This window comes from Oncorhynchus clarkii, unplaced genomic scaffold (genome assembly GCF_045791955.1).
Source record: "Oncorhynchus clarkii lewisi isolate Uvic-CL-2024 unplaced genomic scaffold, UVic_Ocla_1.0 unplaced_contig_1138_pilon_pilon, whole genome shotgun sequence".
NCBI lineage: Eukaryota > Metazoa > Chordata > Actinopteri > Salmoniformes > Salmonidae > Oncorhynchus > Oncorhynchus clarkii.
This window is the reverse complement of record NW_027258643.1, coordinates 1-62,017: the sequence shown is the minus strand read 5'-3', so window position 1 is coordinate 62,017 and position 62,017 is coordinate 1. Positions and strand designations below refer to the sequence as shown.

The window sequence follows — 62,017 nt, the reverse complement described above, 5'->3', positions numbered from 1 at the left end:
CAGTGAAATGCTTACAAGCCCTTAACTAACAATGCAGTTGTAAGAAAAATGTGTGTTAAGGAAAGAAATTAGTAAGTAAAAAATAAGAAATAAAGTTACAAATAAGGAATGAGCAGCAGTAAAATAACAGTAGTGAGGCTATATACAGGGTACAGAGTCAATCAATGTGCTGGGGCGAGGTAATTGAGGTAATATAGATAATAAACAGAGAGGAGCAGCATCATAAAAGGGGGGGGGGGCAATGCAAATAGTCCGGGTAGCCATTTGATTAGCTGTTCAGGAGTCTTATGGCCTGGGGGTAGAAGTTTTTAAGAAGCCTTTTGAACCTAGACTTGGTGCTCTGGTAGTACTAGCTGTGCAGTAGCAGAGAGCGCAGTCTATGACTAGGATGGCTGGAGTCTTTGACAATTTTTATGGCCTTCCTTTGACACCGCCTGGTATAGAGGTCCTGGATGGCAGGAATCTTGGCCCTAGTGATGTACTGGGCCTTACGCACTAACCTCTGTAGTGCATTGCGGTCGAGGAATGAGCAGTTGCCATACCAGGTAGTGATGCAACCAGTCAGGATGCTCTCGATGGTGCAGCTGTACAACCTTTTGAGGATTTGAGGACCCATGCCGAATCTTTTCAGTCTCCTGAGGGGGAATAGGCTTTGTCGTGCCCTCTTCACGACTGTCTTTGTGTGTTTGGACCATGATAGTTTGTTGGTGATGTGAAATGAGGGCGTGCTCGGACCTCCTTTTCCTGTAGTCCACAATCATCTCCTTTGTCTTGATCACATTGAGGGAGTTGTTAACCTGGCACCACATGTCTAGGTCTCTGACCTCCTCCCTATAGGCTGTCTCGTCGTTGTCGGTGTTCAAGCCTACCACTGTTGTGTCATCGGCAAACTTAATGATGGTGTTGAAGTCGTGCCTGGTCATGCAATCATGAGTGATCAGGGAGTACAGGAGGGGGCTGAGCACGCACCCCTGAGGGGCCTCCGTGTTGAGGATCAGCAGGGCGGATGTGTTGTTACCTACTCCTACCACCTGGGGGTGGTCCGTCAGGAAGTCCAGTATCCAGTTGCAGAGGGAGGTGTCCTTTGCTTAATGATGAGCTTTGAGGGGACTGTGGTGTTGAACGCTAGGCTGTAGTCAATGAATAGCATTCTAACATAGAACATGTCCCTTTTGTCCAGGTGGGAAAGGGCACTGTGGAGTGCAATAGAGATTGCATAATCTGTGGATCTGTTGGGGTGGTATGCAGATTGGAGTGGGTCTAGGGTTTCTGGGATAATGGTGTTGATGTGAGCCATGGCCAGCCTTTCAAACCACTTCATGGCTAAAGACGTGAGTGCTACGGGTCGGTAGTCATTTAGGCAGGTTACCTTAGTGTTATTGGACACAGGGACTATGGTGGTCTGCTTGAAACATGTTGGTATTACAGACTCAGACAGGGACAGGTTGAAAATGTCAGTGAAGAAACTTTCCAGTTGGAGAAGGGTTTGGCCTGCTGGGATGTCCTTGTCCCATCTTGTGACGGCCAGGCGCATGCTCAGAGTACACGTCCTGGTAATCCGTCTGGCCCGTCTGCCCTGCAGCCTTATGTTGACCTGTTTGTTGACCTGTTTAAAAGTCTTACTCACATCTACAGTGCCTAGCTCCACTCCCATTCTCCAGGCGCTATCATTTGTTGACCTCTGTAACCGTAAAAGCCTTGGTTTCATGCATGTTAACATTAGAAGCCTCCTCCCTACGTTTGTTATATTCACTGCCCTAGCACACTCTGCCAATGTCCTAGCCGTGTCTGAATCCTGGCTCAGGAAGACTACCAAAAACCCTGAAATTTCCATCCCTAACTATAACATTTTCCAACAAGATAGAACTGACAAAGGGGGCGGAGTTGCAATCTACTGCAGAGATAGCCTGCAGAGTTCTGTCTTACTGTCCAGGCCTGTACCCAATTCGAGCTTCTACTTTTAAAAATCCACCTTTCCAAAAACAAGTCTCTCACCGTTGCCGCTTGCTATAGGCCACCCTCTGCCCGCAGCTGTGCCCTGGACACCATGTGAACTGATTGCCCCCCATCTATCTTCAGAGCTCGTGCTGCTAGGTGACCTAAACTGGGACATGCTTAACACCCCGGCCATCCTACAATCTAAGCTTGATGCCCTCAATCTCACACAAATGATCAATGAACCTACCAGGTATAACCCCAAATCTATAAATACGGGCACCCTCATAGATATCATCCTAACCAACTTGCCCTCCAAATATACCTCTGCTGTTTTCAACCAAGATCTCAACGATCACTGCCTCATTGCCTGCATCCGTAATGGGTCTGCGGTCAAACGGCCACCCCTCATGACTGTCAAACGCTCCCTGAAACACTTCTGCGAGCAGGCCTTTCTAATCGACCTGGTATCCTGGGGGGATGTTATATTTAAAGATTAAAATAGGGGATTTTGTTAATTGCATGTCTACCTTGTTGCCTGTTGCTGTGTGTGCGCGCCACTGTTGAAATACCTGAGTTAGATGATCTGGTGAAACTATATTTTAGAATTGGCTTCAGTAACAAGGAAATCCTTGCTCTTTTAGCACATAATAACCATCATATTATAAGTATTAGGACCAGGAAGAGGTTGTACCACCGATTATTTTCAGAAGGAGAACCCATGGTTACATACAGTATTAGGTAGAGACGGACAGGCTGTGTGTGTATGCAGGTGTGTGTGGGTGGTGAAAAGTAGGGGAAAAACAAAACAAATGGCCATAAATCTAACAATCTAACACACTTGTTTGAACAGGCGTCACTGCACACTCACGTTTATCAATCAACTGATCTAAAAACTCACACACGCACCCACACACACACATCCCAAGTTTCCCCCTGGCAATTTCATACTATCATACACTCTTCTAACGGCCATAGTGCGGTATGAGCACAAACAAAAAACATTCTCATCTCTGAATGTGAAGAGAACTGGGGTTGAGTCCCTGTCAGTCTGCTGTCCCAATTTCGCTACAACGTTCTGCTGCGTAGTTTAGGACAAACCTTTGAAAAAATCTGTGCATAATAGCAACTATTAATGACCTTATCCATGGTGCTTTACTAAGAGTAGTATTTATTTCCCCCATATGGAAACTATCCTTCTAACGACTATAGGCTAGTAGGCTACGTGAGCACAGCTATTACAACACATGATCTTAGGATCCTGGAGAGCGGAGGCTGTGTGTGTGTGAATGTGTCCCATGTCAAGCTGCTCTCCAAATTCGCTACAACACCACACTGCTATTCTACAGCCCATTATAAACCTATAGTGGCCACTGGCGTAATGCAGTTTCGAGATCGGTGTGAAAAAACTTGACTGGCCTGCACAGAGCTCTGACCTGAACCCCATCGAACACCTTTGAGATGAATTGGAACACCGACTGTGAGCCAGGCCTAATCGCCCAACATCAGTGCCCGACCTCACTAATGCTCTTGTGGCTGAATGGAAGCAAGTCCCTGCAGCAATGTTCCACCATCTAGTGAAAGCCTTCCCAGAAGAGTGGAGGCTGTTATACCAGCAAAGGGGGGACCAACTCCATATTAATGCCCATGACTTTTGAATGAGACGTTTGACGAGCAGGTGTCCACATACTTTTGGTCAGGTAGAGTATATAACTTTCTCACACATTATTCAAGATTCATTCAGGATTATCCATAATAATGGATCATAATAATGCATCCACATTAATGTAGAAGGGTTTAGAAACATATTACTTCAGCCAACCAGTTTTCAGAGCATTTCATATTATTCTGTATGTAAACACGATACAGACTAGAGGTCGACCGATTAATCGGAATGGCCGATTTCAAGTTTTCATAACAATCAGAAATCGGTATTTTTGGGTACCGATTTTGCCGATCAAAAAAACAACAATTATACCTTTATTTAACGAGGCAAGTCAGTTAAGAACACATTCTTATTTTCAATGACGGCCTAGGAACGGTGGGTTAACTGCCTTGTTCAGGGGCAGAACGACAGATTTTCACCTTGTCAGCTCGTGGATTCAATCTTGCAACCTTACAGTTAACTAGTCCAACTCTCTAACCACCTGATTACATTGCACTCCACGAGGAGCCTGCCTGTTAAGCGAATGCAGTAGAAGCCAAGGTAAGTTGCTAGCTAGCATTAAACTTATCTTATAAAAAACTATCAATCAATCATAATCACTAGTTATAACTACACATGGTTGATTATATTACTAGTTTATCTAGCATGTCCTGCGTTGTATATAATCGATGCAACGCTGGGGGATGATTTAACAAAAGCAAATTTGCGAAAAAAGCACAATCGTTGCACGACTGTACCTAACCATAAACACCAATGCCTTTCTTAAAATCAATACACAGAAGTATATATTTTTAAACCTGCATATTTAGCTAAAAGAAATCCAGGTTAGCAGGCAATATTAACCAGGTGAAATTGTGTCATATCTCTTGCGTTCATTGCACGTAGAGTCAGGGTATATGCAACAGTTTGGGCAGCCCGGCTCATTGCGAACTAATTTGCCAGAATTTTACGTAATTATGACATAACATTGAAGGTTGTTCAATGTAACAAGGATATTTAGACTTAGGGATGTCACCCTTTAGATAAAATACCAAACGGTTCCGTATTTCACTGAAATAATAAACATTTTGTTTTTGAAATTATAGTTTCCAGATTCGACCATATTAATGACCAAAGGCTCATATTTCTGTGTGTTATTATGTTATAATTAAGTCTGACTTGATAGAGCAGTCTGACTGAGCGATGGTAGGCAGCAACAGGCTCGTAAGCATTCATTCAAACAGCACCTTTGTGCGTTTTGCCAGCAGCACTTCGCAAGCACAGCGCTGTTTATGACTTCAAGCCTATCAGCCTAATGGCTGGTGTAACCGATGTGAAATGGCAAGCTAGTTAGCTGGGTGTGTGGTAGTAACGTTTCAAACGTCACTCACTCTGAGACTTGGAGTAGTTATTCCCCTTGCGCTGCAAGGGCCAGGGCTTTTGTGGAGCGATGGGTAACGCTGCTTCGAGTGTGGTCATTGTCGATGTGTTCCTGGTTCGAGCCCAGGTAGGGGCGAGGAGAGGGACGGAAGCTATACTGTTACACTGGCAATACTATATATATATAGTGCCTATAAGAACATCCAATAGTCAAAGATATATGAAATACAAATGGTATAGAGAGAAATAGTCCTATAATTCCTATAATAACTACAATCTAAAACTTCTTACCTGGGAATATTGAAGACTCATGTTAAAAGGAACCACCAACTTTCATATGTTCTCATATTCTGAGCAAGGAACTCAAACGTTAGCTTTTTTACATGGCACATATTGCACTTTTACTTTTCCAACACTTTGTTTTTGCATTATTTAAACCAAATTGAACATGTTTCATTATTTATTTGAGGCTAAATTGATTTTATTGATGTATTATATTAAGTTCAAATAAGTGTTAATTCAGTATTGTTGTAATTGTCATTATTACAAATATATATATTTTTTAAATCGGCTGATTAATTGGCATCAGCTTTTTTTGGTCCTCCAATAATCGGTATCGGCGTTGAAAAATCATAATCGGTCGACCTCTAATACAGACCATTTAGTGTGATATGTTATGTTGCGTACGATATTATTTTAAGAATGTCCATCATTTTGTATAATATGTTACGAATCTGGAAAATGTACAATATGTTACCAATTTGCAAAATGTATGATATGTTACGAATTCTAGCCAAGTGGCTACCATTAACTAACTGGCAAATATTAGCTAGGCTAGGGGTTAGGGTTAAGGTTAAGTTTTGGAGTTAGGTTAAAGGGTTCAGGTTAGGGGAAGGGTTAGCTAACATGTTATACTGAACAGAATTTTTAATGCAACAATTTCAAAGGTTTTGCTGAGCCAATTGAAATAAATTCATTAGGCCCTAATCTATGGATTTCACATGGGCAGGAGCGCAGGCATGGGTGGGCACAGGCCCAGTCAATCACAATGAGTTTTTCCCAACAAAAAGGCTTTATTACAGACAAAAATATTTACCAATTAGCTAAAGTTGTCCGTGATGAGATTTGAACTCGCATCCTTTGTGTTGCTAGACATTCGCATTATACACCCAACCAACTCGCATCCGTTGGGCTGCTAGACCTTCGCGTTATACACCAAACCATCCACCCTACTTCTGTTTTTGCCTTAAGTTATCATGTGTCTTATGTAACCATACCAAATGTAACACATACTAATTTCAGTGTCCCAGATTTACATGTATTATGTTACGTCTATTCTATGAGACCAGGCTGCTGCAGCTGGCACCACATTTGTTTTCTGTGGTTTATGTTCCATCCCTGCAGTGTCATCACAGCCCTAGCAGTCAGCTGTACTTTATAGCTTTTTAACTACACATATATCTGTAAACACATGGATTAACAGTAGGGTAGTTTATTTTCCTAGAGGTGCATGTTCTTTTACGTCATTCAGAACAGTTGCCTACCTGTCTTTTGTCTCCTGCAAATCATTTTCCAGACAACTAGCCCGCATACTGTACAAGGCAGTGGAGTTTCTTTGTTGTGGCACATCCACCTGGTCTCCCCATTTGACCCCCTACTCATTTTTTCCCTTCGTTTTCTCGTGTACTTTTCCGAAAAAAAAACCTGCGTTCAGGTTCAACGAGAGTCTTTCAGTTGTTTTTCAACCGTTCAAGACGGGTCCAACTGCTATCAGACAACACCCATAACGTATTTATTCCAAACATCTGCCAGCACAAAGACTCAATTCACTGCCAGCCATCAGGATTACAACTGCTTTCAGAGGACATACCTGCCGCGCAAACTTGCTTTCACAATACACATTCTACATATCAGTACTTGTCTTTCTTTGTTTAAGTTCCTGCATAGCCAAAGATCGAGTCCCTGGCTGGGATGTGTTCAGTATAGGCACACTAAAACAAAACATTTTGCAACGTAAAAGTAACATCTGTTCATGAGGTAGGCATATCTAGGCTACTTCTGCATTTCACATTACTAAACATTTTCCAGCAACTGAACTGCGTTTTTGAAATGCACACAGCTGTACACACACACAATGTTCAAATTATTTTATAAGTGTCATCATCCATTCTCCCTTAATTTAAGTAACCTAGTGCCGAGTAGCTCAGTTGGCCAGTTAGTAGAGAGTATGGTGCTTGCAACGCCAGGGTTGTGGGTTCCATTCCCATAGAGGACCAGTACTAAGAACATGTAAACACTCACTACTGTACGTCACTCTGGATAAGAGCGTCTGCTAAATGACAAAAATGAAGGTTAATTTTGTAAATGCCGAATCGCTATGGCAAGACACATCATTCACCCAAGTTTCGTAAACAAATTGGGTCAGTGGTTATATCGTTTGTGATGAACACACGAACGGAGACAGATCCATAGTCCCCCCTCCTGATTTCATTTTGGGGGACAATAAGTCAATGTGCCACTAGAATAAATGGTATATACAGTATACCACATAGCAGTGGTAAGATACACCATGTGAGCATAAACAGCATATAACATAATCAGTTGACTTGGTGTACAGAGAGAACAGGAGAGGACCTAGTACAGAGCCCTGGGGGACAACAGTAGCATACAGTACAGTTGACCATAGATTAACACACAGGGTCACATAGAATGTAAGAAATGCTACTTGTTTTAAAACCCAAGGTGCTACAATAAAAACAAATCTAAGCAATTACATTTCTATAGCTCAATCTGAACCGCTTCAGTGATACAGATTGAATAGCGCCCCAAGTCATTCAATTAGTTATTTATGTGATAATGCCAGAGAAGCCGGTGTTTGGAGGATATATTGCTGGTATATACTTCAAACACCGGCTTCGAGGGCATTATCACTTTAATACAACGGATTACCAACATAATAACGATTGACATATTTTCTTTAAAAACGTTATTTTAAGGAATTTACTCATTCTATACATCCTTCCACAAGATATAATCCCGACTCAAATCTAGGGTTGCCAGCTGGTTGTTTCGATCTATTGGTTCGGTTACTAGAGACGCAATCCAGTCGTTCAGTCTTTTTGTTCTGTATATTTGGACATGACCCAGTCGTTTGTTCTAAATGTTCCATTGCCAGTTCGTATCACTTGCTTGCTAGGTAGCCAGCTACGGCTAACTCACAGTCACGTCAAGAAGTGCAGTCAGAATAACAGCAGAGTAGCCATAATTTGCATTTGTTTAAGCTGTTTCTTAGTGACATTAATTTGGATACATTCAAATGAGGCTCGATTTCGCCTGGCATAGAAAATGTGCTCACTCGTCAGGACACTGTTGTTCAGCAACACAATCACTTCAAACTGAAGCTGGAAAGACTGTAAACTAGCTGCACTTCATTTCGTTTGACCTTTTTTCTATTGACATTTCTTTGAATACAGTGCATTTGGAAAGTATTCAGACCCCTTCCCTTTTTCCACATTTTTACGTTACATCCTTATTCTAAAATTTATTAAATTAATAATAATCCTCATTAATCTACACACAATATTCCATAATGACAAAGTGAAAACAAGTTTCCATTGAACATCCTTGAGATATTTCTACAACTTGATTGGAGTCCACCTGTGGTAAAGTCAATTGATTTGAATTTTTTTTTGTAAATAAAAAAAAAAAAAACAGAAATACCTTATTTACATAAGTATTCAGACTCTTTGCTATGAGACTCGAAATTGAGCTCAGGTGAATCCTATTTCCATTGATCATCCTTGAGATGTTTCTACAACATTAGGTCCACCTGTGGTAAATTCAATTGATTGGACCTGATTTGGAAAGGAACACACCTGTCTATATAAGGTCTCACAGTTGACAGCGCATGTCAGAGCAAAAACCAAGCCATGCGGTCGAAAGAATTGTCCGTAAAGCTCCAAGACAGGATTGTGTCAAGGCACAAATCTGGGGAAGGGTACCAAAACATTTGAAACCACCAAGAATCTTCCTAGAGCTGGCCGCCCGGCCAAACTGAGAAATCGGGGGAAAAGGGCCTTGGTCAGGGAGGTGACCAAGAACCCAATGGAACCCGACGCTGACAGATCCGCAGAGTTCCTCTGTGGAGATGGGAGAACTTTCCAGAACAACAATCTCCGCAGCACTCCACCAATCAGGCCTTTATGGTAGAGTGGCCAGACGGAAGCCACTCCTCAGTAAAATACACATTACATCCCACTTGGAGTTTGCCAAAAGGCACCTAAAGGACTCTCAGACAATGAGAAACAAGATTCTCTGGTCGGATGAAACCAAGATTGAACTCTTTGGCCTGAATGACAAGCATTACATCTGGAGGAAACCTGGCACCATCACTACGGTGAAGTGCGGTGGTGGCAGCATCATGCTGTGGGGATGTTTTTCAGCAGCAGGGACTGGGAGACTAGTCAGGATCGAGAGAAAGATGAACAGAGCAAGGTACAGAGAGATCCTTGATGAAGTTTGTAGCATCATTCCCAAGAAGAATTGAAGCTGTAATCACTGCCAAAGGTGCTTCCACAAAGTACTGAGTAAAGGGTCTGAATACTTATGTAAATGTAATATTTCAGTTTTAATACATTTGCAAAAATGGCGCAGAACTGAAAAAGCGTGTGCGAGCAAGGAGGCCTACAAACCTGACTCAGTTACACCAGCTCTGTCAGGAGGAATGTGCCAAAATTCACCCAACTTATTGTGGGAAGCTTGTGGAAGGCTATCCGAAACATTCGACCCAAGTAAAACAAATTAAAGGTAACTTCTGACCCTCTGGGAATGTGATGAAATAAATAAATCATTCTCTCTATTATTCTGACATTTCACATTCTTAAAATAAAGTGGTGATCCTAACTGACCTAAGACAGGGATTTTTACTAGGATTAGATGTCAGGAATTGTGAAAAACTGAGTTTAAATGTATTTGGCTAAGGTGCATGTAAACATATGACTTCAACTGTAAGTAATCTACACAAATCTATAACTACATTTATAACATGAAGAATGTACATCTTTATATTTACAACATCCACTTTCCTTTGCAGTGGAGACAGTCACAAAGTCACTCAGTTCTACATTGTAGAATAATAGTGAAGACATCAACTATGAAATAACACATGTACAGTGCCTTGTACAGTGCCTTGCGAAAGTATTCGGCCCCCTTGAACTTTGCGACCTTTTGCCACATTTCAGGCTTCAAACATAAAGATATAAAACTGTTTTTTTTGTGAAGAATCAACAACAAGTGGGACACAATCATGAAGTGGAACGACATTTATTGGATATTTCAAACTTTTTTAACAAATCAAAAACTGAAAAATTGGGCGTGCAAAATTATTCAGCCCCCTTAAGTTAATACTTTGTAGCGCCACCTTTTGCTGCAATTACAGCTGTAAGTCGCTTGGGGTATGTCTCTATCAGTTTTGCACATCGAGAGACTGATTTTTTTTCCCATTCCTCCTTGCAAAACAGCTCGAGCTCAGTGAGGTTGGATGGAGAGCATTTGTGAACAGCAGTTTTCAGTTCTTTCCACAGATTCTCGATTGGATTCAGGTCTGGACTTTGACTTGGCCATTCTAACACCTGGATATGTTTATTTTTGAACCATTCCATTGTAGATTTTGCTTTATGTTTTGGATCATTGTCTTGTTGGAAGACAAATCTCCGTCCCAGTCTCAGGTCTTTTGCAGACTCCATCAGGTTTTCTTCCAGAATGGTCCTGTATTTGGCTCCATCCATCTTCCCATCAATTTTAACCATCTTCCCTGTCCCTGCTGAAGAAAAGCAGGCCCAAACCATGATGCTGCCACCACCATGTTTGACAGTGGGGATGGTGTGTTCAGGGTGATGAGCTGTGTTGCTTTTACACCAAACATAACGTTTTGCATTGTTGCCAAAATGTTCAATTTTGGTTTCATCTGACCAGAGCACCTTCTTCCACATGTTTGGTGTGTCTCCCAGGTGGCTTGTGGCAAACTTTAAATGACACTTTTTATGGATATCTTTAAGAAATGGCTTTCTTCTTGCCACTCTTCCATAAAGGCCAGATTTGTGCAATATACGACTGATTGTTGTCCTATGGACAGAGTCTCCCACCTCAGCTGTAGATCTCTGCAGTTCATCCAGAGTGATCATGGGCCTCTTGGCTGCATCTCTGATCAGTCTTCTCCTTGTATGAGCTGAAAGTTTAGAGGGACGGCCAGGTCTTGGTAGATTTGCAGTGGTCTGATACTCCTTCCATTTCAATATTATCGCTTGCACAGTGCTCCTTGGGATGTTTAAAGCTTGGGAAATATTTTTGTATCCAAATCCGGCTTTAAACTTCTCCACAACAGTATCTCGGACCTGCCTGGTGTGTTCCTTGTTCTTCATGATGCTCTCTGCGCTTTTAACGGACCTCTGAGACTATCACAGTGCAGGTGCATTTATACGGAGACTTGATTACACACAGGTGGATTGTATTTATCATCATTAGTCATTTAGGTCAACATTGGATCATTCAGAGATCCTCACTGAACTTCTGGAGAGAGTTTGCTGCACTGAAAGTAAAGGGGCTGAATAATTTTGCACGCCCAATTTTTCAGTTTTTGATTTGTTAAAAAAGTTTGAAATATCCAATAAATGTCGTTCCACTTCATGATTGTGTCCCACTTGTTGTTGATTCTTCACACAAATACAGTTTTATATCATTATGTTTGAAGCCTGAAATGTGGCAAAAGGTTGCAAAGTTCAAGGGGGCCGAATACTTTCGCAAGGCACTGTAGTAACCAAAACAAGTGTTAAACAAATCAAAATAGATTTTATATTTTAGATTCTTCAAAGTAGCCACCTTGATGACAGCTTTGCACACTCTTGGCATTCTCTCAGCTTCACCTGGAATGCTTTTCCAACAGTCTTGAAGGAGTTCCCACATATGCTGAGCACTTGTTGGCTGCTTTTCCTTCCCTCTGTCGCCCAACTCATCCCAAACCATCTCAATTGGGTTGAGGTCGGGTGATTGTGGAGGCCAGGTCATCTGATGCAGCACTCCATCACTCTCCTTATTAGTCAAATAGCCATTACACAGTCTGGTGTGTTGGGTCATTGTCCTGTTGAAAAACAAATGACAGTCCCACTAAGCGCAAACCAGATGGGGTGGCGTATCGCTGCAGAATGCTATGGTAGCCATGCTGGTTAGGTGTGCCTTTAATTCTAAATAAAATCACTGACAGTGTCACCAGCAAAGCACCCCAGACCATCACACCTCCTCCTCCATGCTTCACATTGGGAACTACACATGCAGAGATCACCCGTTCACCTACTCTGCGTCTCACAAAGGCATGGTGGTTGGAACCAAAAATCTCAAATTTGGACTCATCAGACCAAAGGACAGAGTTCCACCGGACTAATGTCCATTGCTCGTGTTTCTTGGCCCAAGCAAGTCTCTTCTTATTATTGGTATCCTTCTTATTATTGGTATCCTGTTACTTGAACTCTGTGAAGCATGTATTTGGGCAGCAATTTCTGAGGCTGGTAACTGTAATGAACTTATCCTCTGCAGCTCCCAAGTCTGGGTCTTCCTTTCCTGTGGCGATCCTCATGAGAGCCAGTTTCATCATAAGGCTTGATGGTTTTTGCGAATGCACTTGAAGAAACTTTCCAGATTGATTGACCTTCATGTTTTAAAGTAATGATGGACTGTCGTTTCTCTTTGCTTATTTGAGCTGTTCTTGGTATAATGTGGACTTGGCCTTTTACCAAATGGGGCCATCTTCTGTATACCACCCCTACCTTGTCACAACACAACTGATTGGCTCAAACACATTAAGAAGGAAAGAAATTCCACAAATTAACTTTTAACAAGGCACACCTACAGTGGGGCAAAAAAGTATTTAGTCAGCCACCAATTGTGCAAGTTCTCCCACTTAAAAGATGAGAGAGGCTTGTAATTTTCATCATAGGTACACTTCAACTATGACAGACAAAATGAGAAAAGAAATCCAGAAAATCACATTGTAGGATTTTTAATGAATTTATTTGCAAATTATGGTGGAAAATAAGTATTTGGTCAATAACAAAAGTTTATCTCAATACTTTGTTATATACCCTTTGTTGGCAATGACAGAGGTCAAACGTTTTCTGTAAGTCTTCACAAGGTTTTCACACACTGTTGCTGGTATTTTCCATGGTCTTCCGGGCCTTTTGGTGTACCTGAGCTCACCAGTGTGTTCTTTCTTTTTAAGAATGTACCAAATAGTTGATTTGTTCACACCTAATGGTTTTGCTATCTCGCTGATGGGTTTGTTCAGCCTAATGATGTCTTGCTTCACTGGCAGTGACAGCTCCTTGGACTTCATGTTGAGGGTTAACAACAACATATACCAAATGCAGATGCCACACTTCAAATCAACTCTTGACCTTTTATCTGCTTACTTGTAAATGAACTAATGAGGGAATAACACACACCTGGCCATGGAACAGCTGATCAGCCAATTGTCCAATTACTTTTGGTCCCTTAAAAAGGGTGGGACCACATATAAAAAGTGCTGTAATTCCTACACTGTTCACCTGATTTGGATGTAAATACCCTCAAATTAAAGCTGAAAGTCTGCAAGTTCAGCTCATATTCATTGTTTAATTTCAACGTCAATATGCTGTGGTAGACAGCTAAAAATGTTGTTGTCACTGAATGTGAAGAGAACTGGGGTTGAGTCCCTGTCAGTATGCTGTCCGAATTCACGACAGCATTCTGCTGTGTAGTAGCAACTATTAACAACCCCCATTAACAACCCCCAGCTACCCACATACACTATATATATGACCACCCCTTCAAATTAGAGTCAATGCATATGGAGGAAGTTTAGCATTACGGCGTGATTGAAATTTTAAAGGCAATGTTCCCTGCTTTAGTGGAGACTACATTCATGGTAAATGCTGAATAATTTGGCTCAATGGGAAATGACCTTTACATTTCTATAGCTCAATCTGAACCGCTTCAGTGATGCAGATTGAATAGCGCCCCAAGTCATTCAATGAGTTAATCACAGATGGCATTAGGAATAACAACTTTACTATGAGTTAATCACAGATGGCATTAGGAATAACAACTTTACTATGAGTTAATCACAGATGGCAATAACAACTTTACTATGAAAATGGAATACTACTTGAAATAGAACTTAAATGAATTTGAATATTATTCATTTTTATTATTAACTTGAAATATACAGTTTATCATAGATTTAACATACAATGTGAGTAATTGTACATTACTGTAATAAAAATACATTTGATTTGTAACATGCTTTTCAAAAACCCTTGGTGCTACAATAAAAATCCAAGCAATTAGTACAACACACAAGACAATCCAGACATCAAATACACTGAAATATTTGTTTATTTAACTAGGCAAGTCAATAAAGAACAAATGTATTTACAATGACGGCCTACCCCGGCCAAACCCATATGACACTGGGCCAATTGTGCGCCGCCCTATTGGACTCCCAATCACGGCCGTATGTAATACAGCCTGGATTCGAACCAGGGACATTAAGTAACCCCTCTTGCATTGAGATGCAGTACCTTAAACCGCTGCACTAGCAGTCTGGTAAAATGCACAGCAGAGTTACTAAGAAGACAATAAGTTTGTTGAGTTAAAGAAGCTTACCACTATAGTCAATATGTATAGACATGATGGATATAACACGATGTCATTATAACATGGCTTTTTACTGAGCTTTTACTGAGCTGAGCTTTTTACTGAGCTAACAGAACACACAGTCCACTGACACGCAACAGAAACAACCAATATCAAACCATATTTACATTACCTATAACGCCAACTTACTGACAGATTGACAAGTCATCATTCCAACCAGGAGTAACAGTCAGTCCATATACTACAGTGTAATGAGGTGAAGTAAAAGTAATAACAACCTGAATGACCCGTTTCTTTTGCCATTTTCTTGTTGGGGGGAGGGGGGTGTTACAGGTACAATTACCAAAAATATTGGTACAGGATTCAAACAAGAAAACTAAAAAGTGGACCTCAACCTCTCATCCCATTTATCCAACCACCCACCCCTCCCCCTAATTAACAGTCTGATGGCCTGGAGATAAAAGCTGTCCTGTCTCTCTGTCCCGGTTTTGATGCACCTGTACTGTCTCCGCCTTCTACATGGTAGCGAGGTGAACAGGTCGTGGCTCGGGTGGCTGAGATCCTTGATCATCTTCTTGGCCTTCCTGTGACACCGGGTGCTGTAGATGTCCTGGAGGGCAGGCAGTGTGCCCCCGGTGACGTGTTTGTTGAGGTTATTTTCCTGGCACCACTTTGCCAGGGTTCTCTGATTCAAGGAGCGATCATTGTCGATTTCGAAGCATTGAATATTTATATTGAAGCACTTTTAAATTTATTTTGTAACTGTCCCAGAAGCATTTAACTGCAGAGCACTCCCACAACCAAGGATTTTGAGTTGAGGCCATTCCTTCACTGAATCTGTGAGCTGTCAATCATTTAACCTGGGAAGGAAAGAAGGGAAGTGGATCTAAGTCCTTATACAGCAGCATAGACATATAGGGGTCGTATTCACTAGACATCAAAGAGAAGAACACGGAACAAAACGGGCAGGAACTACCTGAACTTATCCAATAAGAAACTAGCATGTGTTGCAAAATGTTTCGCTACAGTTTGCACAAATGAATATGATCCGGGTGTCTGGATGTCTACAATGGCTAATTGTTCACTATATTACTGTGTTCATAAAACTGTGATCTTAAAAAAACTCACCGCAGTGTCTCCAGTGTAGAGGGGATCCTCTTGTACAGAAGAGAGCAGCTTTACTCCAGAGACTCCTGGAGCATTTCCACTCAGGTCCAGCTCCTTCAGGTGGGAGGGGTTTGACCTCAGAGCTGAAGCCAGAGAAGCACAGCCTTCCTCTGTGATGCTGCAGCCTGACAGCCTGTGGAAAGTGAGGCAGAAAAGTTACACAGTATAAAATATTACAGAAAATGTCAGTTTAGCAATTAAAGATGAGACAATTAATGACAAATCGTCATTGATTATGACATCAGAGACCAAGTCCCAATTATGGCATCAGAGACCAAGTCCCAATTATGACTTTAGAGACCAAGGTTGGAATTGAATCCAAGTTTTGAGCAGAGACTGGACAGCCGACAATGCTGACAACATTATCCCAATGTTTGTGGAAATCGCATTAACTCTAAATGTAGCGCATGTTGATCGAACATAAATGAGCTTTGAAAGTCACACTGTCAGCTGTCCAGTGCACTGCCTTGGATTAAATCCAGGACCAAGTGAAATGTAAATTAAACTCCATAAGGGTTAGCCTTACCTCAGTGTCTCCAATTTACATTGTGGATTCTCAAGTCCAGCACAGACGAATCTCACTCCTGAATCCTGGAGTTCATTTCCTCCCAGGTCTAGCTCTCTCAAACTTGAGGTGTTTGAGCTGAGAGTTGAAGCCAGCACCTCACAGGATTTCTCAGTTAGGTTGCAATCATTCAACCTGGAGAGATGATGCAGCTAAGTAATCCACACAAATCTATAACTACATTTACAACATGAAGAATGTACATCTTCATATCTCCAACATCCACTTCACTTTGCAGTGGAGACAGTCACAAAGTCACTCACTTCAATGTCTCCAGTTTACAGTGTGGATCCTCCAGTCCAGCAGAGAGCAGCTTCACTCCTGAATCCTGGAGTTTATTGCCACTCATGTCCAGCACTCTCAGACAGCATGAGTTTGATTTGATAACAGAAGCCAGTGCCTCAAAGCTTTTCTTGGTGAGTTTACATTCGTTCAGCCTGTGGAAAACATAGCTGCATCTTAAGATACCCAGGTGCCCACAAATAAATGCCCCGTTTGGGACTGAATTATCAGCCTAACTAGTCATTAAAACTGATGTTCATTATTATGTTACATTAGCATGCTGTCTGGAAATCAATTTGACTAAGCACTTACAGGGCTGTTCTAGAGGATCTGACAACTGGGAGAAGTTTGAGAAGAGCCGCATCTGATCTGATGTATTTCTTCAGGTCAAACACATCCAGCTTCTCAGAGGTCAGCAACATGAAGACCAGAGCTGACCACTGTCCAGATGAGAGTTTAGATTTTGAGAGACTTCCTGATCTCAGGTAGCTTTGGATCTCCTCCACTAGAGAATGATCATTCAGTTCATTCAGACAGTGGAACAGATTGATACACCTCTCCAGGGGGAGGTTCTTCCTGATCTTCTCCTTGATGTACTTGACTGTTTCCTTGTTGCTCTGTGAGCTGCTTCCTGTTGGTGTCAGTAGGCCTTGTAGGAGATGCTGATTGGACTCATGTGAAAGGCCTAGAAGGAAGCGGAGGAAAAGGTCCAGATGGCCATTTTCAAACTGCAAGGCCTTGTCCACTGCATCTTCATATAGACTGTTTTTGTTGCGGAGGGATCTCTCTTTAGCCATCAGATTGTTGTTGTTGTTAGTGAACATGAGGAACACATATAGTGCAGCCAGAAACTCCTGGATACTCAGATGTACAAAGCAGTACACCTTCATCTGGTTAAGCCCAGACTCTTCTCTGAAGATCTGAGTGCACACTCCAGAGTACACAGACGCATCCTTGATGTCAATGCCACACTCTCTCAGGTCTTCCTCATAGAATATCAGATGGCCTTTTTCTAGCTGTTGAAAAGCCAGCTTTCCCAGTGCCTGAATCATCTCTTTATCCCAGTGAGAATCGTTGGCATGCTCTACAGGATATTTCTGACTCCTCAGCTTTGACTGGAAGATCATGAGGTGAGTGTACATTTGAGTCAGATTCTTGGGGATCTCTCGACTCTCTGCTTCAACCAATAGTCTCTCTAGGACACTGGCTGAAATCCAACAGAACACAGGAATGTGGCACATGATGTGGAGGCTCCTTGATGTCTTTATGTGTGAGATGATTCTGCTGGCCAGGTCCTCCTCACCGATTCTCTTCCTGAAGTACTCCTCCTTCTGTAGGTCATTGAACCCTCGTACCTCTGTCACCTGGTCAACACACTCAGGAGGGATCTGATTGGCTGCTGCAGGTCGGGATGTTATCCAAATGTGAGCAGAGGGAAGCAGATTCCCTTCGATGAGGTTTGTCAGCAGAACTTCCACTGAAGTTGACTCTGTGACATCACAGCAGATCTTATTATTCTGGAAGTCCAGAGGAAGGCGACATTCATCCAGACCATCAAAAACAAACACAATATTTTTATTTTCTGAGATTTCTGATTGTTTTGTTTCTATAAAGGAGTGATGAAGTAGTTCCATCAGACTTTGATTTTTATCTCTCATCAAGTTCAGATCCCGAAAAGGAAGTGGGAAGATGATCTGGATGTCTTGATTTGCTTTTCCTTCAGCCCAGTCCAACATGAACTTCAGCACAGACACTGTTTTTCCAATGCCAGCAACTCCCCTTGTCAGCACTGTTCTGATAGGCTTGTCTTGTCCAGGTAAGGGTTTGAAGATGTCATTGAGTTGGATTGATGTCTCTTGTTCTACTGGAAACCTGCATGCTGTCTCAATCTGTCTCACCTCATGTTCATAATTGACCTCTCCACTTCCACCTTGTGTGATGTAGAGCTCTGTGTAGATGTTGTTAAGAGGTGTTTTTTTGGCTTGATCCTCAATGCCTTCAAATAAAGAATCTGCCCTATTCTTCAAGTAGGATTTCATTTTCTCCTGGATTTCTGTCTTAGTGGAAACAGTGTTGTACCTATGTGTGGAAAAAAAGATGTTCATTGTTGAATTGAATTATATTTGTTTGGGTAAAAAAATATATAAAATATGAACTCTAACCTGAATGTGATTAATGATGAAACAGTACATGGTTTGACATCCTAGAGTTAGCTCGGCTAAGTGAAAATGAAGCCACAAAATATGGTGCAATTACTGAGAGACAATGCACTCAGCATCTCCTGATAGTTACACTTAACATTGGGTCCAGTCTCACTATTATAGTCATCATATTATTATTTTATCTACATTTCTAGTATAAAGTCAGACTGAATGATGTCCTGTAGACAATTCAAATCCTATAAGAAGCTAAATGAGGCGTCCTGAATGATGAACTGGATGCTATTATCTGGAAATTAACAGAGTAAAGGTACTAGATGTGATCAGACACATGTATGGTGAAATAAACTAGAAAACAGGTAGGATGCTGTGTAAACTGTTATAACTTACACTCTGTCATCAGTAGGGACTCTGGGTTGGTGATCCATTGACTGGTCATTCTCCTCAGAGATACTGTTTGTAAAAATGAGCACAGAGAGCAATAATATCAGTCTTCATCTATACAGAAGATGGTAAATAAAAGGAAGTGGCATCATCAAATACCATGTTATGTCTCAGTTCACCTTTTCCCAGCGGATAATTCTCCATCACTGAAGAGAATAGGAAGTCCCATCGACCGGTCACTCTTCATGGAGATACCACTAGGTGCAGGCGAGACTGGTCTGTCTGTCTTGATCCTGTTTAGAGCAGGATATTCATTCCCAACATGGAGTGCGTGCACTTATAAAAAATGTTTAACTGTTTTTTCTATGGTTACTTTATAATTGTCATCAGTCTTAATTCACATAACAGCTAGGAATAGATTCGTGATATAGTAAATGTATCCAACAAAATGTCTGATTCACTTGATCTATTGTATGAAATAAAGACAAATCACAACAATACTGGCTTGTTCGATAGTTGTTACAAACTCTCAACTCCTTCACAATTACCTATTTGATGATCTTACCTCTTATGTTCCCTGTCAGTGTCCTGTTCTGTAGGAAAACTCCTTTTAAGGGACATTTCTCCCTCACTCCCTGAGGGACTCATTCTAGAAGCAGTGGCTTCCTCTTCAGTCTCTTCACAGATACTAGAGGGACGGCCAGCCTCCTCATTCTCCCCAGAGAGACTCATTTTGACCCCTTGTACACTGGACTTTTAAAAAACAACACCCTTTACAACACTTGCAGCCTAATGGTAGATTACTTTTAAGCTAAACAGAAAACAACTGCTGAGACTGGTGTAACCCAGCTTGCATCCTTTCTCAAGTAAAACACAACTAAACTGAAAGCAGGAAATGGAGAAAAAAAGTCCCTATTTTAACATTGAGGTCATAGAGTTCTGAAACATTCAGATTATATACAGGGTAGATACCACTATCAATTAATAGAACAGAAACATGATGTGTTAGATGTGTGTGGTTGATTTGAGAGTTGTGAGCATTGAAAACCAGAGATACATAGCATGCATGTGGATAGTTGGGTAATTTCTTCCTCCCGAGCATGAAGTATATTCCAAGTTTAATAAAGCAATGTTAGGAGACAAACATAATCCACCAATCACAAGTGGGATTCTGATCTGCTCTGAAAATAGTCTTAACGTCTTAAGATCTGAAAAGGATACTGTGGCTAGCACTGCAGGAGTGGTAGCAGCCTAATGTAATCTCAATTAAGAATGTCATGTAATGTTTATTAACAATGTTGGTTGACGATGACAATAACACTGGTGAGTCAAATTATCCTTTCAAATGAACTGTGTACAAGGGGTCCTACAATGTGCCTCTCCTCGGGGGAATTCATGACAGACCTCTGATCAGGATGTGCTGATCTGTGAACACACAAAGCACTTTATTTGACACACAGCAGAGAAGTGGTTAAATTAACTGTCCAGTGAAAATCTCACTTTTAAAAGTTCATATTCTGCTAACTCATAACCAAATAATGTTGTTAACTCATACCCAAGTAATATTGTTAACTCATACCCAAGTAATGTTGTTAACTCATATCCAAGTAATGTTGTTAACTCATACCCAAGTAATGTTGTTAACTCATACCCAAGTAATGTTGTTAACTCATACCCAAGTAATGTTGTTAACTCATACCCAAGTAATATTGTTGACTCGTCCTATACTCGAAAAAACACTTATAACCCCCCACAACAAACCATCTCAAACATGCTTGCTATAAATGTCAATGATGTGAATATTTTTAATGAGGGTTTATGCTCACACCATTCTGTTGTTAGGGTACGCTCACACCATTCAAAAACAGAAAATGGAATGTTAAAATCCTCCAAGCACTTGGCAGTATGGTCTCCGGTGGCATTTGGGCATGGCATTCTGGAAAAAATGTACTGAATTTTTCAAGACGTATTTGAGCACATCTTCCCATTGTAAACCAACTAATATGGCTTTAAATGATATTGTACCACTATGATAACATTGTGCCACCAGTGGGAGTATAAAACCAATGATTGTAACACCCATAGAAATATAATTCATTATATTTACAGTGGGGCAAAAAAGTATTTAGTCAGCCACCAATTGTGCAAGTTCTCCTACTTAAAAAGATGAGAGAGGCCTGTAATTTTCATCATAGGTACACTTCAACCATGACAGACAAAATGAGAAAAAAAAAAAATAATCTAGAAAATCACATTGTAGGATTTTTAATGAATTTATTTGCAAATTATGGTGGAAAATAAGTATTTGGTCACCTACAAACAAGCAAGATTTCTGGCTCTCACAGACCTGTAACTTCTTATTTAAGAGGCTCCTCTGTCCTCCACTCGTTACCTGTATTAATGGCACCTGTTTGAACTTGTTATCAGTATAAAAGACACCTGTCCACAACCTCAAACAGTCACACTCCAAACTCCACTATGGCCAAGACCAAAGAGCTGTCTAAGGACACCAGAAACAAAATTGTAGACCTGCACCAGGCTGGGAAGACTGAATCTGCAATTGGTAAGCAGCTTGGTTTGAAGAAATCAACTGTGGGAGCAATTATTAGGAAATGGAAGACATACAAGACCACTGATAATCTCCCTCGATCTGGGGCTCCACGCAAGATCTCACCCCGTGGGGTCAAAATGATCACAAGAACGGTGAGCAAAAATCCCAGAACCACACGGGGGGACCTAGTGAATGACCTGCAGAGAGCTGGGACCAAAGTAACAAAGCCTACCATCAGTAACACACTACGCCGCCAGGGACTCAAATCCTGCAGTGCCAGACGTGTCCCCCTGCTTAAGCCAGTACATGTCCAGGCCCATCTGAAGTTTGCTAGAGAGCATTTGGATGATCCAGAAGAAGATTGGGAGAATGTCATATGGTCAGATGAAACCAAAATATAACTTTTTGGTAAAAACTCAACTCATCGTGTTTGGAGGACAAAGAATGCTGAGTTGCATCCAAAGAACACCATACCTACTGTTAAGCATGGGGGTGGAAACATCATGCTTTGGGGCTGTTTTTCTGCCAAGGGACCAGGACGACTGATCCGTGTAAAGGAAAGAATGAATGGGGCCATGTATTGTGAGATTTTGAGTGAAAACCTCCTTCCATCAGCAAGGGCATTGAAGATGAAACGTGGCTGGGTCTTTCAGCATGACAATGATCCCAAACACACCGCCCGGGCAACGAAGGAGTGGCTTCGTAAGAAGCATTTCAAGGTCCTGGAGTGGCCTAGCCAGTCTCCAGATCTCAACCCCATAGAAAATCTTTGGAGGGAGTTGAAAGTCCGTGTTGCCCAGCAACAGCCCCAAAACATCACTGCTCTAGAGCAGATCTGCATGGAGGAATGGGCCAAAATACCAGCAACAGTGTGTGAAAACCTTGTGAAGACTTACAGAAAACGTTTGACCTCTGTCATTGCCAAAGGGTATATAACAAAGTATTGAGGTAACCTTTTGTTATTGACCAAATACTTATTTTCCACCATAATTTGCAAATAAATTCATAAAAAATCCTAAAATGTGATTTTCTGGATTTTTTTCCTCATTTTGTCTGTCATAGTTGAAGTGTACCTATGATGAAAATTACAGGCCTCTCATCTTTTTAAGTGGGAGAACTTGCACAATTGGTGGCTGACTAAATACTTTTTTGCCCCACTGTATATGGTAACATCAATGAGGCATTTTTGGTAAATTAGGATTTTCTTTTTAAATCGAGGCCACAAATGCTCAAATCGTCAAATCTACGGTCATCTATCAAGTTAACTGATAAATAATTTTGCTCACAATGTTATTTCCCTTCATTTCAATTGACTAATAACAAGTGACACTTTGGATTTAGATAAACCAAATGTATGGATAATACAATGTGGGATTAGTAAATCATGTTCTTTAATATAGACCCATCCCCAGATAACAGTTTGCCAATACTCAAAGTCCTTGTAATCGCTGATTTTCAAGGCGTTACCCATATAAAAATATACTGTCATACTATGGTCTAAATACTGAGAGAGAGAGAGAGAGAGAGAGCGAGAGAGAGATTGCTGGTTTGAGGTCCAGGCATTTTATTGGCAGCGCCCTCCATTAAGGTGACTGACTGTCTTTAAGTGAAGTCATGTGTTTCTAAAATATATATGGTTTATGTAAATGCAGTGGTTAACTGTTCTTTCTATGGTTTATGTAAATGCAGTGGTTAACTGTTCTTTCTATGGTTTATGTAAGTGCAGTGGTTAACTGTTCTCTCTATGGTTTATGTAAATGCAGTGGTTAACTGTTCTTTCTATGGTTTATGTAAATGCAGTGGTTAACTGTTCTTTCTATGGTTTATGTGTTACGGTGCGTGAATGAGGACCCAAAAGCGAATTAACGTAAACAGAGCTTCTTTAATAACAAAACATACGTAGGCTCAGATGGACCGGCAGATTCCGACAGGACAGGACAAGGTTGCAGCAAACATGACGATAGTCTGGTTCAGGCATGAATAACACAAACAAGAATCCGACAAAGACAGAAACAAAAACAGAGAGAGATATAGAGGACTAATCAGAGGGAAAAAGGGAACAGGTGGGAAAAGGGGTGACGAGGTAGTTAGGAGGAGACAAGGAACAGCTGGGGGAAAGAGGGGGAGAAAAGGTAACCTAATAACGACCAGCAGAGGGAGACAGGGTGAAGGGAAAGGACAGAAACAAGACACAACATGACAATACATGACAGTACCCCCCCACTCACCGAGCGCCTCCTGGCGCACTCGAGGAGGAAACCTGGCGGCAACGGAGGAAATCATCGATCAGCGCACGGTCCAGCACGTCCCGAGAGGGAACCCAACTCCTCTCCTCAGGACCGTACCCCTCCCAATCTACTAGGTACTGATGACCACGGCCCCGAGGACGCATGTCCAAAATCCTACGGACCCTGTAGATGGGTGCGCCCTCGACAAGGATGGGGGGGGGGGGGGGGGGGGGAAGACGAGCGGGGGCGCGAAGAACGGGCTTGACACAGGAGACATGGAAGACCGGGTGGACGCGATGAAGATATCGCGGAAGAAGAAGTCGAACTGCGACAGGATTAATGATCTGGGAAATACGGAACGGACCAATGAACCGCGGGGTCAACTTGCGAGAAGCGGTCTTAAGGGGAAGGTTCTGAGTGGAGAGCCAAACTCTCTGACCGCGACAATATCTAGGACTCTTAGTTCTACGCTTATTAGCAGCCCTCACAGTCTGCGCCCTATAACGGCAAAGTGCAGACCTGACCCTCTTCCAGGTGCGCTCGCAACGTTGGACAAAAGCCTGAGCGGAGGGGACGCTGGACTCGGCGAACTGAGATGAGAACAGCGGAGGCTGGTACCCGAGGCTACTCTGAAAAGGAGATAGCCCGGTCGCAGACGAAGGAAGCGAGTTGTGGGCGTATTCTGCCCAGGGGAGCTGTTCTGACCAAGACGCAGGGTTGCGAAAAGAAAGACTGCGTAAGATGCGACCAATAGTCTGATTGGCCCGTTCTGCTTGACCGTTAGACTGGGGGTGAAAGCCGGAAGAGAGACTGACGGAAGCCCCAATCAAACGGCAAAACTCCCTCCAAAATTGAGACGTGAATTGCGGACCTCTGTCCGAAACGACGTCTGACGGAAGGCCATGAATTCTGAAAACATTCTCGATGATGATTTGTGCCGTCTCTTTAGCAGAAGGAAGCTTAGCAAGGGGAATAAAATGAGCCGCCTTAGAGAACCTGTCGACAACCGTAAGAATAACAGTCTTCCCCGCTGACGAAGGCAGTCCGGTGACAAAATCTAAGGCGATGTGAGACCACGGTCGAGAGGGAATGGGCAGCGGCCTGAGACGGCCGGCAGGAGGGGAGTTACCGGACTTAGTCTGCGCGCAGACCGAACAAGCAGCCACGAAGCGACGCGTGTCATGCTCCCGGGTGGGCCACCAAAAACGCTGGCGAATGGAAGCAAGCGTACCCCGAACGCCAGGGTGGCCGGCTAACTTGGCAGAGTGAGCCCACTGAAGAACGGCCAGACGAGTAGGAACGGGAACGAAAAGAAGGTTCCTGGGACAAGCGCGCGGCGACGGAGTTTGAGTGAGTGCTTGCTTTACCTGCCTCTCAATTCCCCAGACAGTCAACCCGACAACACACCCCTCAGGGAGAATCCCCTCGGGGTCAGTGGAGGCTACTGAAGAACTGAAGAGACGAGATAAAGCATCAGGCTTGGTGTTCTTAGAGCCCGGACGATAAGAAATCACGAACTCGAAACGAGCGAAAAACAGCGCCCAGCGCGCCTGACGCGCATTAAGTCGTTTGGCAGAACGGATGTACTCAAGGTTCCTATGGTCAGTCCAAACGACAAAAGGAACGGTCGCCCCCTCCAACCACTGTCGCCATTCGCCTAGGGCTAAGCGGATGGCAAGCAGTTCGCGGTTTCCCACATCATAGTTACGTTCCGACGGCGACAGGCGATGAGAAAAATACGCGCAAGGGTGGACCTTGTCGTCAGAGAGGGAGCGCTGAGAAAGAATGGCTCCCACGCCCACCTCTGACGCGTCAACCTCGACCACGAACTGTCTAGAGACGTCAGGTGTAACAAGGATAGGAGCGGATGTAAAACGATTCTTGAGGAGATCAAAAGCTCCCTGGGCGGAAACGGACCACTTAAAGCACGTCTTGACAGAAGTAAGGGCTGTGAGAGGAGCTGCCACCTGACCGAAATTACGGATGAAACGATGATAGAAGTTCGCGAAGCCGAGAAAGCGCTGCAGCTCGACGCGTGACTTAGGGACGGGCCAATCAATGACAGCCTGGACCTTAGCGGGATCCATCTTAATGCCTTCAGCGGGAAATAACAGAACCGAGAAATGTGACGGAGGAGGCATGAAAAGTGCACTTCTCAGCCTTCACAAAAAGACAATTCTCTAAAAGGCGCTGGAGGACACGTCGAACGTGCTGAACATGAATCTGGAGTGACGGTGAAAAAATCAGGATATCGTCAAGGTAAACGAAAACAAAGATGTTCAGCATGTCTCTCAGGACATCATTGACTAATGCCTGAAAGACAGCTGGAGCATTAGCGAGGCCGAAAGGAAGAACCCGGTATTCAAAGTGCCCTAACGGAGTGTTAAACGCCGTCTTCCACTCGTCCCCCTCCCTGATGCGCACGAGATGGTAAGCGTTACGAAGGTCCAACTTAGTGAAAAACCTGGCTCCCTGCAGGATCTCGAAGGCTGAAGACATAAGAGGAAGCGGATAACGATTCTTCACTGTTATGTCATTCAGCCCTCGATAATCTATGCAGGGGCGCAGGGACCCGTCCTTCTTCTTAACAAAAAAAAACCCCGCTCCGGCGGGAGAGGAGGAGGGGACTATGGTACCGGCGGCAAGAGCTACAGACAAATAATCTTCGAGAGCCTTACGTTCGGGAGCCGACAGAGAGTATAGTCTACCCCGGGGGGGAGTGGTTCCCGGAAGGAGATCAATACTACAATCATACGACCGGTGTGGAGGAAGAGAGGTGGCCCTGGACCGACTGAACACCGTGCGCAGATCGTGATATTCCTCCGGCACCCCTGTCAAATCACCAGGCTCCTCCTGTGAAGAAGAGACAGAGGAAACAGGAGGGATAGCAGACATTAAACATTTCACATGACAAGAGACGTTCCAGGAGAGGATAGAATTACTAGACCAATTAATAGAAGGATTATGACAAACTAGCCAGGGATGGCCCAAAACAACAGGTGTAAAAGGTGAACGAAAAATTAAAAAAGAAATGGTTTCGCTATGATTACCAGAGACAGTGAGGGTTAAAGGTAGCGTCTCACGCTGAATCCTGGGGAGAGGACTACCATCCAAGGCGAACAAGGCCGTGGGCTCCCTTAACTGTCTGAGAGGAATGTCATGTTCCCGAGCCCAGGTCTCGTCCATAAAACAGCCCTCCGCCCCAGAGTCTATTAAGGCACTGCAGGAAGCTGACGAACCGGTCCAGCGTAGATGGACCGACAAGGTAGTGCAGGATCTTGAAGGAGAGACAGGAGTAGTAGCGCTCACCAGTAGCCCTCCGCTTACTGATGAGCTCTGGCTTTTACTGGACATGAAGTGACAAAATGACCAGCGGAACCGCAATAGAGACAGAGGCGGTTGGTGATTCTCCGTTCCCTCTCTTTAGTCGAGATGCGGATACCTCCCAGCTGCATAGGCTCAACACCCGAGCCGGCAGAGGAAGATGGTAGTGATGCGGAGAGGGGGGCAACGGAGAACGCGAGCTCCTTTCCACGAGCTCGGTGACGAAGATCAACCCGTCGCTCAATGCGAATAGCGAGTTCAATCAAGGAATCCACGCTGGAAGGAACCTCCCGGGAGAGAATCTCATCCTTTACCTCTGCGCGGAGACCCTCCAGAAAACGAGCGAGCAAAGCCGGCTCGTTCCAGCCACTGGAGGCAGCAAGAGTGCGAAACTCAATAGAGTAGTCTGTTATGGATCGATTACCTTGACATAGGGAAGACAGGGCCCTGGAAGCCTCCTCCCCAAAAACAGATCGATCAAAAACCCGTATCATCTCCTCCTTAAAGTCCTGATACTGGTTAGTACACTCAGCCCTTGCCTCCCAGATTGCCGTGCCCCACTCACGAGCCCGTCCAGTAAGGAGAGATATGACGTAGGCGACACGAGCAGTGCTCCTGGCGTAAGTGTTGGGCTGGAGAGAAAACACAATATCACACTGGGTGAGGAACGAGCGGCATTCAGTGGGCTCCCCAGAGTAACACGGCGGGTTATTGATTCTGGGCTCCGGAGATTCGAAAGCCCTGGAAGTGGCCGGTGGATCGAGGCGGAGATGGTGAACCTGTTCTGTGAGGTTGGAGACTTGGGTGGCCAGGGTCTCAACGGCATGTCGAGCAGCAGACAATTCCTGCTCGTGTCTGCCTAGCATCGCTCCCTGGATCTCGACGGCTGAGTGGAGAGGATCCGAAGTCGCTGGGTCCATTCTTGGTCGGATTCTTCTGTTACGGTGCGTGAATGAGGACCCAAAAGCGAATTAACGTAAACAGAGCTTCTTTAATAACAAAACATACGTAGGCTCAGATGGACCGGCAGATTCCGACAGGACAGGACAAGGTTGCAGCAAACATGACGATAGTCTGGTTCAGGCATGAATAACACAAACAAGAATCCGACAAAGACAGAAACAAAAACAGAGAGAGATATAGAGGACTAATCAGAGGGAAAAAGGGAACAGGTGGGAAAAGGGGTGACGAGGTAGTTAGGAGGAGACAAGGAACAGCTGGGGGAAAGAGGGGGAGAAAAGGTAACCTAATAACGACCAGCAGAGGGAGACAGGGTGAAGGGAAAGGACAGAAACAAGACACAACATGACAATACATGACATTATGTAAATGCAGTGGTTAACTGTTCTTTCTATGGTTTATGTAAATGCAGTGGTTAACTGTTCTTTCTTTACCATCAGCAGTGCAGTATTGTTGGTCACTGTTTTTAGTCATGCTGTGAACTTAGCCAGTAGAATCTTTGTTAAAGCATTTTTCTACTTCAGAAGGCTACCTAGTGGAAGTAACAGATGTAAGAAGGTACTCTAGTTAATGTGTGTCATTTATCTGTGTCAAACAAGCAAACTTAATCTTTCAAGCTTTAATAAACTTAGCTTGTTCTTTATATCAGCTACTGTACTGTTTCCCTTTAATGGGCCTAGAACCTAACGTTTAGATGTTACAATTGTAATAACACATATTTTTGCTAAGGTGTTGTGTCTGGTCCGTGCATTGCTCAGAACTGTTGACCCAACTCAATAGGTGGCCTGTCACAAACCTGTGTGTCTTATGTCCTGGTTGAGGCCTTCCCCTTATCAAACAGTAGGCATTGTCTGGTTTGTTGTGCCATTTTAGCTAACCCTAGTCGACAGGTGTTACTACAGTATACTAGTCATGTCCACAAAAACACTACAGTATATACACATTTATTTAGACTATAATATTTTTCATGTGTGTATTTTTAATGTGGCTTAGCTGTTTGAACTAACTTGTGTTATTCTCAACACATTTCTAAATGCATTGTATCCACATGTGGTTGTATTGTGTTTTTAAATCAATCAAGGGATGTATACTATGTATACTACACAATTCTATATTGCTCGAACTCAGGAGCGTCCCGTCATCCCGAGGACGATAACAAAATATGTCTGGGATTGTTCAAAACAGACGTTAGGACAGTTGCGGGACGTTAGGCCAGAAATATATAATGCATACAACAGTGTTTCCATACTAAAATGTTTAAACACAAAGACGAGGCTGATGAAACATACCACAACATTTAGCTTAAAAGTTGATCAACTATGAATAATTCACATTAGCGCAGCAATGTTTTCACTTGTCTCGGCCATGAGCGAATGTTCCAGAATGCTACTACGGGAGAACACCATTCTCAAACGTGCACCTGATGCGAGTGGTTTTTATAATGCCACAGAGATGAATATACAGCCTAATGGTAAAAACGTAGAAAGAGGGAGTATCAGAAGATGCAACAATAGGATTGCGCCTTACGGCCTTTGGACAGTTGAAGAAATGGTTTCAATTTTTTCTATGGTCGGATTTTGGCGGTAGGCTATTAAAAGCAAGGTCAAATAGTTTATGTCCAGGTTTCAAACAATGATATGGCTATCTATGCATCGCATATGTAATTATTTAGGTTATGGAAATGTATAACATTAGAATATCATTCCAATGTTGGGGAAATAGACCTATTAGAATGTACATTTGACTCTCTCCCAGCCGCCGGCCTGGAGCAGAGGTTGTGTGTGCCGGGAGTTGCTGTGGCTTTGCTGGCATGCATATCACTTTTTGTTGTTGCCACACCAAGATTGACATGCTAAAATCGCCACTGTAAACAATATACCACATTACTTCTTACTAGTAACACATTTGTTGTTTTAGATACATTACAAAGCATGCTCATCAATTGTTTTGTTGGTGTAATTTTTGCAGAAAAAAACATTTTGGGTGGTAAAAAAAATCTTAATGGCTGGTAGATTGCTTTTTATCTACCTGCCACACTGGCATGTGTACCAAAAAGTAGATTTTAGTCCCTGTCCGTTAGCACGTGGTGGTGCTCAAAAAGGTCAAGGAGACCATTCTTCAGTCACTAAAGAGGCATTACTATTTTCCTATTTTTAGTTCGCTAATTTTTATATATATATATATTTTTTTCAACTCTGCATTGTAGGGAAAGGGCTCGTAAGTAAGCATTTCACAGTCAAGTCTACAGCTATTGTATTCGGGGGGCATGTGACAAATACAATTAGATTTGATTTTAGCCTGACCTGAACCAGTCACACAAAGGATCTCATGATGTAGGCCTACGTTTTGATAGTGTTTCTACTTAAGCCTTTGTGTGTTTACATTTTTTAAAATAATTGTAGGTTACTACCTTTAGCACTTCAAGTTAATAAAGTATTCTAATCTTATAATCTTTTGTTTTTTAAGCACTACCTCACTGCTTTAGGCCACAGTCACGTGTTCACAATTCTTTAAGAGATGGGTGGGTCTAAGGCTGAAGAGGGTGTGAACGAAGCTAAATGGACGTAAACAAAGAGCAGCACTCTTGCTGTACTTTTATCCAATTTAAAATGTTTGAACATAAGACCGAAAAGAGGTCGTCGATCACGTTGTTTTGGAGGGGGACTATGTAGCAATTTCCACTCCACCCCTTCCATAGCGCCCAATGTAATGTTTAACAAAAACCTGTTTTTGTTTGTTTTCATCAATTACTTATTACATTTTCTTGTTGGCAGAATAAAAGTGGCCATTGATTTAAATTAAATATCACTTGAATGACTTATGTACACAGCAATGTTTTGAAATGTGAGGTTTCCTAATTACCAAGTGATCGTTAGTGCTGCTGGCAGAACTCTGGTTTTGTTTAGATACTTTCGTAACTTCCCTAAAATCGGATATAAGGATAAACTTTGCCTACCCCATATATCATTACTATTTAACAATGCATCCGAAATTAATTGTACATTCCAACGGAATATCAAGACAGAAATGTGTTTTCCGCAAAGGGAGCAAGTCTCTGCAATACGTAATGGAATATATTTTAATAGGGCCTGGCTTGTAAACCATTTTTAGTTTCACTTCCTTACCAGGACGAACTACGCGAATTTATAGCATTTTTGTTCTTCCAGTATAGGATACAGGTCCTGTAAATTCATGGATTTGAACAGTATGCTAGGCCTAGCCTACTTTGTTCATGGCTACATTTATATTAAGAAATTCAGAAAAAGTTGCCTGCCTTTGTATCCCGAAAACATAACTCATTTTCCAGACCACTTCTTCGTGTAGCTTCCAAATTGCTGTTTTTCCACAGTTTTCTGTCATCTTCTTCTACTTCTGTGGAGTTTATCAGCAGTTTGCATCCAATATCATGTTGCATTACCGCCACCTACTGTACTAGAGTACGGCCAGAGACAGGGAGGAACTTTAACAGTTTGCATCCAATATCATGTTGCATTACCGCCACCTACTGTACTAGAGTACGGCCAGAGACAGGGAGGAACTTTAACAGTTTGCATCCAATATCATGTTGCATTACCGCCACCTACTGTACTAGAGTACGGCCAGAGACAGGGAGGAACTTTAACAGTTTGCATCCAATATCATGTTGCATTACCGCCACCTACTGTACTAGAGTACGGCCAGAGACAGGGAGGAACTTTAACAGTTTGCATTTCACATTTGTTAATTCAACTATTTATGAAATTGTACTGTCATCTAACCCTATATACACTACATGACCAAAAGTATGTGGACACCTGCTTGTCGAACATCTCATTCCAAAATCATGGGCATCGATGGGGAGTTGGAAAGCCTTCCCACTCTCTGGGAATGTTTTCCACTAGATGTTGGAACATAGCTGTGGGGACTTCCATTCAGCCACAAGAGCATTAGTGAGGTTGGGCACTGATGTTGGGCGATTAGGCCTGACTCAGGGGCGGCAGGGGTTAGAGTGGTTAGAGTGTTGAACTAGTAACCGAAAGGTTGCAAGTTCGAACCCCCGAGCTGACAAGGTACAAATCTGTCGTTCTGCCCCCGAACAGGCACTTAACCCACTGTTCCTAGGCCAGTTAACCCACTGTTCCTAGACCAGTTAACCCACTGTTCCTAGACCAGTTAACCCACTGTTCCTAGACTAGTTAACCCACTGTTCCTAGGCCAGTTAACCCACTGTTCCTAGACCAGTTAACCCACTGTTCCTAGACCAGTTAACCCACTGTTCCTAGACCAGTTAACCCACTGTTCCTAGACCAGTTAACCCACTGTTCCTAGACCAGTTAACCCACTGTTCCTAGACCAGTTAACCCACTGTTCCTAGACCAGTTAACCCACTGTTCCTAGACCAGTTAACCCACTGTTCCTAGACCAGTTAACCCACTGTTCCTAGACCAGTTAACCCACTGTTCCTAGACCAGTTAACCCACTGTTCCTAGACCAGTTAACCCACTGTTCCTAGACCAGTTAACCCACTGTTCCTAGACCAGTTAACCCACTGTTCCTAGACCAGTTAACCCACTGTTCCTAGACCAGTTAACCCACTGTTCCTAGGCCAGTTAACCCACTGTTCCTAGACCAGTTAACCCACTGTTCCTAGACCAGTTAACCCACTGTTCCTAGACCAGTTAACCCACTGTTCCTAGACCAGTTAACCCACTGTTCCTAGACCAGTTAACCCACTGTTCCTAGGCCAGTTAACCCACTGTTCCTAGGCCAGTTAACCCACTGTTCCTAGACCAGTTAACCCACTGTTCCTAGACCAGTTAACCCACTGTTCCTAGGCCAGTTAACCCACTGTTCCTAGACCAGTTAACCCACTGTTCCTAGGCCAGTTAACCCACTGTTCCTAGGCCAGTTAACCCACTGTTCCTAGACCAGTTAACCCACTGTTCCTAGGCCAGTTAACCCACTGTTCCTAGGCCGTCATTGAAAATAAGAATTTGTTCTTAACTGACTTGCCTGGTAAAATAAAAAAAACTTGCAGTCGGTGTTCCAATTCATCCCAAAGCATTTTGATGGAGTTGAGGTCAGGGCTCTGTGCAGGCCATTCAAGTTCCTCCACACCGATCTTTAAAACAAACTTTTCTGTCTGGACCTTGCTTTGTGAATGGGGGAATTGTCGTGCTGAAACAGGAAGGGCCTTCCCCAAACTGTTGCCACACAGTTGGAAGAACAAAATTGTCGAGAATGTCATTGTATGCTGTAGCATTAAGATTTCCGTTCACTGGAACTAAGGGGCCTAGCCCAAACCATGAAAAACAGCCCCAGACCATTATTCCTCCTCCACCAAATTTTACAGTTGGCACTATGCATTGGTGCAGGTAGCGTTCTCCAGGAATGCGCCAAACCCATATTAGTCCGTCGGACTGCCAGATGGTGAAGCTTGATTTATAACTCAGGAGAACACGTTTCCACTGCTCCAGAGTCCAACGGCGACAAGCTTTACATGACTCCAGCCGACGCTTGGCATTGCGCATGGTGATCTTAGGCTTGTGTGCGGCTGCTCGGCCATGGAGACCCATTTTAGTAAGCTCCCGACGAACAGTTATTGTGCTGACGTTGCTTCCAGAGGCAGTTTGGAACTCAGTAGTGAGTGTTGCAATCGTAAAGCACTCTGTTCTGTGAGCTTGTGTGGCCAGGGGATGAGTCGTTGTTGCTCCTAGATGTTTCCACTTCACAATAGCAGCACTTAAGGTTGACTGAGGCAGCTCTAACAGGGCAGAAATTTGATGAACTGACTTGTTGGAAAGGTGGCATCCTATGATGGTGCCACGTTGAAAGTCACTGAGATCATCAGTAAGGCCAGTCTATGGCCAATGTTTGTCTATGGAGATTGCATGGCTGTGTGCTCAATTGTATACACCTGTCAGCAACAGGTGTGGCTGAAATGGCAGAATCCATTAATTTGAAGGAGTGTCCACATACTTTTGTATATATAGTGTATTTGGTGGCTGTAATGCAATATAATATGGATGTAAACCGCCTTTAAACCTCAACGAAGAAGAATATTCACACCTCCAGTTGTATGATGACAACGCTTTGGTTGTTTTAGTTGTCAGTGGCAACAAAGAACCAGCATCATAACACGGGTTTCTGAGGGCATAACTGCATCACAACCTTTTGTTTCACAATGATGGGTATAAATATTGATCTTTATTTGTTTATGTTCCTGCTGAAGATCTAATCCCTGGCTGGGATGTGTTCAATATGGGCACACTAAAGCAAAACATTTTGCAATGGAAAACTTACATCTAGTTCAGGCATATCGACTTCCCTATTTCACATTCACATAAAAACATATTTTTCAACTACTGAACATGGCTATGGAACTGCAAACAGGCGTACAGACAAATGCATGGCCCCTTTTAAAACTATCAGCAATCCTCCCGTCATTTAAGAAGGCTCTGAATGGAACTGACTGTACAGGTGAAAGCCCCTTTGTTCACTTTTAAAGATGGAAATCTGCAGTAGAGGAAATAGTGCCACTGTCTGCCCCACAGATGTTGTTATTGTTTTAGTTTTATTGACAAAGCAGAGCTGGGGAGTGTTGTGCATCATGGTATTGTTTTGGGGACATTACATATGTTGCTATTCTACCACTGGTGCAATGATGCCCAAGGGGAAAAATAACAGTGTTTGTTGTTTGCAGTAACTTCTTCGTTGTTGTAATATCCCAAAAGGGCGTGGCAGTTTCATCAATAAGGATTCCAGCTTTAAGGAATAAGAACGGGTCTGATATGTGTCAACCCAATCATAGTCTTGCACTACCAAGTCTCGTTTTCACTGGCTTTTGGAACAAATGTAAAACGGTATTTCTTGAGGGGAGGACAGCTCATAATAATGGCTGGAGTGGCGTATAATGGCTGGAATGGAGTGGATGGAATGGTATCTAGCTCATGTTTGATACCATTCCATTCACTCCATTTCAGCCATTATTATGAGCCGTCCTCCCTTCAGTAGCCTCCACTGGTATATACAGTACATAGAATCGGAGTTGTCAACTGTGATTAAGAGGTCTTGGAGTGGGCAGGCCTTCCTCGGGAGGAAGAGCAGCTCTCTCCTCGCCTTGTCAAGACTGAGCTTGAAGTGGTAGGTAGGCCAGAAACCCAGCCGAGATACGCGTCACCACATGGGTGTCAGAGGGGAGGAAGGGGGAAAAAAAGAGTTGAGTGTCATCCACATAACAACGTTAAGACACCATGTGAGCATATGCAACAGAGTTGTCAGTACACTGCCTTGGTGGAAGAGTTGGGCAACGCCTCACAGCAAGAACTGGCTAATCTGGTGCACTCCATGAGGAGGAGATCACACTGCAGTACTTAGTGCAGCTGGTGGCCACATCAGATACTGACTGTTACTTTTGATTTTGACCCCCCCCCCCCCCATCCCCAGTACTTAGTGCAGCTGGTGGCCACATTTGTTCAAGGACACATTATTCCGTTTGTTAGTCACATGTCTGTGGAACTTGTTCAGTTTATGTCTCAGATGTTGAATCTTGTTATGTTCATACAAATATTTACACATGTTCAGTTTGCTGGAAATATATGCAGTTGACAGTGAGAGGACATTTCTTTTTTTGTGCTGAGTTTACATGTATTCATCAAAAGGTGAACTGTGGTATACAAACATAAATATACTATACCAAGCAAACGTTATACCTGGCTATTTTTTGTATATAATTCTGCCAAAATAAACATTGTCTAAGTCCGTGAAGGACAATTAGAAAGAGTTGTGGAGAAAATGTATGCACTTTCATCAGTTGAAATTTGAAACAAAAATACAAATTAAATGGGCCGTATACAATGTATTAAATTGGTGCAATTCAAATGGTCATTGCTGGAAGGGATGCAGCTAATGTCAAAGTAACGTCAACATGTGCATGTTACAGTGGCGTCAGGGTAGAATGTTAGCAAACCCTAGCCCATTTCCTAACCTCAACCTAATTCTCCTTACCTGGTACATTAATTACCTAATCTGCTGTAGATTCTCCTAACATGCTACGAAAGATCACTTCGGACATTAGCTGCATCCCGTCTAGCCAAAAACAATACTAATTGTACTTCTTGTAGATCCCTCCATAGACAGCTCGTTGGTCAACTGTGATTGGTCCATATGAACACTACACTTCAGGAAGAAGGAAATCAATAGCCAATGGGCATTGGCACAACCGGCAGGAGCAATCTAAAGCCTTTCTATTAGAAATACGTAACGCCATAAAGGTATACGGACATGAGGCGTACTTGCGAAGCACTGTAAAGCTATTTCCATATGGAATATAAACTCGGAATACAAGTGTTTCTCCTATTGTTTTGGAGATCGGCTTTAGATGCACTGGTGTCGGAGAATGACGGAGGCTGGTGAGTGGTTATTTTAGGATAAGTTACGTCTTTGACCATCTATAAATGACGGCTAATTCTATTCTTATTTTTTTTCCACAGATTTGAACTTTTAATCTATCTAACTCTTACAAGCATTCAATAATACTAGTATTCGTAGCCCAAAAAGCATTTTCCCCTCGCATGCAGGTCGTCAAATCCAGAATACAGTTTGACTGATGAGGGTCCTTGCAACATTGACATCTGGGACAAAGCTTCGTTATCACATCGCCAGTTTATCCAACAGTACGTACTGTAGCCTATTTCATGTGTTCAGCCTGGGTGTATTTGTAGTCTGTAAATCATTACACTGTGTGTGTTCTGCACCCATACCTTGGAAACACCTCTTTTCTATCTAGTTTTGCACCAGTGTGTGTAACACCTCGTTTTATTCCCAGATATGCTTACTCCAAACCAGTCATCCTGAAAGGTTTCTCTGACAATACGGTACGTGTGAATCAAAAAAGCAATTACAGAAATCAACTTGTCTCATAGTAAGGCCTATCAGTATAGCAATGGGCTCTGGTGAATGTCATTGTTTTGTTTTCAGAAATTCCAGTTCTTGTGCTCCAAGTCGAGCCTGCTGAAGCAGTATGGAGAGAGGATGGTGAGGCTCAGTACTGCCAACACCTACTCTTACAGGAAAGGTACACACACACACAATGTAGTCATCCTAGAAGGTATTCAGTGTTCTTTATTTGTAGTACCTTACTTTGCCTCTTCATTATCATTTAGTGGATGTCCGGTTTGAGGAGTTTGTGGACTTGCTGCTGAGGCCTCAGTCTATGGACACACTGGGCAGTGGTGAGTTTTCTGTCTGGAACACCTAATGGTCGTTGTACAGTACATGAGCTCAACAGACAAACCATGATCCGTAATATAATACAGCATGTTATGTGATCACGCTGAAAAGTCAAAGCATTAACAGAAGCAATGAAAAGTTCCCACAGCCAGACATCCTGTATCTCACCCGGTCTCTCTTTGACAGACACTCTGTATTTCTTTGGGGACAACAACTTCACGGAGTGGCACTCTCTGTTTGAGAACTACAAGGCACCACGCTACATGCTGCCTCACACCACGGGGGCCTACAGCTTCGGGATCGCAGGTCAGTGGATCTGTATGGCTGTTAGCACAGCTTCCCACCGTTGTGTCAAGTTGGCTGGATGTCCTTTGAGTGGTGGACCATTCTTGATACACACCGGAAACTGTTGAGCGGGAAAAACCCAGCAGTGTTACAGCTCTTGACACAAACCGGCGCACCTGGCACCTACTACCATACCCCGTTCAAAGGCACTTAAATATCCTCTGAATGGCACACATACACAATCCACATCTCAAGGCTTAAAAATCCTTCTTTAACCTGTCTCCTTCCCTTCATCTACACAGATTTGAAGTGGATTTACCAAGTGACATCAATAAGGGATCATAGCTTTCACCTGGTCAGTTTGTCATGGAAAGAGCAGGTGTTCCTCATGTTTGTACACAGTGTATAATATTATTATTATTAATATATTGTGGATTACACTATACCAGGGATATCAGAATCATGTCGTACAGCTGCATATGGCGTTACCAATCAGTAGCAGGGACGACTTGTACCGGACAGAGAGTACGAAGCAAGAGGCTAAACTCTGATGCATTAACTGCCACCTGCAGCTGTCAGTTTGGCAGAGAGCTGAACAAACCTCCATGCACACTGATGCATCTGTGAGAAGAGGACATCTTAATAGTGTGTGTGATACATACAGCCAGTTACTGTGGTGACTGTAAACAACAGGCTGTCATCCTCTGTTGAAGCTTACCTCCTGTGCCTTTATCTACCCACCCAACCAGGCCCGGGAACCGGTGTACCCTTCCATTGGCATGGACCTGGCTACTCTGAGGTCATCTATGGCAGGAAGGTAAACAACACATTAACTGTTGCCTATCAAATCATGGTCCACCTTATGCTTCATCATTTCTCCTAAGAATATCTTAAAATCAAGTCAGATTTATTTAAAGTGCATTTCACATGAGTCATAACACACTTTACATAAATAAAACAACAATAGGACCTTGAAGAAAGAGGAATAAATGGGGAAACGACAAACAAAATGAACATGTTTCAAATACAGCTGTCCCAGCCTCCCTAATGACACCTGGTTACAGCTGTCCCAGCCTCCCTAATGACACCTGGTTACAGCTGTCCCAGCCTCCCTAATGACACCTGGTTACAGCTGTCCCAGCCTCCCTAATGACACCTGGTTACAGCTGTCCCAGCCTCCCTAATGACACCAGGTTACAGCTGTCCCAGCCTCCCTAATGACACCAGGCTACAGCTGTCCCAGCCTCCCTAATGACACCTGGTTACAGCTGTCCCAGCCTCCCTAATGACACCTGGTTACAGCTGTCCCAGCCTCCCTAATGACACCAGGTTACAGCCTCCCTAATGACACCTGGTTACAGCTGTCCCAGCCTCCCTAATGACATCTGGTTACAGCTGTCCCAGCCTCCCTAATGACACCTGGTTACAGCTGTCCCAGCCTCCCTAATGACACCAGGTTACAGCCTCCCTAATGACACCTGGTTACAGCTGTCCCAGCCTCCCTAATGACACCAGGTTACAGCTGTCCCAGCCTCCCTAATGACACCAGGCTACAGCTGTCCCAGCCTCCCTAATGACACCTGGTTACAGCTGTCCCAGCCTCCCTAATGACACCAGGTTACAGCCTCCCTAATGACACCTGGTTACAGCTGTCCCAGCCTCCCTAATGACACCAGGTTACAGCTGTCCCAGCCTCCCTAATGACACCAGGCTACAGCTGTCCCAGCCTCCCTAATGACACCTGGTTACAGCTGTCCCGGCCTCCCTAATGACACCTGGTTACAGCTGTCCCGGCCTCCCTAATGACACCTGGTTACAGCTGTCCCGGCCTCCCTAATGACACCTGGTTACAGCTGTCCCAGCCTCCCTAATGACACCTGGTTACAGCTGTCCCAGCCTCCCTAATGACACCTGGTTACAACTGTCCCAGCGTCCCTAATGACACCTGGTTACAGCTGTCCCAGCGTCCCTAATGACACCAGGCTACAGCTGTCCCAGCCTCCCTAATGACACCTGGTTACAGCTGTCCCAGCCTCCCTAATGACACCTGGTTACAGGTGTCCCAGCCTCCCTAATGACACCAGGTTACAGCTGTCCCAGCCTCACTAATGACACCTGGTTACAGCTGTCCCAGCCTCCCTAATGACACCAGGCTACAGCTGTCCCAGCCTCCCTAATGACACCTGGTTACAGCTGTCCCAGCCTCCCTAATGACACCAGGTTACAGCCTCCCTAATGACACCTGGTTACAGCTGTCCCAGCCTCCCTAATGACACCTGGTTACAGCTGTCCCAGCCTCCCTAATGACACCTGGTTACAGCCTCCCTAATGACACCTGGCTACAGCTGTCCCAGCCTCCCTAATGACACCAGGTTACAGCTGTCCCAGCCTACCTAATGACACCAGGTTACAGCTGTCCCAGCCTCCCTAATGACACCTGGTTACAGCTGTCCCAGCCTCCCTAATGACACCTGGTTACAGCTGTCCCAGCCTCCCTAATGACACCTGGTTACAGCTGTCCCAGCCTTCCTAATGACACCAGGCTACAGCTGTCCCAGCGTCCCTAATGACACCTGGCTACAGCTGTCCCAGCCTCCCTAATGACACCTGTTTACAGCTGTTCCAGCGTCCCTAATGACACCAGGCTACAGCTGTCCCAGCCTCCCTAATGACACCTGGTTACAGCTGTTCCAGCCTCCCTAATGACACCAGGCTACAGCTGTCCCAGCCTCCCTAATGACACCTGGTTACAGCTGTCCCGGCCTCCCTAATGTCACCTGGCTACAGCTGTCCCAGCCTCCCTAATGACACCTGGTTACAGCTGTCCCAGCCTCCCTAATGTCACCTGGTTACAGCTGTCCCAGCCTCCCTAATGTCACCTGGTTACAGCTGTCCCAGCCTCCCTAATGACACCTGGTTACAGCCTCCCTAATGGCACCTGGTTACAGCTGTCCCAGCCTCCCTAATGACACCTGGTTACAGCTGTCCCAGCCTCCCTAATGACACCTGGTTACAGCTGTCCCAGCCTCCCTAATGACACCTGGTTACAGCTGTCCCAGCCTCCCTAATGACACCTGGTTACAGCTGTCCCAGCCTCCGTAATGACACCTGGTTACAGCTGTCCCAGCCTCCCTAATGACACCTGGTTACAGCTGTCCCAGCCTCCCTAATGACACCTGGTTACAGCTGTCCCAGCCTCCCTAATGACACCTGGCCCAGCCTTTCTAATGACACCTGGTTACAGCTGTCCCAGCCTCCCTAATGACACCTGGTTACAGCCTACCTAATGACACCTGGCTACAGCTGTCCCAGCCTCCCTAATGACACCTGGTTACAGCCTCCCTAATGACACCTGGTTACAGCCTCCCTAATGACACCTGGTTACAGCCTCCCTAATGACACCTGGCTACAGCTGTCTCAGCCTCCCTAATGACACCAGGTTACAGCTGTCCCAGCCTCCCTAATGACACCAGGTTACAGCTGTCCCAGCCTCCCTAATGACACCTGGTTACAGCTGTCCCAGCCTCCCTAATGACACCTGGTTACAGCTGTCCCAGCCTCCCTAATGACACCTTGTTACAGCTGTCCCAGCCTCCCTAATGACACCTGGTTACAGCTGTCCCAGCCTTCTTAATGACACCTGGCTACAGCTGTCCCAGCCTCCCTAATGACACCTGGTTACAGCTGTTCCAGCGTCCCTAATGACACCTGGTTACAGCTGTCCCAGCCTCCCTGATGACACCTGGTTACAGCTGTGCCAGCCTCCCTAATGACACCAGGTTACAGCTGTCCCAGGCTCCCCAATGACACCAGGTTACAGCTGTCCCTAATGACACCTGGTTACAGCTGTCCCAGCCTCCCTAATGACACCTGGTTACAGCTGTCCCAGCCTCCCTAATGACACCTGGTTACAGCTGTCCCAGCGTCCCTAATGACACCTGGTTACAGCCTCCCTAATGACACCTGGTTACAGCTGTCCCAGCATCCCTAATGACACCTGGTTACAGCTGTCCCAGCCTCCCTGATGACACCTGGTTACAGCTGTCCCAGCCTCCCTAATGACACCAGGTTACAGCTGTCCCAGGCTCCCCAATGACACCAGGTTACAGCTGTCCCTAATGACACCTGGTTACAGCTGTCCCTAATGACACCTGGTTTCAGCTGTCCCAGCCTCCCTAATGACACCTGGTTTCAGCTGTCCCAGCCTCCCTAATGATACCTGGTTGCAGCAGTCCCAGCCTCCCTAATGACACCTGGTTACAGCTGTCCCTAATGACACCTGGTTACAGCTGTCCCTAATGACACCAGGTTACAGCTGTCCCAGCCTCCCTAATGACACCAGATTACAGCTGTCCCAGCCTCCCTAATGATACCTGATTACAACTGTCCCAGCCTCCCTAATGACATCTGGTTACAGCTGTCCCAGCCTCCCTAATGACATCTGGTTACAGCTGTCCAAGCCTCCCTAATGACACCTGGCTAAAGCTGTCCCAGCCTCCCTAATGACACCTGGTTACAGCTGGCCCAGCCTTCCTAATGACACCTGGTTACAGCTGTCCCAGCCTCCCTAATGACACCTGGTTACAGCTGTCCAAGCCTCCCTAATGACACCTGGTTACAGCTGTCCCAGCCTCCCTAATGACACCTGGTTACAGCTGTCCCAGCCTCCCTAATGACACCTGGTTACAGCTGTCCCAGCCTCCCCAATGACACCTGGTTACAGCTGTCCCAGCCTCCCTAATGACACCTGGCTACAGCTGTCCCAGCCTCCCTAATGACACCTGGTTACAGCTGTCCCAGCCTCCCTAATGACACCTGGTTAAAGCTGTCCCAGCCTCCCTAATGACACCTGGTTACAGCTGTCCAAGCCTCCCTAATGACACCTGGTTAATGTTAACATTGGTCCAGCACCAGTAGGTAGAATGGTGTAAGCCTGAATCCAGGGTCAACCTCAACATTTACCATACCTTGTTGTAATCGATGCTGTTAGCCTTAGCACATTACACTACCTTGTCATTGATGCTGTTAGCCTTAGCACACTACACTAGCTTGTCATTGATGCTGTTAGCATTAGCACGCTACATTACCTTGTCATTGATGCTGTTAGCCTTAGCACACTACACTAGCTTGTCATTGATGCTGTTAGCCTTAGCACGCTACACTACCTTGTTGTAATTGATGCACGTCTGTTAAACACAACAGTATGAGATACATTTTCATTCTCCAACCACCACAGCGCTGGTTCCTGTACCCCCCGGACAAGGCGCCCCATTTCCACCCCAACTACACCACCCTGTCCTGGGTCAAAGACACATATCCTTACCTGCTTGAGGAGAAGCCCATAGAGTGCACCATCCGGCCAGGAGAGGTCAGAAAACTACCATTAAGGCTGTGTTCACAGCCCAATTCAGATCTCTCCTTCCTTCTACTAATTAATCTTTTGACCAATCAGATCAGCTCTTTTTACAATAATTGGTCAAAAGATCAGAATTGGTCTGCCTGTGCCAACGCAGCCATAATAGATTAGACTGTGGTTGAATATCGGAATACTTTAACTGTCACCCTTCCCTCCATCTACACAGGTCACTAACATCAGCTAAAATAATGTTGTATGCATTTTCCAACAGAATGAGGATAACAATCAGAGGGGTCATCATTTGGAGGAATTTCCACCATGAAATGTTAAACACATTTATCAACCATGGGTCACTAACATGAGCTAAATTTACTTTTGAGGCATTTGAGGCCATATTTCTTTTTGAAATTTCAACTATGGAATATTTTAAACACTTAAAACAACCATGGGGTCACTACGTTTGAGGCAAACATGACTTTTGAGCCATTGTTTTCACTGAATTGGAATGATAGGCTGCATTCAGATTATTTCTTGTCTTACCAAGGCAAAGCAGGAAGATAATAATATCAAGTATTAATGACTTGTCACTGACTTTGTGTTGTTGCTGATAGGTGCTGTATTTCCCTGACCGCTGGTGGCACGCCACGCTCAATCTGGACACCAGTGTCTTCATATCCACCTTCCTGGGCTGACCCCTGACCCGTGACCAAAGCCCTGTTAGAATACTTTCAACATGCATCATTCCTTTTTCCCCTCTGAGGAAATCATAGATTTCTTGCACAGTTCTCAACACCCCCCCCCTCCCCCCCTCAGATAGCACAGTTCACACACACAGTGGTTCCTGATTAGTGAGGGGGAGCAGGAAGGATGCACTTTTCAAAAGTATCATGTCAACTGAAATGGCACCACACCACACCACTCCTGGCAACTGAAAACTGCCCAAAAAGTTATCAAAAGCTGTATTTCCGTTGTCGTCTTAACTACTATGTAGATCAGTGATCCATCTGTTCAGAGACAAAGAAACAAAGCGGTCAAAGACTATTGGAACGTCTACTGACCAATAGGAGACGAGTGTGGCTTGTTCTGACTGTATTCCCTGGAAGTCACACACTGGTTTTCCTGCCGTTTCCACTTCTGGGACTTTTCCCATCGGTTCCATGGTACCGGGCCATGGAATGCAGCTAATATATTTGACATTTATTTTTAAAGAAAATAAAGTACTTGAAAATAAGATGGACATTTGTATCTTGATTATCAATGTAAACACTGCAGCCTCTAAGTTGTAGCCTTTATTGGAACACTTGTAGACAACAGCACAACAGTGAAATAAAGAACATTCACAGTCCCAATGAGGCTCCAGAGAAACTGGACTGTACCCAAGTTCCCACCCCCCTCTTAGGAGGAATCGGGGCCTAGGGGGAGAGGAGTATGTCCACACCCCTATCCCACATAAACACACCCCTACATGTACACATAATATTGATACTCACGACTAACACAACATAACTGTGCATCCTCATAACCAGCAGAGGGTAGGAATATACAGGTTCATTTCACATTCAATCCTTTTCAGTTGGTAAGTCAAACAGGGTCATATGATTTCTGAAATGAGAAGAGGAAACGATCTGTTTGCAGCAGGGTTGAGGGGTCGAATTGAAAATGACTTTTTTAAATCAGGATATTTTAATTTAATGAATTTGCATTCTAAAATCGACACTTGAAAAATGTAATCGACCCCAGCCATTGGACTAAGGCTCTAAGCATGGAATCATTAAAACAAGAGAGACCCCGAGCAGTAAGTTATACTGAGGAGAAGACAGCCCTTCTCAAAGCCAATCAGATGACTGACTTCCATATTCTACTTCAAACTCCACTTGAGGCACAGACAGGACACCACCTGCAAACATTCAGCGACATGTAAAACCAGAGAAAACACATTACAATTAAACACAGCCGTCAAACACACCTGTGACTCACACAATTTTAAAGCAATCTTTTTAAAGAAAATTTGGAATAGTGTTTAATTAATTGACTGGAATTGAAATAGAATTGACCCCAACCCTGACCCCTACTGCTACGCACTTCCCCATTCATTAACGCTCAGCTCTGTATGAGCCAGATGAGAGGCAACAAAATGGTGGAAACTCAGCTCGCCAAAATTAGAGACGTCCTTGGTCAAAAAACAACCCTTTGCACAAAGCCTTGAATGCTCTTCCCGGACCCTTCCATCATATTGATTACACATAGTGCTTCCCTGCACACTGCAAAACACTGAAGATGAGGGCTTGGGTTTCTCTCTATATTATACAACTGCTTATACAGTCTTTTCAGCCCTCCAAGAGGATATAGAGAAGTGCTGCATTGTGGTGGTAAGAGATCAGGTTGGGTTTAAAATTGGCCCATCACTCAAGAGCACTACATTGGACCATCTACAAGCCACTCAAGAGGACTACAATGGAGAGTGGCAAAAACATGGCGGTGCCTCAGACAGTCCTCTTCCCCGTAGAAAAGGAGATTTTAAAATAGAAGACAAGTTGTGGAGCATCACCACAAGTAGAGTACATTTAGCCCTGATTGGTCAATCGCTGCACTTGTAGACTCGAGGTCTAGGATGTGATTGGGTTTAGGAGTCTGCAATATGATTGGTTGTTCTGAGAGTAACGTTCAAGAGATTGGCCAAAGGTGTTGGGTACTATATTCTGATTGGGTCCTGTTGTTGGATGATGTGCTCTGATTCGGTGCAATGTTTGCTAGCGTGTCCTGATTGTTGGGTCTGACTAGTATGAGCAGCTGAGACACACAATAAAATAAATGGGGGGACAAGGATGGAAACAGAAAGAGATTGTTTAGATCAACATGAGATTTAATGGCAGTCCTAGTATCAGTCTGTGGTGTAGTCTCAATCCTAGTGAAGGTATGTCAGTCTGTGGTGTAGTCTCAGTCCTGGTGAAGGTATGTCAGTCTGTGGTGTAGTCTCAGTCCTAGTGAAGGTATGTCAGTCTGTGGTGTAGTCTCAGTCCTAGTGAAGGTATGTCAGTCTGTGGTGTAGTCTCAGTCCTAGTGAAGGTATGTCAGTCTGTGGTGTAGTCTCAGTCCTAGTGAAGGTATGTAAGTCTGTGGTGTAGACTCAGTCCTAGTGAAGGTATGTCAGTCTGTGGTGTGGCCTCAGTCCTAGTGAAGGTATGTCAGTCTGTGGTGTAGTCTCAGTCCTAGTGAAGGTATGTCAGTCTGTGGTGTAGTCTCAGTCCTAGTGAAGGTATGTCAGTCTGTGGTGTAGTCTCAGTCCTAGTGAAGGTATGTCAGTCTGTGGTGTAGTCTCAGTCCTAGTGAAGGTATGTCAGTCTGTGGTGTAGTCTCAGTCCTAGTGAAGGTATGTCAGTCTGTGGTGTAGTCTCAGTCCTAGTGAAGGTATGTCAGTCTGTGGTGTAGTCTCAGTCCTAGTGAAGGTATGTCAGTCTGTGGTGTAGTCTCAGTCCTAGTGAAGGTATGTCAGTCTGTGGTGTAGTCTCAGTCCTAGTGAAGGTATGTCAGTCTGTGGTGTAGTCTCAGTCCTAGTGAAGGTATGTCAGTCTGTGGTGTAGTCTCAGTCCTAGTGAAGGTATGTCAGTCTGTGGTGTAGTCTCAGTCCTAGTGAAGGTATGTCAGTCTGTGGTGTAGTCTCAGTCCTAGTGAAGGTATGTCAGTCTGTGGTGTAGTCTCAGTCCTAGTGAAGGTATGTCAGTCTGTGGTGTAGTCTCAGTCCTAGTGAAGGTATGTCAGTCTGTGGTGTAGTCTCAGTCCTAGTGAAGGTATGTCAGTCTGTGGTGTAGTCTCAGTCCTAGTGAAGGTATGTCAGTCTGTGGTGTAGTCTCAGTCCTGGTGAAGGTACGTCAGTCTGTGGTGTAGTCTCAGTCCTGGTGAAGGTACGTCAGTCTGTGGTGTAGTCTCAGTCCTGGTGAAGGTATGTCAGTCTGTGGTGTAGTCTCAGTCCTAGTGAAGGTATGTCAGTCTGTGGTGTAGTCTCAGTCCTAGTGAAGGTATGTCAGTCTGTGGTGTAGTCTCAGTCCTAGTGAAGGTATGTCAGTCTGTGGTGTAGTCTCAGTCCTAGTGAAGGTATGTCAGTCTGTGGTGTGGTCTCAGTCCTAGTGAAGGTATGTAAGTCTGTGGTGTGGTCTCAGTCCTAGTGAAGGTATGTCAGTCTGTGGTGTGGCCTCAGCTTTAAAGTGCAGATCATACTTGTTTGGTTTGTTGTCGTCTTTTTATGTCTGGTTCTTCTTTTGGAATGATTCCAACTACCCCTTTCCCTCTCTCCCTCCCTCCTTCAGTAGTCCTCCACCCATCCATTCTCCATGATGAAAGCATCGATGACCTCTTTCATGGCCAGATTAGGAATCAGCTGGTCTTGAGTCAGAGGGCTGCGTGTCACCGGGTCAAAATGGCCCACTCGCTGCAAACATAAGAACAAAGACAGTTAGGATCCTATGGGAGACATAACACCCTTAATAGCAGGGCTGAAAGTACATTTCATTTCTTCCTGGTACAGAACCTCCTGACCAACAGAATGTATGAGCCTGATCAGAGAATTACACCCCTCTCGTCTTCTACGCTGCTGCTACTCTGTTACCATCTATGCATCGTCACTTTAATAACTACCTACATGTACATATTACCTCAATTACCTCGACACCGGTGCCCCCGCACATTGACTCTGTACCGGTACCCCCTGTATATAGCCCCACTATTCCATGTGTAACTCTGTGTTGTTGTCTGTTTACACTGCTATGCTTTATCTTGGCCAGGTCACAGTTGTAAATGAGAACATGTTCTCAACTAGCCTACCTGGTTAAATAAAGGTGAAACAAAAAATAAACAAAATAAAAAATTCTTATTTACTGCTGCTCTTCAATTATTTGTTATTCTTATCTCTTACTTTTTTGTGTGGTATTTTCTTAGAACTGCATTGTTTGTTAAGGCCTTGTAAGTAAGCATTTCACTGTAAGGTCTACATCTGTTGTTTTGGTGGATGTGACAAATGTGATTTGATTTGAATCCCTATTAATTCAATAGCATCTCTGTTGGCCTAGTCGTAAAGATGTGTCATTTAACATGTATGACCTTTTATTGTGGCATAAACACAAACAGTTATGATGTTTTCATCTGATTGCCAAGCCATCACTTGAAAAAGGCTGCTTTACTAATAGGCTACCAGCCTGCGTTCATCCACTCACAGTATATTTCAGTTCCAGCCTGCATTCATCCACTCACAGTATATTTCACTTCCAGCCTGCGTTCATCCACTCACAGTATATTTCAGTTCCAGCCTCCAAACAGTGGTGAATGGAAAGAAGCATCTGTGACATAAAGCCTCAGAAAGTCTGATGACATTCTCTCTTTGTCATTAGGACAGAATGTATGTGTCCACTGCTGACCGCGCGTGTCTCGGTGTCGGCCACTCATCTCTACTTTGGCAAAATGTCTGTGTTTTCGTCCAACCACATTGCATTTTGGGAGCCATTTTCATGTCTCATGTCTCTGACATGCTGTAATGATAGTGGTGTAATAGCATACAGTTCTTGACTTGTTTTAATTATTGTTGAGATAGGGTCATGTTTTACCGGAACAACATACCCCCACTATATACTTTGCAGGGACACCGTACCGGACCATACCGCCTTACATTCACCCCTGCTTAATACTTAATAATACTACAGCAAAAATGATGTGTAACTATTCTTTTACATGGGTTGTGGGAGGCAACATCCAGGTTGTTCCAGTTTAACATGTCTGTACGTAACAGAACGTCAGTTTGGCATAGAATAACTACCTCACTGCCTACATCAATACCTGATCACTACTTTATCCGCTTGAATACAATACTAAATAGTAGCTAGCAAGATGGCAATCACTGAGGTTATTTTTAATGAGTGCATTTCGCAAGTGTCTAGTTTGCATCAACTACCTCCACTAAAACCATTGCAAAGGTTTTGCCTTCAAATTTTGGTTTCAAATCATGACGTTTTGGCATGTCTGCCTCGTGATTTGCTGGGAGAGTTGTCTGTCTGAAGATGACCCACCCCAGAATTTTTTTCTCCACCTTATCAAGTATGCCGTAAGAGCCCATCTTTCAAACCTGACCCAGTCACTGCTGTTGCCTAGGGTCAGGTTTGATGAGGTCAGGTTTGATGAGGTCAGGTTTGATGAGGTCAGGTTTGATGAGACTAATTCTTACCTGTAGGTGCTCCTCGATGTCTTTGCGGTCGTAAGTGATCCCACTGGGTGTAATGCAGGGCTCCCTCATCAACTCAAAGCTGATCTTTCCACACAGGTAGTCTGGGATCTCCCTCTTCTGTTAAACAAACAGCGGTTATCACTAAATAGCCATGTTAGAACAGATGTATACTGTAGTTACATATTTTAGTGTCTTGTACATTCGGACCTGGTATTTGTTATTAATGAAGGGTTTGGGTTCAGATTGTTTAAGGGTTTAGGAATAGAGAGTTGTTTCTAGTATGGCCAGAGTGATAGCCATCAAACACAAACCATTGATTATGTATGGGCTAGTGATGAGTTCCAAACCCCTAACCCCTACTCCACAGCAGACTAGCCGCTCCTCTAGATCTGAGAGGATTGGACAGGTGGAAGCAATTTGGAATCATTTTCACCCAGCCAATCAGAAGACAAGATGAAACTTGTATTTAGATCTCCCTATTACTCGCCTCCTTCTCAAAAACCATTCGATGGGAAGGTTAGAGGGGAGGGACCTCTGACCTTCTCATCCAATGGGTGTTCAGACAGAGGCGAGGAAAGGGGAGAGGAAGAATCAAGGAAATGCAACAAGAGATTCTCCCCCTGATCCTGTATCCAGCAGGAGGCAGTAGAACACTCACCTTCCTCTTCTCATCCAGCTGAGAGAAGAGCTCCTCCATGTCTGACAGGTGCTTGTCCTGTAGAGAAATGTGACACCTAAATTAACATCCCTTTATTCATCAATTGTACACAAGGTCCAACCAAAATCTTACTTCCCCTTTATCCCAACTCCTCCGAAAGACACACATACATGCAATAAGCTAGAGTAAGACCAAACCCGATTTAAACAGGTTTAAAACATGTTCTGTTGCAGAGGCATCATGCCCATAGGGGACACAGGGGCACGTGCCCATAGGGGACACAGGGGCACGTGCCCATAGGGGACACAGGGGCACGTGCCCATAGGGGACACAGGGGCACGTGCCTACTCAGATTTGTCCTGTAAAAAATATATATATTTTTTTATATATAGACACACTACTAGCCACCTATCTCATAACTCGCTACCTATCATTTAAGTTAGAGTAGCTTGTCTAACTATCAGGCTGGCTTGTCTGCTGGTAAGGTTGGTAGACTAGAAAAGCAAGCAATTACTAAATGTACTGAATAACACTCACCTTCCTCTCAATCTTTTACTCAGATTGGTGTATTCCTCTCCTCATCTCATTTTAATAGTCTAGTAGCTTCCTCTCATCTCAATAGTCTAGTCTAGCATATGTATATATTTTATTTTACCAATAGTCTAGTCTTCCTCTCATCTCAATAGTCTAGTAGCTTCCTCTCATCTCAATAGTCTATAGCTTCCTCTCATCTCAATAGTCTAGTAGCTTCCTCTCAGTCTAGTAGCTTCCTCTCCTCATCTCAATAGTCTAGTAGCTTCCTCTCATCTCAATAGTCTAGTCTTTGTCTAGTAGCTTCCTCTCAAATAGTCTAGTCTAGCATATGTATATATTTTATTTTACCATAGTCAGGAGGATGAGCTCAAGAGTTATTCTTATCTTTGAATCATTTGACATAGAATTAAGCACAACTGCTAAATTCTCCTAAACCCCCCTCCAGACCACCCCCTGCCATCCTCACATACTTTATGCCCACTCAGAGTTTTTGGGAGCATAACACCCCTGTTCTATTGCATATCCTTATGAGGGGAAAAAAACAGATCTTGATTAGTAAGGTTGTGTTAACATGTCTTTGGTTTAGCCAATGAAAACCCTTTAGTTGTTTAACCATTTCTCGTAACCTAGGCTACGAGAGCATTCTAAACAGAATGTGGGTAAGTGCTTATTTTCCCATTGTTATTTGTTTATACCCTGCGTCTTTGGACGTTAGCTGGATGTTCGTACACTTGGTTTAGGACTCACGTGTTTGGAGGGGAACTTAGTGAGGTCGTGTCGGCTTCTGCATTCCTCCGACTTGGCGTCTTGTTCCTCTCTGCTGTCATCCAGTTCCCTGAGGATAGGACCAAAGTCATCAGCCAACCAACCACTTCAGCCAACCAAGGCTTAACTTACTGCAATATAAATGGATAGTATGGATTGTAGGCCTATAAATGGATGGACTAACTGGTTTTACACACCAACCACAGTTGGTGATTTTTTTTACAGAGTGACGCCAAGCACACAGTTAATTAACAGTAATCTAGAGCATGGTGCTTGCAACATCAGGATAGTGGGTTTGATTCCCGGGACCACCGGGCATGAAAAGTATATGCCTGCATGACTGCTTTGGTTGAAAGGGTCTGCCAAATGGCATATATTATGATTATATTAATGCCCCCTACTGTTAGAGACGTTCTACCAACAAGGCTGGGAGAATGCAGTGGTTTCCCACTGACTAATGGCAATTGATTGTTAAACAACACGTTTATGGTTGTTTCATTTCAACTTGAGTGTTGTGGAAAAACTAAATCAAACTAAATCAAAATGGCTATTCTCTGATTCACAAAGTCAATTCATGCTCTGTAAATCCCCCTCCCAAACCCTACAGTGTTCCCATCATGTGGCTGGAACAGATTCAGATGAGTCTCTATTGTCCTACAAGAGGAGAACCTTAGCACAGCTCACACATTATATATACACACACAACAGTGGAGGCTGCTGAGGGGAGGACGGGTCATAATAATAGCTGGAATAATAGCTGGAACGGTGTGATTGGAATGGCATCAAACATGCTGGATACCATTCCATTAGACTCCATTCCAGCCACTAGACTCCACTCCAGCCACTACTATGAGCCGTCCACTGATACACAACATATATAGAACACACAGCCGGAAACAAACTATAGGTGAGCACAGAAAGAATCTCTCACCTCTCCTTCTCTGCCAGGATGAGTTTGGTGAGATAGGCGTGCAGCTCGTTCTCCTGGTTAATGCGCTTCTCCTCGATGCTGTTCCAGCGCTTCTTCTTGGCTATCCGGAGGGCACTGGGAATGTCGTCACCAAAGTTCAACCGTTGCTCTTTCGCCAGGTTATATGCTGAGGGCCAAATGAAGGAAAGCTATTATTATTAATGATATAATAGTGAAAATTAAGCTTTGCATTATAAATGAGCTGACTTAATCCAATGTCCTGTCAATACTTTTTTTATTAGGACTTAGGCAAGTAACTTATAAATATATTTTGATGTGTGTATCTAGACTCCTGAATGGGAGTGTGTCCGGGATGGGTGCATCTTGATAGTCTTCCTCTCCTCACCTCAATAGTCTTGTAGCTTCCTCTCCTCACCTCAATAGTCTTGTAGCTTCCTCTCCTCAATAGTCTTGTAGCTTCCTCTCCTCACCTCAATAGTCTAGTAGCTTCCTCTCCTCAATAGTCTTGTAGCTTCCTCTCCTCAATAGTCTTGTAGCTTCCTCTCCTCACCTCAATAGTCTAGTAGCTTCCTCTCCTCATCTCATTTTAATAGTCTAGTAGATTCCTCATCTCATTTTAATAGTCTAGTAGCTTCCTCTCCCCATCTCAACAGTCTAGTAGCTTCCTCATCTCAATAGTCTAGTAGCTTCCTCTCCCCATCTCGATAGTCTAGTAGCTTCCTCTCCTCATCTCAATAGTCTAGTAGCTTCCTCATCTCAATAGTCTAGTAGCTTCCTCATCTCAATAGTCTAGTAGCTTCCTCATCTCAATAGTCTAGTAGCTTCCTCATCTCAATAGTCTAGTAGCTTCCTCTCCTCAATAGTCTAGTAGCTTCCTCATATTAATAGTCTAGTAGCTTCCTCTCATCTCAATAGTCTAGTAGCTTCCTCTCCTCATCTCAATAGTCTAGTAGCTTCCTCTCCTCATCTCAATAGTCTAGTAGCGCCATCCCGGGTGGCGCAGTGGTTAAGGGCGCTGTACAGCAGCGCCAGCTGTGCCACCAGAGACTCTGGGTTTGCGCCTAGGCTCTGTCGTAACCGGCCGCGACCAGGAGGTCAGGAGGTGGGAGGTGGGGCGACGCACAATTGGCCTAGCGTCGTCCGGGTTAGGGAGGGTTTGGCCGGTAGGGAAATCCTTGTCTCATCGCGCACCAGCGACTCCTGTGGCGGGCCGGGCGCAGTGCGCGCTAACCAAGGTTGCCAGGTGCACGGTGTTTCCTCCGACACATTGGTGCGGCTGGCTTCCGGGTTGGATGGCGCTGTGTTAAGAAGCAGTGCGGCTTGGTTGGGTTGTGTATCGGAGAACGCATGACTTTCAACCTTCGTCTCTCCCGAGCCTGTACGTGAGTTGTAGCGATGAGACAAGATAGTAGCTACTAAACAAATGGATACCACGAAATTGGGGGGAAAAAGGGGTAAAATGCAAAACAAAAAAATATATAGTCTAGTAGCTTCCTCTCCTCATCTCAATAGTCTAGTAGCTTCCTCTCCTCATCTCAATAGTCTAGTAGCTTCCTCTCATCTCAATAGTCTAGTAGCTTCCTCTCCTCATCTCAATAGTCTAGTAGCTACCTCTTAATTTCCTCTCCTTAATCTACACCGATCTGAAATCCAAAGACTGGTTAACACTACCTGGTAGATGTATATTGGGAATTTCTTTTGACACTTGTCCAGTTCTTTAAAATGAGTACAGATGAAGGAGAGAAGACATGAGGCCTATGGGACAGGGGGACTACGGGATAGGAGGCCTATTTCGACTAGTGAGATGCACCCTCTGTGTCTGGACCCTTGATTGCCATCTTGGTCCCCAGCCCACCTCTCTGCAGGTTGCCGATGGCTTCGTCGTAGTTCTCCATCTCCAGGTGACACTGACCCAGGAAGAAGAGGGCCTTGACTGACTGGGGGTCCAGCTCCAGCGCCTGCTTGCAGTCGGCCAGGGCCTTGTCGTGTTGCTGCAGCTTCACGTGGCACAGTGCCCGGTTGGTGTAGTACACAGACACTGAGGGGTTTCGCTTCTGGGGACAAACACATTATTCACTATTTCTATCCCCCTTCCTCACACCCTTATCCCATTCCTAAGTATGCCACGCTTGCACACACACTCTTCGCTACAACCGATAGCTGACTTTCTATGTCTCGGAGTGAGGTTACTCATCATGCAAAGTTACAATTTGGGACACTACCTCAGTTCCACCCACACACACTCCACACTTTCTCCCCTTCTCCCGAGGCCTTGTCCTTACGATGGCTTTGCTGTAGCAGGCGGCCGACTCCTGGTACTTGCGGCTGAGGAAGAGGCGGTTGCCCTGCTCCTTCCACTCCTGCGCTGAGACACTCTTCTCAGGGCTGCCCGCCATTTTGTCCGCCGGCCCCGCTGTGGCGGCGGCCTCTCCGCTCTGCTTCCCTATCCTGCTACCCGTGTCTCAGGCCGGGCTGCGGCTGGCTGGGGGGAGAATGCACAAGTTCCAAGACATCAATAGTATGGGTGAGGGAATCAGATGGAGGAGTTTCATTTGAGGGGTGTTGCTGGTCTACTACTATAAATAGTGATCAAATCAAATCAAAGTTTATTTGTCACATGTGCCGAATACAACAGGTGTAGGTAGACCTTACAGCGAAATGCTTACTTATAGGCTCTAACCAATAGTGCGAAAAAAAGGTGTGTGTGTGTGTAGGTAAATAAAGAAATATAGACACCAGTTAGTCAGGCTGATAGAGGTAGTATGTACATGTAGGTATGGTTAAAGTGACTGTGCATATATGATGAACAGAGAGTAGCAGTAGCGTAAAAAGAGGGGTTGGTGGGACACAATGCAGATAGCCCGGTTAGCCAATGAGCGAACATGTACATGAACGTACTGTATAGTTAAAGTGACTATGCACATATGATCAACAGAGAGTAGCAGCAGCGTAAAAGAGGAGTTGCGGGGGGGCACACGATGCAAATAGTCCGGGTAACCATTTGGTTACCTGTTTAGGAGTTTTATGGCTTGGGGGTAAAATCTGTTGAGAAGCCTTTTTGCTTGCCATGCGGTAGTAGAGAGAACAGTCTATGACTGGGGTGGCTGGGGTCTTTGACAATTTTTAGGGCCTTCCTCTGACACCGCCTGGTGTAGAGGTCCTGGATGGCAGGCAGCTTTGCCCCAGTGATGCACTGGGCCGTATGCACTACCCTCTGTAGTGCCTTGCGGTCGGAGGCCGAGCAATTGCCATACCAGGCAGTGATGCAACCGGTCAGGATGTTCTCGATGTTGCAGCTGTAGAACCTTTTGAGGATCTCAGGACCCATGCCAAATCTTTTCAGTTTCCTGAGGGGGAATAGGCTTTGTCGTACTGTCTTCACAACTGTCTTGGAGTGTTTGGACCATTCTAGTTTGTTGTTGATGTGGACACCAAGGAACTTGAAGCTCTCAACCTGCTCCACTACAGCCCCGTCGATGAGAATGGGGACGTGCTCAGTGCTCCTTTTCCTGTAGTCCACAATCATCTCCTTAGTCTTGGTTACGTTGAGGGATAGGTTGTTATTCTGGCACCACCCGGCCAGGTCTCTGACCTCCTCCCTATAGGCTGTCTTGTCGTTGTCGGTGATCAGGCCTACCACTCTTGTCATCAGCAAACTTAAGGATGGTGTTGGAGTCGTGCCTGGCCATGCAGTCGTGGGTGATCAGGGAGTACAGGAGGGGACTGAGCACGCACCCCTGGGCAGCTGCAGCGTGGCAGATGTGTTGCTACCTACCCTCACCGCCTGGGGGGCGGCCCGTCAGGAAGTCCATGATCCAGTTGCAGAGGGAGGTGTTTAGTCTCAGATTCCTTAGCTTAATGATGAGCTTTGAGGGAACTATGGTGTTGAACACTGAGCTGTAGTCAATGAACAGCATTCTCACATAGTTGTTCCTTTTGTCCAGGTGGGAAAGGACAGTGTGGAGTGCAATAGAGATTGCATCATCTGTGGATCTGTTTGGGCGGTATGCAAATTGGAGTGGGTCTAGGGTTTCTGGGATAATGGTGATAATGGTGTTGATGTGAGCCATTACCAGCCTTTCAAAGCACTTGATGGCTATGGACGTGAGTGCTACGGGTCTGTAGTCATTTAGGGGTGTAGTCATTCAGGGGTGTTGCCAGTCTACTAGTACAAAAAGTGATTGAGGTGTGTTGCCGGTCTACTCTACTGTAAACAGTGATTGAGGGGTGTTGCCGGTCTACTCTACTGTAAACAGTGATTGAGGGGTGTTGCCGGTCTACTCTACTGTAAACAGTGATTGAGGGGTGTTGCCGGTCTACTCTACTGTAAACAGTGATTGAGGGGTGTTGCCAGTCTACTCTACTGTAAACAGTGATTGAGGGGTGTTGCCGGTCTACTCTACTGTAAACAGTGATTGAGGGGTGTTGCCGGTCTACTACTACAAACAGTGACTGTAGTTAACTAGCACAATGTTTGGATAAAACAACAGGGGCTAGCTTGCTACATCGTTTGATTTGACAGTTGCACTGAAGTAAAGATACAGGAAAAATAGTCAACTCTGGCTAACTGGCAAGCTTCCAAATAGCTGCAAGCATAACGCTAGCTAGTCTGTTACCGTTTCGATGCCCTCCCCTCAGGTAACAAGCGGCCTCTCCGACTTCGCTCTCGTCCTGGTTATGGCCTCCTCCCACACAGCTCGTCTGTCTACCTCTTCCAACGCAGACAATTGAATATTTTTGGAATATAACGTTAGCTAGCTAGCGAACTGCCTAACTATAACGAAAAGCACAGGTATCCAAACATGTGTATAATCAATGTATATTATTTGACAGAGTAGTCTGTAGTATTATTTTAGGTGGGAGGACACGCTAGTGCGTAACCAGCTAACTAGCTAATGTTTTGATACATTTCTGGTAGTCATCGATGATGACGCATTTGTAAACGGAAGTGTTTTCAGTTAAACTTACGTCATCAAGTCGCGCCTCATTGTTTTGGAAAGCAAGCATGGCTGGTTCAGTAACTGACGTAGCTGTGCCTAAACATTCTTTATCAAAACTACAATCTTTAAATGGACTTTTTGCCATTTATAAAAAGGAAGGACCTACGTCTGCTGATGTTTTAAACTCATTAAAAGAGACACTCCTCAAAGAGGCCGGTGTGAAAGATCCTAATCCCAGAAAAAGGAAGAAGCAAGCTCTGAAAATGGGGCATGGCGGAACTCTGGACAGCGCAGCCTCTGGTGTGCTCGTTGTTGGGATTGGAAATGGAACAAAGATGCTTAGTACTATGCTTGCTGGTTCAAAGAAATACCTGGCTGTTGGAGAGTTGGGGAAAGCAACAGACACCCTTGACGCCACAGGCAAGGTGGTTCATGAGAAGCTCTATGATCACATTACCAGGGAAGCCTTTGAGGAGAAGTTGAAGCAGTTCACTGGGGACATCATGCAGGTTCCTCCACTGTACTCTGCACTGAAGAAGGATGGCAAGCGTCTTTCTGTCCTGCTGAAGCAAGGCCACGAGGTGGAAGCCAAACCTGCACGGCCGGTCACAGTGTATAACCTGTCGCTGCAGGACTTCACCCCCCCCCTCTTCACTCTTGATGTTGAATGCGGTGGTGGATTTTATATCAGAAGCTTGGTGGACGACCTGGGAAAAGCGCTCTCGTCGTGTGCCCACGTGAGGAAGCTGATCCGGACCAAACAGGGTCAGTTTACCCTTGACGACCACACGCTGCAGGAGGAACACTGGACACTACAACACATCGTTCAGTCCATGCAGCCCTGTCGCGGGTCAGAGGTCACCAAGGAGGATGGCACAAAACCAAGCCCAAACCTGGGGGTTAAACGGGCCCTGAATGCCCAGGTGAAGGGGGATAAGAATGGCAAAGATGAAAAGGGGGAGTTATAACCCCCCCCACAAAGTCACAATGTCCCCTCTATATGAGAGCTTAAGGCGGCGTTTTGGTTCCCGGAGGTGTGCACTTGTTCACTCCCTCTCATGCATGTTAAAGCATTGGTTTGGTGCAAGCATGGCTGGTTGGAATTTCCAACATATTCCTCATGCCGGTCGATTCTTTGGCGGAAGCCAGTTGAACCAGTCCCTGCACTGTTACATGCATCATTTTTGTTGATGTGTGTATTACTAGAATACGATATCGTCATTGGAATTGACAGAAGACAATTTAATGTTTTTTTTGTTTTGTTTATAGATGAATTAATTTATCATTTTTAAATATTGTTTTTATTTTCATGAATTGTACTGTCTTATTTTGTCATGCATTTTGAGGTTTTGTTTTGAATACTGTTCCAATCAAAGATCTCTACACCATCTAGTGTTGGCACAAGATAAGACATGGAAGCAACTTGAAATGTAACTCCCATTCCTTTGTAATTGACAGCAGTGCATGCCAGAATTAATAAACAACAAAAAGTCTCCACATATTTTTGTTATTTTTTTTTGCAGATGTTTTGTTGTAAACACAGAGATAGTGTTTCTCGTATTTAGGTCATTATAACCTAGTCATGTTTGGTTTTCTTAGTATGTTCATTGGGCCCCCAAGAAGCCTTGCACATATGAAGTTGCTAGAGAGCACATTCAAATTCTCAATAAGACATTGGTTAAGTTCAATCCACTGTACATTTATTTGAGGAGACTACACTGAACAAAAATAAAAACAAAGTGCTGGTCCCATGTTTCATGAGCTGAAATAATAGACATTTTCCATATGCACAAAAAGCTTATTTCATTCCAATCTTGTGCACACATTTGTTTACATCCCTGTTAGTCAGCATTTCTCCTTTGCCACGATAATCCATCCACCTGACAGGTGTGGCATATCAAGAAGCTGATTAAACTGCATTGTCATTACACAGGTGCACCTTGTGCTGGGGACACTAAAAGGCCACTAAAATGTGCAGTTTTGTCACAACACAATGCCACAGCTTAAGTTTTGAGGGAGTGTGCAATTGACATGCTGACTGTAGGAATGTCCACCAGAGCTGTCCACCAGAGAATATAATGTTCATTTCTCTACCATAAGCTGCTTCCAATGTCGATTTAGAGAATTTGGCAGTCTGTCCAACCGGCCTCACAACCGCAGACCACTTCTAACCACGCCAGACAAGGAACACCACATCCGGCTTCTTCACCTGAGGAATCATCTGAGACCAGCCACCCGGACAGCTAATGAAACTGGGTTTGCACAACTGAAGAATTTTTGCACAAACTGTCAGAAACCGTCTCAGGGAAGCTCATCTGCGTGCTTGTCTTCCTCACCAGGGTCATGACCTGACTAGTTTGACGTCGTGACCGACTTCAGTGGGCAAATGCTCACCTTCGATTGCAACTGGTGTGCTGGAGAAGTGTGCTCTTCATGGATGAATCCCGTTTTCAACTGTACTGGGCAGATGGCACAGTGTGTATGGTGTCGTTTGGGGCGAGCAGGCTGCTTATGTCAATGTTGTGAACAGAGTGCCCCATGGTGGCGGTGGGGTTATGGTATGGGCAGGCATAAACTATGGACAATGAACACAATTGCATTTTATCTATGGCAATGTCAATGCACAGAGATACCGTGATGAGATCCTGAGGCCCATTGTCATGCCATTCATCCGCCGCCATCACCTCATGTGTCAGCATGATAATGTATGGCCCCATGTCGCAAGGATCTAACTGTACACAATTCCTGGAAGCTGAAAATGTCCTAGTTTTTCCATGGCTTACATACTCACCAGAAATGTCACCCATTGAGCATGTTTGGGATGCCCTGGATCGACAAGTATGACAGCGTGTTCCAGTTCCCGCCAATATCCAGCGATTTCACACAGCCATTGAAGAGGGGAGGCGGCAACGAGTGGGAACATGGACGAAAATGCACTTGCTGAATTGAGACTCTTAATGAAATGAGACTCTTAATGAAATGAGACTCTTAATGAATTGAGACTCTTAATGAAATGAGACTCTTAATGAAATGAGACTCTTAATACACTGAACTAAAATCTAAATGCAAAATGCAACAATTTAAAAGATTTGACTGAGTTACAGTTCATAGAAGGAAATCAGAGAATTTAAATTAATTCATTAGTCTCTAATCAATGGACTTTACATGACTGGGAAGACCGATATGTGTCTGTTGGTCACAGATAGCTTAAAGAAAAGGTCAGGGAGTGGATCAGAAAATCAGTCAGTATCTGTTGTGACCACCATTTGCCTCCTGCAGCGTAACACATCTCCTTTGCGTAGAGTTGATCAGGCTGTTGATTGTAGCCTGCGGAATGCAGCTATTTATTACATCCATGTGGAGAAGGAGTCTCATTTCAACAAGTGCATTTTCGTCCATGTTCCCACTCGTTGCCCTCTCCTCAAGAAATGTGTGGAGTGGTTGAAAAACAAGTTTTAATGACTCCAACCTACGTGTATGTAAACATCCGACTTCAACTGTAGAAACTACTACTGTAGATACTTCTACCCCCAAGCCATAAGACTGCTGAACAATTCATAAAATCGCCTCCGGACAACTTACATTACCCCCCCCCCCCCCCCCCCCCCCAGCCTGAATTAAATACAGCTTGATTAAATTGAGATTGTGTGTTACTGACCTACACACAATACCCCATAGTGTCAAAGTGGAATTTCATTTTTAGACATTTTGCCAAATTAATAAAATATGAAATGCTGAAATGTCAAGTCAAAAAGTGTTCAACCCCTTTGTTATGGCAAGCCTAAATTAGTTCAGGAGTAAAAATGTACTTAACAAATCACATAATAAGTTGCATGGACTCATTCTGTGTTCAATAATAGTGGTTAACATGATTTTTGAATGACTATCCCATATCGGGTATCCCACAGCATATTGGTAAGCTTGTCACCTGTAAGGTCCCTCAATCGGGCACAGATTCAACCACAAAAACCAGGGAGATGTTTCAATGCCTCACAAAGAAGGGCACAGATTGGTCGATGTGTAAAATGTTTGTTTTTTTTAAAGCAGAAGCTGAATATCCATTTGGGCATGGTGAAGTTATTAGGCTTTGGATGTTTTATAAATACACCTAGTCACTACAAATATACAGTTGTCTTTCCAAACTCAGTTGCCGGAGAGGAAGGAAACTGCTCAGGGATTTCACAATGAGGCCTATGGAAATTTTAAAACAGTTAAGAGTTTAAATGGTTTGATATGAGAGAACTGAGGATGGATCAACAACATTGTAGTTACTCCACAACACTAACCTAAATGACAGAGTGGAAAGGAAGCCTGTACAGAAATAAAATAGTCCAAAACATGCATCCTGTTTGCAACAAGGCACTTACGTAATACTGAAAAAGATGTGGCAAAGAACTGAACTGCTTGTCCTGAATACAAAGCACCATGTTTGGGGAAAATCCAACACCGCACATCACCGAGTACCACTCTCCATATTGTCAAGCATGGTGGTGGCTGCATCATATTGGTATGCTTGTCATCGGCAAGGACTAGGGATTTTTTATTAGGATGAAAACCAATGCAATACAGCTAAACACAGGCAAATTCTTAGAGAAAAACCTGGTTCAGTCTGCTTTCCAAACAGACACTGGGAGACGAATTCACCTTTCAGCAGGACAATAATCTAAAACATTAAATGTTCCTGAGTGTACTAGTAACAGTTTTGACTTAAATCATTTTTAAAGATATAAGGCAAGACTTGAAAATGGCGGTCTAGAAATGATCAACATCCAACTTGACAGAGCTTGAAGAATTTAAATGGGCAAATATTGTACAATTCAGCTGTGTAAATCTCTTCGACTAACCCAGAAAGACTCACAGCTGTAA

General features: G+C 44.2%; 4 protein-coding genes across 4 annotated transcripts; 2 read left to right on the top strand and 2 right to left on the bottom strand.

The window, feature by feature from the left end:
- Nucleotides 1–14,039: 14,039 nt before the first annotated feature.
- On the bottom strand, nucleotides 14,040–31,640 carry LOC139397810 (NLR family CARD domain-containing protein 3-like). Its single transcript, XM_071144241.1, has 10 exons — nucleotides 31,539–31,640; nucleotides 20,572–20,626; nucleotides 19,767–19,954; nucleotides 19,381–19,494; nucleotides 19,208–19,270; nucleotides 16,971–18,737; nucleotides 16,640–16,813; nucleotides 16,338–16,511; nucleotides 15,773–15,944; nucleotides 14,040–15,504 (listed from the first exon to the last, which is right to left on the bottom strand). The coding sequence occupies exons 1-10, from the start codon at nucleotides 31,622–31,624 to the stop codon at nucleotides 15,496–15,498; spliced, it is 2,802 nt and encodes a 933-aa protein (XP_071000342.1). The 5' UTR covers nucleotides 31,625–31,640; the 3' UTR covers nucleotides 14,040–15,495.
- Nucleotides 31,641–36,488: 4,848 nt separating this feature from the next.
- Nucleotides 36,489–44,346, top strand: LOC139397807 (jmjC domain-containing protein 8-like). Its single transcript, XM_071144238.1, has 9 exons — nucleotides 36,489–36,654; nucleotides 36,823–36,918; nucleotides 37,071–37,119; nucleotides 37,223–37,319; nucleotides 37,408–37,476; nucleotides 37,661–37,780; nucleotides 38,509–38,576; nucleotides 42,996–43,127; nucleotides 43,727–44,346. Exons 1-9 carry the CDS (start codon nucleotides 36,566–36,568, stop codon nucleotides 43,805–43,807), a joined length of 801 nt encoding a protein of 266 aa, XP_071000339.1. The 5' UTR covers nucleotides 36,489–36,565; the 3' UTR covers nucleotides 43,808–44,346.
- A 43-nt stretch (nucleotides 44,347–44,389) lies between these two features.
- LOC139397809 (E3 ubiquitin-protein ligase CHIP-like) lies at nucleotides 44,390–57,134 on the bottom strand. Its single transcript, XM_071144240.1, has 8 exons — nucleotides 56,828–57,134; nucleotides 54,494–54,693; nucleotides 54,067–54,265; nucleotides 52,212–52,377; nucleotides 51,263–51,350; nucleotides 49,982–50,038; nucleotides 49,324–49,440; nucleotides 44,390–47,541 (listed from the first exon to the last, which is right to left on the bottom strand). Exons 2-8 carry the CDS (start codon nucleotides 54,605–54,607, stop codon nucleotides 47,416–47,418), a joined length of 867 nt encoding a protein of 288 aa, XP_071000341.1. The 5' UTR covers nucleotides 54,608–54,693; nucleotides 56,828–57,134; the 3' UTR covers nucleotides 44,390–47,415.
- An 82-nt stretch (nucleotides 57,135–57,216) lies between these two features.
- LOC139397808 (pseudouridylate synthase TRUB1-like) lies at nucleotides 57,217–58,890 on the top strand. The gene has a single exon (XM_071144239.1). The coding sequence runs from the start codon at nucleotides 57,217–57,219 to the stop codon at nucleotides 58,117–58,119; it is 903 nt and encodes a 300-aa protein (XP_071000340.1). The 3' UTR covers nucleotides 58,120–58,890.
- The last annotated feature ends 3,127 nt before the right edge of the window (nucleotides 58,891–62,017 follow it).

Excerpts from the sequence above, each read along its gene's own strand:
- LOC139397810 (XM_071144241.1), bottom strand. The coding sequence starts at position 31,624 with ATGACAGAAAACTGTGGAAAAACAGCAATTTGGAAGCTACACGAAGAA. Across the intron at positions 18,738-19,207 it reads GTCCCTACTGATGACAGAGT|GTACAACACTGTTTCCACTA; the intron begins GTAAGTTATAAC and ends TTCCACACATAG. Across the intron at positions 16,814-16,970 it reads AGATCCTCTAGAACAGCCCT|GCTGAACGAATGTAAACTCA; the intron begins GTAAGTGCTTAG and ends TGTTTTCCACAG.
- LOC139397808 (XM_071144239.1), top strand. The coding sequence starts at position 57,217 with ATGGCTGGTTCAGTAACTGACGTAGCTGTGCCTAAACATTCTTTATCA.
- LOC139397807 (XM_071144238.1), top strand. The coding sequence starts at position 36,566 with ATGGAATATAAACTCGGAATACAAGTGTTTCTCCTATTGTTTTGGAGA. Across the intron at positions 36,919-37,070 it reads CATCGCCAGTTTATCCAACA|ATATGCTTACTCCAAACCAG; the intron begins GTACGTACTGTA and ends TTTTATTCCCAG. Across the intron at positions 37,320-37,407 it reads CACCTACTCTTACAGGAAAG|TGGATGTCCGGTTTGAGGAG; the intron begins GTACACACACAC and ends ATTATCATTTAG.
- LOC139397809 (XM_071144240.1), bottom strand. The coding sequence starts at position 54,607 with ATGGCGGGCAGCCCTGAGAAGAGTGTCTCAGCGCAGGAGTGGAAGGAG. Across the intron at positions 51,351-52,211 it reads ATCCTGGCAGAGAAGGAGAG|GGAACTGGATGACAGCAGAG; the intron begins GTGAGAGATTCT and ends TCCTATCCTCAG. Across the intron at positions 47,542-49,323 it reads ACATCGAGGAGCACCTACAG|CGAGTGGGCCATTTTGACCC; the intron begins GTAAGAATTAGT and ends TTATGTTTGCAG.